The sequence below is a fragment of the Girardinichthys multiradiatus genome, chromosome 8 (genome assembly GCF_021462225.1).
Source record: "Girardinichthys multiradiatus isolate DD_20200921_A chromosome 8, DD_fGirMul_XY1, whole genome shotgun sequence".
NCBI lineage: Eukaryota > Metazoa > Chordata > Actinopteri > Cyprinodontiformes > Goodeidae > Girardinichthys > Girardinichthys multiradiatus.
Window position 1 is genome coordinate 25,338,080 of NC_061801.1, and position 69,038 is coordinate 25,407,117.

The window sequence follows — 69,038 nt, forward strand, 5'->3', positions numbered from 1 at the left end:
TTGAGGGCAAGCTTAAACGCTCAAGCAAGGGCGGCGAATGATGCCTGCCTGAAGTCACTCTTAAATGTATTTCTGCATAGCCTTGTTCATTTCCTGAATGCTACTTTCTAACTTAGTTATTGAATTCACCACACCAGCATGCCAATCTGTCAGCGACGGGTCCATGTTGGCCAGATTATACTGTAATGAACCAGAAATTTATCCAGACACAGAGCATGGTTTAGAAGATTTATTTCAAATCTGAAACTGGTGGGCGTCAGGAAACTTTAGCAGGAGCACATTGAAAGCTCTGCTAATTAGACAGGACAGGTTAGCGGCCGTCTCTATGCAGTTTTTCTTTAGCCTGCACACTAGGGAATCACTTTCGCTTTTCCAGAGAGAAACCGGGTTATTGCAGCAGAGGATGTGGGCGTGGCAGAACAAACAACAGACAGACATCAAACCATAGCAAATACAAACATTTACCCTTCCTAAGTTCTGTGCGGTGAAAGACGCCTCCGTCACAGGCCTACAATTTGCTCACTTTCTCTGCCAAACACCATCATCTTTGCAATCTAGTTTCAAAAGATTTGGTTCTTATTCATTTGTTACTATCTGCAATAAAGTCAAGTTTAAAAAGTATCTGAGGGATCATTGGTCTCCTAAAGCATCGGAGGTCTGGATGCTTTATAACATAACTCGTAAACAGTTTTTGGTAACTTAATGAATACATTTTAACAATGATGAATCACATGTAGAGAAAAGTGTGGAATAGCATCAAATAGCTGTAGAGGATCAAAAGCTGACAAAATCAAGAATAAATGTAAAAAATGAATAAATGGTAAATAGTTGGGTATATTAATGTGCTGTGAAAGCAATTTAGAATGTACTAGTTTATCTATTTAGTAGTTCTTACTTTGTATGTCCCCACTTTTTTAGCCCTAAACCAATTTACTTCTGTTGTTTATTGTGGTATTATGAATTTGTTTCATGTTTACATGTATTTATTTCTTTAATATTTCTGTGTCTTAAGCTTACATGTACATACAATTACTTGTTATTTTGTCTCCTCCATTTTCATTTCAAAAATATTTCTCTTATTCTGAGTTAGGATAGCTGCTAATGCTAATGGTGCAAAGGACTAGCTTGGTTTTTGTTGCCACTGTTGTTTTCCATTTAAACTTTGAATTTCTAAATACTACATAGGATGTTGGAAATAACAGGTAAAACACCCCCTTAAGTTGGTATCAGAAGGTCAAAGGTTTTTCATTAACCATGACCTCAAAATCCAACATGGATGACTAACTTTATAACAGTAGCTAATGACAGATGATAGCAGAATTAAACCACATAGCCTATTTTTATTTCAATGTGTGATGAGTTACACAGATAGTATCCATTACGTCTACCAGTGACCATGTTGATTCGATGTTGGTATAAAAAGCAGTTTAATATTTTCTTAGCCTCTCTTACTACTAGCAAAAAATATTGCTAAAAGCTATTTGCTAACATCAGCTAATCTGGTCCCTGAGCAAATCAATGAAGAAGTCCTACTTGTTTTATACATTTCTTTGAAGTAATACATGTATGAGACTTTTAATAAAAGTTTTAAATGCGAAAACATACATAAATAGGTTTAGACACATAAACAGCATGGAAAATTGAAGGAGAAATATAAGTAAGGTAAGCCAAGAACAGCTACACCTGCCGCTTTTGAATTTTCATGAACTTAATGAGTAACCCTGAGATAACCACTTTTTTTTTTATCTACTTAACCACTAATTTGATCATTTTAGGGTTTTATATATTTTTTTCTTGAATATATTTCATGTTTTTGCAGGGGAATAGTATACATTTCTGAATGGCCTTGGCCCTTTCTCAGCTTTTGTAAGAATTAAACTAAAGGCCTTTTAATTAGAAAGTTATTGTCATTATATATTTACAGTGCTATTTTTATAGGTGTATATTCATCCTTGATTTTAGTAGATTCCGTCCTACAGCACATAAAAAAGAAAGCCAAGAAATTGTCCTGTCATCTTCAGCAGCTGCTGCCAATGTACCTATGTTTTAGGCACTTGATCCCCAAGCTGCCCCATGGACAGTTTTGGATGATTGGAAGAATCTTTGTAAGGAAATCTCCCAATTTTACAAACATGTTGCACTGGAAAAACAATAAGTCTGTTCAGTTAAACCTCCCTTGATGAATAAATATTAAATCAGTCTACAAATTTATTCTTACTGACTGTACAAGCACAGAGCTGTCTGGAGTATTCAGAGCATCCAGAGGGACACACAACATGGTTACTCATTTTAAAGTTATTTTCAGAAATGTGTGGGTCAACGTCAGCATCTGCTGCCACTCTAACAGAGCAGGCTAGACTTGAGGATACAAGAGGCTGCCAGTCTAAAAGAAAGCCGCCCTGGGCGATCACCTCCCACAGAAGTGGAGTGGCACATTCTTTGACATGTTTTGTTCTCTGAAGCCCCAGGCTTGCAGCTCCAGTCTGTCATCCTCCTCCTCCTCCACTCTATCATCTTCCTCTACATCCCCTTCCTCATACAGACTGGGCTCCTCCACAGAAGTCTCCATGTTAGGGTTGTAGCTACTAAAAGCCGGTGCCTCGCTGTACTCATAGATGGTGGGGAGGCTGCTGCGTAGACCAAAGCGGCGACGCAGGGCCACGAGCAGTGGCTGTGGGACAGTGAAGATGTCCATGTTGTTGCCCATGTCTATCCAGGCCAGGCTGGGGAACTTTTCAGGGTCCTTCACCATCTCCGTCAGGTCTTTCAGTATGGAGGCTGTCAGGCGGTTGCCGTTAACAGCTAGCGTTTTCAGTTTGGGCAGGCAGCTCAGGTAGGGCAGCAGCAGACGTAAGCTCTCGTCCTGCAGCTCGGTGAAGCTCAGGTCCACAGCCGACACCGCCTCACCACAGGTCTGAAGGTAGAAAGCCACACGGTGGACGTCACGTCCAGACAGTGGGATTCCTGACAAGTTCACCACATCACCGGACAGACGCTTCTTCAGGGTGGTCTTCAAACTGTTTGAGAAAAAACATTCAAAGCTTAGATCTTTAATGCACAAGAGAATTAAAGGTACTTAAATTCTTCAGCACTGGCATGAGTTATCCAAAGGCAAGCACTCTTCACTTAACGATAGTGAGGTTATTGATCTCAAGGGTCTGTAATAGGGTGCCACACGTTCCACAAGTACAGAACATCTGCAAAGTGTGCAAAAAAATATAACAGCAGCGAGGAGATTTAAACAATCAATAATGTGCAGAAGAGAATTTGCATTTAAATGTATGACTGAGCCACACGCATATCAAATACTCTTGCCTGTGCTGAAAGTCATCTGTGGAAAAGCAGCAGCTGTTTTCTGGCTTGAGTGTCAGCTCTAAGCCAGCAGTAAGACTCAGGAAAGAAAACCACTATGAAATGCAATAAATATTGAATAAATTAAAACATTTGAACTTATAAAACAGAGTGAGGGAATGTTTTCATTACTCATAAATGTGGTTTAACCTCATACAGACATAATATATTTTTTTCTAAAACCTTGGGATCAGAACTAGTATTTTATTTTAATTGCTCTCCATTTATGAATTATGTGCAATTACTGCTGATGCTATTTTCATGTTCTCTATCTCCTATATGTTTTTTGTAGAAGGTATACCCGGTCAAGTTATTCTGGATGTGGAAAAACACTCCAGAAAAGAAACTCTTTGTGTCTTTCCTGGACAGAGTTACTGAAGGAGCAGTGCTTCCTATGAAAGTACTTCTGGAACAAAGCTTTGGTGGATTGCCCCTCATGGTGGGCCTGGAAGTTTCTGCGTGTTTACTTTACTGCTGTAAATCCCTTCAGGAGTGCTGTATTCTTCTACAATGGGTGAAAAAGATAGAGCTATTACTTATATAAACCATTGCTTGCTCTTCTTTGATACCTTTGCAGTTGTCCTAGTTGCCCACTTATATTCACTGACTTTCTGACATCATGTCTTGTCTCAGTCTTGAAAAGATTAATTGTTCTACTCAGAAACAAAGTGATAAATTTGATAAGATCTTGGACTTTCACATATTATTGAAGTCTTTGACTGCATGATTATTATAATCTGATCTGCTTCAAATGGGTTTGGCTGACTACCTTCTTTCAGCACTTTTCATGGGAACATATCTACTGCAGAAATATTTTTTCTCTTTTGTACAGCTCTCATTTGAGGTTGTTAGCATTGCGTTAACATTTTTTTGTTAAGAAAAAAACAATATTTTGAATAAAAGGTAGTAATTCCTTTCCACTATCCCCACATGCTTGCTCAGGATGAAGGATTTCTGCAAAGTCAGTGACTTAATAAAATGGCCTGGGCTTCCATAGATAACATTTTTCATTTTGCAGAACATGGCAACCTGAATTTCACCATACTTTATTATAATCACAATGAATTTGATTGCATGTAATTGGATCTGAATCTGACTGGATTGCATTGCTATGAATTGGACTGATGTGAATTTATTTGGACCTAATTAGATTCCATATGAATTGATAGGAATAGGATCTGCTTGTCTTGCAAAGTGCCTTAAGATAACATTTGTGCATTGGTGTTAAGAACTAAACTGGCTGAAACTGACAGATAAAGCCTGTTTTCTCGAGTGAAATCTGCGAAATGGTAAAATGTAATTTTGGCGTAAAAACTATATTTTCTCATGATAATTTCTACAGCTGCACTGTATATAAATCAAATTACCATCCCAATATCGGGGTATGCAATCGCAAAGGACTGGTTAGATGCAATATTTGGTAGGATACCATATTTCAAGTGCATGCATGTATACTGATACTGATGTATTTTTAAAAACTTCTCAGTTTGGACAATGTCTCACTGCTTCTGTCCTGAATAGTCTGCAACAATGTGGTCTGTATAACAGTGTGGTTAAATATGTATTGGATAGCTATAAGGCTGCAGAAACCTTCTTGTCAACGCTTGCAGCACCATATTAGACTTCTTTGTGTAGACTTGGAACATGTCAGAGGAAATGCATATGTCAAAAAAATGAGGAAGAAGTGTGGGAGAGTTTTTTTTTAAACTGGAAGAAAAAAAAGAATATATATATATATATTCTAGCTCTCTCTCCAACCTGTTTGCATTTCCTCATCCCTCTGTCTCTCTGCTTCTTCAGCCACAGAAAGGATTCTCTCTCCATCTATCATTGCTTCCTCCTCTGTCAGGAAGACTCATAAATCGAAAGGCTTTCCTCTTCGCATTTGTCACTCCTTCTGCTTGGTTAAGCAAAAAAAAAATATATATATTGATTCCAAAAGCAGGTTATAATTAATCCTCTCCTGTCTCATATTCTCAGTGCAGCTCACTGCTAATCACTTTCCTGCGTTTACCTCTTTTTGATCTTTTTTACATTTGTGCTCTCATTGTCACTAATGGTCTGGTACTTGATTTTGTCAAGCAAAAGCATGTGCTCTGGTATTGTTCTGTTTTAAATGGCAAATTAATTTAGAATGGAAATATTCATCAGTCCACCCTAACCTCTAATAATGGTTGAGAGAATAAAGTGTCCAGAAATGTTAGTGAATCAGTCTGCATAACAACCCATATCATTTATCGACCGCTTGTTATGCTGCCCATAGTTTATGTCCTGCTTCTCGTTGTGAAACTTCTGTAAGTTCTTTTGTTTAATTATTATTAAACTGCCACAATGTTTTTTCCAAGTGCCTGTCTGCAGTTTGGTCCAACCCTCAACTCAAAAAACCTGACAATAATAACTGTAAACTGTCAAACTGGTTCCTACTTACTGACCTCTGATCCAGTCAGATAAAAATAAGTAAATATTTTATGTAGTCAGATAAGAATAAAAGCTGAGATAATTTACTGGAACACATCAGCACAATTACAAATTAGGTCCCAGGCAGTATTATGTAACTCCTGGTGTGTCTTACAGTGAAAATCAAGTTGCCATACCGACTGCTCTCTGATGATTCGCAGTCAGTGCTGTGTGCAGTTAATTTAATTAGAAACTAATTAATTATTTAATTAAATTAGTTCTGACTCACTCTTAGAGAGCTACAGAAAAGGTTGCAAGAAAATATTATTTGATGTACCATGATCCACTGTGTATGACTGTAGCCATTATTTTGCTTACCTATTGCTTATGAATTTCTTGATCCTAAGAAGCATTTCAATGAGTCAAGCACCAACCAGCTAGTCAGCTAGGGATCAATATAGTATTACTTTCCCTTGATTGGCTGTTGCTGGTAATAGGCCAGTCAAATACAGAAAAATCGGAGTTGAAACTTCCAGTTTTTAAGTACCTAATCGCTTTAAAACATCAAAGCACTCTGTTTCCCTTTTCTGTTTTGAGTTTAGATCAAATTAGACAAAGGGGTTATATGATCTGCACTGTGGAGGAGTTGGTAGCACTGTTGCCTTGCAACAAGAAGGTCCTGAGAGGAGTTTTTCGTGTTCTCACTGTTCATGCATGGGTTTTTTCTGGATACTCCGTTCTTCTCCCACAGTCCAAAAACATGCTATGTTAATTCTTGCTAAATTGTCCTTAGATATATGAGTGTTTGCGTGTATGGTTGTTTGTCTTGTGTGATTCTGAATTGTCCTGGTGGCCTGCCCAGGGTGTACCCCGCCTCTCGTCCAATCTCCACTGGAGATAGGCACCAGCCCCCCCGTGACCCTGCAAGGAAAAGCAGGTACAGACAATAGATGGATGGATGGGATATACTGTATGATTCTAGGGTAGTTGTGAGTTGTTGGATTCAAACTTGGCACAACTTGCCTCTCTTGATCAGCCCCCACCCCCTGATTCTTCTGTGTTTTCTCCCAGGGAAGTGCTGCCAAAGTCACCTGGGTTGTTTCATACCAGCTTCAGTGTTTGCTGATGTTCTGCCGCTGTCCTGAATCTCTCCCTGACAACTTTTCAAAAATATCTTATGTTGTGGGTACGCTGAAGGGCAGAGCTTTGCCATGAGCAGATGCTAATTTATCAACTCACTAATTTTGAAGGTGAGCTAAGAAAGGGTCTTCAACATCTCATAGGGAATCAATTATATGTAAAAGAAGAGAAGTGTGACTTTCCTGTCCAGTTGGTGGTAAATTCGAGAGTGAGCAGGTGAAGATAGATACAGAAGAGGTCAAGACTGTAGCTTAGTCGCCAATCCTCACAACTAGGAAACAACTTCAGCGGCTCTTGGTGTTTGCAAACTTTTACGATAATTTTATTAAGACGTTTAGCCAGTTAGTCTCTCCATTGAACAAGCTCACCTCTACAGCCAAATCTGAAGCTTATTGCGCCTCCCAATAGTAAAAAACAACACTTCGTTTATGCACCAATTGTGGTTCATTCTGATCCTGAGAGGTAGTTTTTGTGGAAGTTGGTGCTTCAGATTCTGGCGTGGGGGCAGTCCTCTCCCAGTGGGTGTATCCTGTATCTTATCATTAGCTGCGTTTCCATTACAAATGTGTGCAAAACTTTGTCGATATTCTGCTAATGTTGAAAACACACAATTTCACAATTGTGGTGTTTTCATTAAATAAGAAATGCAATAAAAATCATTTGTAAATAAGTTTGGTTACGCAATAACATCATCCTCCGACTACTTCCTGTTTTCTTCATCATTCTTCATCATTCTTCTTCATCTTTTTCGCCAGCAATAATATCCAGTTGTTGATCGTGTGACTCGGGTTTCAAAAAAAGTGCTTCCATTGCAGTTTTGCCGTCATAAGTTCTGGTCTTCTGCAACCATTACCCATACCCAGTCACCCTGGTTTTGCATATCTTTGGATTTTGTCACTGGGTTACCCCCATCTGATGGGCCATAGATTCTCCAAAGGTGCTCATTACATGCCATTACCTAAGCTCCCTTCTCCAATGGAAACAGCTCATTTGCTGGTATTGTTTTATGGGTCCATGGTATCCCATCGGCTGTAGTTTCCGATAGAGGTCCACAATTTACCTCTGTTTGGAAAGCGTCCTGTATGGCTTTGGGAGCCAGAGTTAGCTTTTCCTCAAGCTTCCACCCCAAGTCTAATGGTAAGGCTGAAAGGATAAATCAAGAACATTAAGTTCCCTGGTCATACTGTGCCTCCATGAAGATTCATCTCACCTTCCATGTCTCTCAGGTAAAACCAGTAGTCTCTAGCAGTCACTGGCCTCCTTCCAAAGCCCCTCCTCCTGCCTATCTGATTGATAATTATCCTGGAGGGGGGGACAGACGGCCAAGCCCGAACGAGAGACGCGAGGCCATACCCCAGTGGGCCCACCACCTGCAGGGGGAACCGTGAAGGACCGGTGCGAAGAGGATTGGGCGGCGGACGAAGGTGGAGACCTCGGCGGCCCAATCCCCGGATTGTTAGGCTGGATCTAGGGACTTTGCATGTCACCTCGCTGGGGGGGAAGGAGGCCGAGCTTGTGCGGGAGGTTTAGAGATATCGACTAGAAATAGTTGGGCTTGCCTCCACACACAGCGTGGGCTCTAGAACCCATCTCCTCAAGAGGGGCTGGATTCTCTTCTACTCTGGAGTGGCCCACGGGGAGAGGCGGCAGGATGGGGTGGGTTTGCTTGTTGCCCCCCAGCTCGGCCGTCTTGTGTTGGGGTTTACCCCAGTGGATGAGAGGGTCACATCCCTGCGCCTTCGGGTTGGGGACAGGTCTCTAACTGTCATTTCGGCCTACGGGCCGAGTGGTAGCACGGAGTACCCGGCCTTCTTGGCGTCCCTGTCGGGGGTGCTGGATAGTGCCCCTCTCGGGGACTCCATTATTCTGCTGGGAGACTTCAACGCCCATGTGGGAAACGACAGCGACACATGGAGAGGAGTGATCGGGAGGAATGGGCTCCCCGATCTGAATCCAAGTGGTGTTTTGTTATTGGACTTCTGTGCTAGTCATGGATTGTCCATAATGAACATCATGTTCAAGCATAAGGGTGTCCATCAGTGTACTTGGCACCAGGACACCCTAGGCAGAAGGTTGATGTTCGACTTTGTTGTCGTATCGTCAGACCTTCGGCCGCATGTTTTGGACACTCGGGTGAAGAGAGGGGCTGAGCTGTCCACTGATCACCACCTGGTGGTGAGTTGGATCCGCTGTAGGGGGAGAAAGGCAGGCAGACTTGGCAGGCCCAAGCGCATAGTGAGGGTCTGCTGGGAATGTCTGCCGGAGCCCTTGGCCAGGGATGTATTCCACTCTCACCTCCGGGAGAGCTTTGACCAGATCCTGGGGGATGTTGGAGACATAGAGTCCGAGTGAACCATGTTCTCTGCATCTATTGTCGATGCTGCTGCCCGTTGCTGCGGCCGTAAGGTCTGCGGTGCCTGTCGCGGCGGCTATCCCCGAACACAGTGGTTTACACCGCCAGTAAGGGACGCTGTCAAGCTGAAGAAGGAGTCCTATCGGCTGGCAGACTGGGGTGGTGGCCCCCCTTCATAAGAGGGGTGACTTGAGGGTGTGTTCCAACTACAGGGGGATCACACTCCTCAGCTTCCCTGGTAAGGCGAGGACAGACAAGAAAAGATTTTCTTCTGCAGGCCCGTCATGATATGATGCCGTTTATACCCACCCTTGGAAGCTGACATGATTTTAGAAAGCTTAACCGTTACCGGTCGCATAAGGTGAGGCTGCAGCTCCCTCCTAGTGTTTGACAGCCACTGGACTGTTTACAGATGAAGTGGTTCATCCACTGGCTATGTCATCTGTCCAAGGATATTACCTACCCAGACTAACCTGCTTGCCTACTCTCCTCCATTAATTTGCTTCCATTTCCCTGGACTTCTTGGACCTCTGCAGGAACCCCTACCCCATCATCTTCAAAGATACAGACCAGTAAGTATGCTTTTCAGTTTAATTCTAAAATTTTCCTGGAACGTATGCTCCACATGGTATTGACTCTCCTCTCTTCCCCAGAATTACACACTGACCTTGTCAGTTAACAATACTCCACCCCTTTTCTGTAAAAAGAATAAACTGCTCTGCTTGCATAGCTTGGTCAGCATTTAGAGTCTGTTTTTACCATTCAATAGGACACTACTGGCTTTCAAAGTTACATAGATTTTATTTGTTTTGCAGATTGCATGTGAGGTTCAACAATAAAATCTCACCAGTCAGCTTCTAAAGGTTCTGGAAAATTGTCAATGCTGCCTTGGCATGTTCAGTCACTCCTATGAGAGTTTGTTTGTGCCACAGTGGGTTTTACTGGAATAAAACTATAAAATCTGTTTCTATTGACTCAGCAATTGAAGTGGTTCCCTGCTTCTGCAGCTTTTGTATGTTGAAACCAACTTCAAAAGCCAGGCAGGGTTGGCGCTGCAGCTGAGTGAGTGGTGTAGTGGGAATGTAAGATAACTTCAGACTTTCTTTAAAATCCGCTCCTGCCAGGCTTCATGGACAGAGTTCTACCCACAGGCTGTTTAGGTGTCTGAATCGCCACAGCAACTGCAATTCAATTCAGTTTATTTATAAACCTTCAATTAACGACACGTAGTCTCGAGGCACTTTACAAAGTCATTTCAGTTGAATCATACAGATTCCAAGTCAAGTACATACATTCCAATTGATCATAGTTATCAAACAATGAAGTAAAATTCTGTTTATTATTCAAATTGGCTAGAGTTTTCTATCTGGAGATTATAAAGAGATAAACTACATGATGGTTCATCAGCATAAAGTAATACCAACATAACATCATTTTACAGATGACAGATGAACCTAGGTAGTGGTGAACACTGTACCTTTCAAAATTATTCATACTGATTTAACTTCTTCCACAATCTTCATTGCATCATATTTTGATTTTATGTGATACACCAACACAAAGTAGTGAAAATTGTTAGGTGAAAGGAAAATGACACATGATTTTCCTTCCACTTTACAAACAACAACAAAAATCTGTATAAATACAGCTGCTCTGTGAAGGCCTCAGAGGTTTTTAGGGAACATTAGTGAACAAACACAACAGATCAGGGATAAAGAACAAAACCATTACTGAAAAGAAACGTTTAACAAACAAGTAGAAGTTTTTTCAAACTCCATGTAGGGGACACCGCAAACATGCAAACGAGGTCTGATGGAAGTTCGATGGAATTGAACTTTTTACTGTACATGCAAAACACTGTGTGCGGTGGAAAACAAACAAGGCACCATGAAACATGGTGGTGGCAGCATCATGCAATGGAGGCTTTTCTTTTGCAGGGTCAGGGAAGTTGGTCAGAGTTGATGGAATGTCGGATGGAGCTAAGTATAAGGCAATATTTAAAGAAGGCCTGTTGGAGACCGCAAAATGTTTCAGACTGGACTGGAGGTTCACCTTCTAGCCTGACAACACTAAATATATACAACACTATGCATATCCATGTGTTAGAAAGGCCCAGTCAAAGGCCACTATTAGATCTGTGACGAGTACATAATCAATGTTCCCAGATGATATGAGGTCTGACTAAGCTTGAGCTATTTTATATTGTGACATGGACAGAAAAATGCAGTCTTTTGAAGTAAAGTGCTGGTTGAGACAAACCCCAAAAGATTTGCAGCTGAAATGAGATTCTCCCAAGCACTGATTTAAAGGGGCTGAATACAAATAAACATCACACTTTTCCAATTTGTATCTGTAAAACATTTTTAAAACCATCTATCCTTTTCCTTCCACTACATAATGGTTTGTTACTTTGGGTTAGTGTATCACATAGGATCCCAATAAAACACTGTAACAAACACACTGTAGTTTGTGGCTGTAATGGGACAAATTGTGAAATAAATACTTTTATAAGGTTCTGTATGTCCTCCTGGACTAATTTAGTCACGAACTAAAACTAAAAAACGTACCCTTACAACATTGATTCAAAAGTCCTTTAAAAGAAAATAAGTCAGGGGAAATCCTTATATTAATATCCTCAGGTAAAATTGATGCAACCATGCACGGGTCTAATAAGAGCAGAGTCCCATCTGTCCAGCTATGGACTGTTTAAATGCAGCTTCATGCAGAGTATCTAATTGCTTTTTGAAGGATGTCTGTCCTCTGGGATGTAGTTAACTTTTATGCACTGAACAAGGGTCTTTTTCACTCCATTGTTATGTAAACCCCGGAGGTATGACATAAAACAATCTGAGGTTTGTGAAGACATCAAAATATGTTAAACCTGTCATCTAATGAAGCAATTTAAAGACTTGTTTCAAGGACTGATTGCTACTAATTTAAAGCACACAGCTATCATGTGTATTAAATCTACTTTGGGTTAATACTGTGTACATTGTACAGTCTGACATTACTGATAGATTTATTCAGAGATCCTCAACTGCTAGCAGCCGTTGCACCTACTGTACTTTCAAATTGAGTATCAACATGCTCACCTTGGAAAATCTGTAATAGAGGCCATTTGCACCGTAGTTTTACTGACTATTCACCTTATACAGAATACAAAAGCAGAGCTATGCACTTATGTGCTATTCTACCAGCACCCAGTCTACTGCTGTGCTTCTTTGTTAAAGGGTACATCCATTGATTTCTGTGTTCACCCTCATTATCCAGCTCATGTTCTCTGCCTCTCTGTATCAGGTTAGCCTCCACTCAGTCTAGCAGTTTAGCCCTTGATGTTACAAAATATAAGTGCTCGTCATTACTCTCCAGCCTCTTTGCTTCACCATTTTGCTAATCAATTTCCGCTCGAAAGCAACCAACACTTTCTCTACTCTGAACCAGACAGAGATAGGGTGGAAAAGTGTTTTTTTAAGCCAATAGGGTTACAACATGTAAATATATTTGTGCAAGAAAAAATCCTCTTACAGCCACTTAACATTTTGCCACTTGGGTGAAAGTGAAAAGCAAATGGCATCCAAGACTTGTATCCCGTCTTCCCACTTTGAGTAAATGTTCCCCTTCATTTACTCTCATGAATGAGTAAAACATCAAGAGACGCACAGACATGTTGGAGGTAATAACTTGTTAATTTACCATGGGACGAGACTTATGAACAACGTATTCATCAAACGGTGTTGCAGGGAAAGTACTGCTTTTACCAACAGGCTCGATGCCCTGACCTGACCATCTACAGTATGTCAATGATGAGATCCACTCATCCATGTGCTATCACACAGATAAAACATTTTGAAAATTATATTGTTAAATGTAGAAAGTGTGGGTGCAGGTCAAATTTGTTTGATCAGGGGTCAAATCTGTCAAAGTTTAAAGATTTAAAGATTTTAATGGCCCAAATGGGGTCAACACCACAATATAAGGGTATGAAATGGCAACACCTAATTGACCCAGAGGTATTATTGGGGAAAAATCAACCAAAAACAAATTAATAAATATTGATTATAGTCACAATGCTTAGTTTTATGGTGTGCAGGAATTACATTAACAATCAGCCTTTATTGAAGACACGGAAAAAGAGCAGCTTGCTTTTTTACCTGCTAGAGAAATATGGAGTATTTTCTTTAAGCCGTGTCTCTTCAAGCACACAATACTAGATTCACCATATTTATACTACTTTTTCATTTTATCTTTAAAAGACCTTTACAATTAACAAAAGAAATTGTTTAAACTTCTATTCTTGCCCTTTTTGCTCTGGCCCTATACCCTTGACATCTCTTCATCTCCTAGAAGATTGTGGTTCTCACACAAAGTTCCACAAGACACTCCTGCATTGTTCCTGTCTGATGTTAACAAAAGCCCTATCAAGAAAATAACCTAAGCAGCAAAGCATCTAGTAAAGCAGCAAGGAGGCAGCCAACAGAGAGGAGGCAGGCAGGTGAAAATAAATTGTTTTACTTAAAAAAGGAAATTCAAGAACTACAGTCCAGGGGGGGAATCCAAAATAATAGATCACAAGAGGACCACAAGGAAACATCCTGGTGGGAATAACAGGTTATCTGGCCAACTGAGAAAGATTTAAGCAGGATAATTGATAACTGACCAAGGAGCTAGTATTTTGTTTGAAACAGGGTTCAGCTGTGGGGGAAGGCAAGTAACTGAGGTTAAACTGAGGAAATTAGAGAAATGCCTCACAGAACACACAGTGAACCAGGAAAGTGGAATATAAATACCATGTGAAATACCAAAATTATGCTGAATACAAAACCAAAGTCCCAAAGATCATGACAACCTTAGGAAAGTATTAAGAAAAAACTTATGTTCGAATCTCACCATGAACTGGAACACAAACTTTCTGTCATTAGAACTCCACACCATCGGGCCGAACATGTTCCCACGAAGACAGAAGGGAAGACAAAGGAACAGAACCACATTAAAAGAGCTCTCCAAACCTGTGGACATCCTAACTGGACTTTTGTCAAGGCAGCAAGGAAATCCACTAGACACACCACTGAACAAAACAAACAAACAAAAAAAAAACATTATCAGAAGATTTTTTTCCAAACACAACATCCTGGTGCATTTCAGACCTCACTGAACTCTCAGACAGAGGTTGGTTCACTCCAAGAACAAAATACCCAAACACAAAATGAGCAGAATGCAGTTCATTGCAGCGAGGAATGCCCAGAGCAAAACATCTCTTAAGAATCCAAGTCAGCAACGTCACTAACGATGCCCTATTGTCTAATCTGAATAGAAATTTAGATGTGCAGAACAGCACATCCCGAACATCTTAAAAGCTTGGAACATCTTCCTTACTAGCTTTGAACTGAGAAACGCCTTCAACTAAAAGGAAATGAAGACCAGTTGTTCTTGTTATTCAACCTTTCTTTGGATTTACCATGGCCTGGATGACGGAGAATCTTCGCCTGCATATTAAGAAAAACACAACATAATTGAATTTAGTGCTACAGTGGAGCAATATTCCAACTTTGCACAAAATTCAATGTTATTTCAGCTGGCAGGAAGATTTTTCTGTAATATCAGTTAAATGTTATTTCTGCTGAGCACACAAAGATTTGACTCATTTCAAGACAATGAAATAAAAGCACTTAAAAAACATAACGGATTGCAGTTCCACAGACCCGTGGGATTGCTAGATCAATGTCTGCTTCATCAACGCTTTGCTTTTGACTTGTTTAGTCCTCAGATCGATTTGTACTGTTTCGCCTCGAGGCATCTGTATAATGTAGTTGTTATAGTCTGTCTCAGGCATAGGAAAACAAACATGGCTCTACAGTATAAAGTCAGCTCTAGGAAGAGCGGCAGTAAACGGCATGGTTTCTATCGTTCTGTTTTGCATGTCTTTGTTGTGCCTTAGGGCAGTTTAACCTGAGAAATCTCTGTAATTATTCTGGGCAGAAAGCGAACTAAACTTGCCACTCTTCCAACAATATGACTGTCAAACTGATGCTTACGTGCTTGTGAAAATTTTGGAAGCATGAAAATGACGTTTCCCTTCATCATCTAGTATTCTACAGTTCTATGGGGATAATAGCACATTTACTGGGAAGGAAGAAAATAGCCTCAAAGCTCATTTGGATTTGGATTAAATTTCAGTGAAACATTTAGTGGATGGGCTGATTAAGGCTGCCTCCATTGTGCATTGTCAGAGAAGCAGTTAAAGACTGTTTAGTGCTTCAACATCCCAGATCAATCTCTTATTTCCTCAGAAAACTCAGATGTTACAATGAAGTGAACTGACAACACGTTTCCATAGCAAAAGAAAAAAATGAGTAAAAAGGAACAAATCATTAAAACAGAATTCAAATTCCTTAGTTGCTTACCTAAACAAAAAAATTAAAATGAGTCCTTTGTGTAGGTGTGAGAGTAAAGTTTTAATTGGACAAAGAAAAAAAGAAAAGGACTTGAGGGTATGCCCAACGCAATAAACTTTAATGGCGTTCGGCTACTCTTTCATGCAATTCTCAGGGGTTCTTTGCAAATAAATGCAGAAAGCAAGCCAAAGTAACAGAGCACAAAAAGGTAGAGATAGGGTGGAAAGATATGAAAAGATATGCTCAAATGACACAACCTTCAAAAATGACACAAGCATCCCAGAACTGATGTGACACATACCAAAGACTACAGCAAACTAACTTTTTTTTTGCCAATTATAACACAACCTCATAATTATAACAAGTCTCATAATACAGCTGAGCAGCATGTAATATGTGATGTTCACTCCTCAGGCGGGCTATAAATTCACCTCGGATTTGATGTGACGAACTGAATGTTTAGGTGAAGAGAAAGCAGACACAGAACTCATTGGAAAAAACAGTTTAGATTGCATAACCGTATATCACAGAGCAGTGTGCCTGTGTCTGACATGGTACGTCAAGCTACAGTTATAAAACCAGCATTAAAAGAGGCAGTTTTCTTAACTCAAAACAGATTTGAAGAATAAAGAAGATCTGTAGAACTTGCAGATCAAAATCACAGCAGTTCTTCCAGTTACGGATTTTTATAAAAAGCCTCAATCCCTCAACAAGGGATTAGAGTGTTTTAAAATGCTGAACGATTTTTTATCCTTGTTAAAAAGTTGTCTCTAACCATGTGTTTACTAATAAATGCATTGAATCATTTTAATTATTTCATTATTGCCGTGTGGCCTGAGGACAGGAGCCACGGATAATATCGAGTGTCTCTTCCTTCCTCCCACTCATCCTGCAGGATCTCAGCTTGTTCCGTGGGAAGCCCTCAATTATTCATGGAGAAAGATGGTGGCTGGATCTTTACATCTCTATTAAAAGTGGAGGTCAAACAGAAAGCAAACTGAACAGACTCGATGCAACATGTACAGGTCCTTCTCAAAATATTAGCATATTGTGATAAAGTTCATTATTTTTCATAATGTCATGATGAAAATTTAACATTCATATATTTTAGATTAATTGCACACTAACTGAAATATTTCAGGTCTTTTATTGTCTTAATACGGATGATTTTGGCATACAGCTCATGAAAACCCAAAATTCCTATCTCACAAAATTAGCATATCATTAAAAAGGTCTCTAAACGAGCTATGAATCTAATCATCTGAATCAACGAGTTAACTCTAAACACCTGCTAAAGATTCCTGAGGCCTTTAAAACTCCCAGCCTGGTTCATCACTCAAAACCCCAATCATGGGTAAGACTGCCGACCTGACTGCTGTCCAGAAGACCACTATTGACACCCTCAAGCAAGAGGGTAAGACACAGAAAGAAATTTCTGAACGAATAGGCTGTTCCCAGAGTGCTGTATCAAGGCACCTCAGTGGGAAGTCTGTGGGAAGGAAAAAGTGTGGCAGAAAACGCTGCACAACGAGAAGAGGTGACCGGACCCTGAGGAAGATTGTGGAGAAGGGCCGATTCCAGACCTTGGGGGACCTGCGGAAGCAGTGGACTGAGTCTGGAGTAGAAACATCCAGAGCCACCGTGCACAGGTGTGTGCAGGAAATGGGCTACAGGTGCCGCATTCCCCAGGTCATGCCACTTTTGAACCAGAAACAGCGGCAGAAGCGCCTGACCTGGGCTACAGAGAAGCAGCACTGGACTGTTGCTCAGTGGTCCAAAGTACTTTTTTCAGATGAAAGCAAATTCTGCATGTCATTCGGAAATCAAGGTACCAGAGTCTGGAGGAAGACTGGGGAAAAGGAAATGCCAAAATGCCAGAAGTCCAGTGTCAAGTACCCACAGTCAGTGATGGTCTGGGCTGCCCTGTCAGCTGCTGGTGTTGGTCCACTGTGTTTTATCAAGGGCAGGGTCAATGCAGCTAGCTGTCAGGAGATTTTGGAGCTTCATGCTTCCATCTGCTGAAAAGCTTTATGGAGATGAAGATTTCATTTTTCAGCACGACCTGGCACCTGCTCACAGTGCCAAAACCACTGGTAAATGGTTCACTGTGCTCAATTGGCCTGCCAACTCTCCTGACCTGAACCCCATAGAGAATCTGTGGGATATTGTGAAGAGAACGTTGAGAGACTCAAGACCCAACACTCTGGATGAGCTAAAGGCCGCTATCGAAGCATCCTGGGCCTCCATAAGACCTCAGCAGTGCCACAGGCTGATTGCCTCCATGTCACGCCGCATTGAAGCAGTCATTTCTGCAAAAGGATTCCCGACCAAGTATTGAGTGCATAACTGTACATGATTATTTGAAGGTTGACGTTTTTTGTATTAAAAACACTTTTCTTTTATTGGTCGGATGAAATATGCTAATTTTGTGAGATAGGAATTTTGGGTTTTCATGACGTATTAAGACAATAAAAGACCTGAAATATTTCAGTTAATGTGCAATGAATCTAAAATATATGAATGTTAAATTTTCATCATTACATTATGGAAAATAATGAACTTTATCACAATATGCTAATATTTTGAGAAGGACCTGTAGTTAATAAGACTTTGATTAATTTCTAAATAGAAACAAAACCAGAAACTGTATTTGACACCCATGCTAAAGTGTTCATTCGCTGTAATCTTTGCCCTTAAATCCTTGAATAATGTTAGCTAAAAGACAACCTTCCTAACTTCAAAACACCCAACAGTGTTATCAATACACCAAACACATCAATCATCACCAAAGATGACAACTTTACTACCTACATTGAGATTTAGTATAGTTGCAAATAAAGTAGCTCAGTATGTTTTAACTTACAGTTTGTTATAACAGTCTATCTTTTTAATGGCTTACTAACATATAACAGCAGTATACCGTGTCTTTTTGTTGAAAAAACATAATCTTAAGAAAAGTTATTTGCTTTTACCACACAAAAATAGATCGTACTATTCAATTTCTATGCACTCACCAACCAATTTATTTGGTACTCTTTGGAACTAGCTCAGTTCTCTGTGGCATTAATTCAACAAGGTGTTGGAAACACTTGGTCTATATTGACATTACAGTCACAGATTTCGTCAGCTGCACATCCTTGATGCAAATCTCCCGTTTCACCACCTAACAGTGGTACATTTTCATGTTCAAGGGACCAGTTTGAGGTCGTTTTAGGTTTGTGACATGGTGAATTATACTGCTGGAAGTAGACATTAGAGGATGGGAACCCTGAGGTCATAAAGGAATGGACATGGTCAGTCTTGTTCATGAGTGAAAGGGAGATGGAGAGGTTGATGTGTAGATGGATTGGACTCTTCGCAGTAATAGTGCAGGCGTCTGTCCTGTTGTGGTAAAGAAAGAGCTGAGCCATAAAACAAAGCTCTCGTTTTACTGAACTGTCTGTTTTCCAACCCTCAACTAGGCCATGAGATATGGATCACAGCCAATAAAACGTTATCCTGGATTACTGTGGTTGAAATGAGCTTTCTCCATTGGGTTGCCGGGCCCACGCTTAGGAATAGGGTGAGGAGCTCTATCATCCGGAGGGAGCACAGAGTAAAGTCACTGCTCCTTCTCATCAAAAGAGATAAGTTGAGGTGGTTTGGGCCTTTGATCAGGATGCCTCCTGGGTGCCTTCCTGTGGAGGTTTTCCAGGCACATCTAACTGGGAGGAGACCCTAGGGCAGATCATGCTGGAAAGAATAGATATTCCTTCTGGCCTGGAAATATCTTAAGATGGATTAATGGACATTATCATCAACAATGCCTAAGTAGGCTGTGGTTTTTATACAGTACTCAGCTAGTACTGAGATGCCCAAATGTCCCAAGAAAATATCTGCCCAACCATTACAATCCCACCACCAACCACAACCCACCTTAATGTTTACACCAAATTCTGACAGCACTAGGTGAATGCTGAAATCAAGACTCATTGGACCGGGCCATGTTTTTCAATCTGTTTGTTTTCAATTTTGGTGAGCCTATGCAAATTCTAGCTTTAGTTTGTTGTTTTAGCTGACAGGAGATTGATCTGTTGCTGCTTTTAAAAGATCTACAAGTTTTGACATATTGTGCATTCAGAAATGGCATTCTGCATACCTTAGCTGTAAAAATGTTTTGTTTTTTTTAACTAATGTGGCTTTTTTTATCTCCTTGAACCAATCTGTTAATTCTCCTCTGACATCTCCAGGCCATTTGTTCTCCATACAACCGCTGCATATTTTTGTCTTTGTGGAACATTCTCTGTAAACCAGAGAAATGGTTGTGCATGAAAATCCCAGTAGGTCAGGAGTTTCTGAGATACTCAAACCAGCCAGTCTGGCTACGCTATGTTCAGAATCACTTAATTGTCCCTCCATATTCTAATGCTTGGTGCACTCCAAGCACTCTATGCTTGCCTGAACACAGCATAATGTAAAAAAAGTAAAGTCAGATCAGAACTGAATGTGATATTAAATAAAATATCTTATTTACAATGGGATTTCAGCCCTAGACAGCACCATCATTCTGCCCATTACCTCAGATTCAGGCATCTATTCCAGTGTATGCGGCCAGTGTTTATTTATATGACATGTAACTGGGAATACCCAGCGCATAATTATAAAGCGGCACTCAAGTAGTGTTTGAAATGCAAAACACCAGGCTACCCCAATACAAATTATTCCTTTCTATGGTGAGTACAATATAGTGAGTGGGCAAGCGAACAAGTAAGCATTTCAAACACAGCAACTGACTGATAAACAGGCATTGGGCTCGTCCACATACAGCTCCCTACTCCCTGTTACCTGCCTGAAATCTTACAAATCAGGGCTGCATACACAAGACAGCTCCACATTCAGATGGCCACTTATTTGTAAGTGATTATCATAGCAGGATAGTTTATTTTATTACAATTTTTAGGATTGTTTCAATTCAACCTCAGCTTCATAGGGTAGTTAGGTATCTTTGGCACTGGGTCAGTCAATCTGGCAGATAAAGGAGACTAAGGGTGGTTAACTGGATTCTCAAAAGTTTTCTGACATGTTTTAAAGGCAAATGACACGAAAGTCAGTGCACAGGGGTAAAAACCTGCAAACATAATATTACTGAGGGTGGTCCAACAGCTGCCTGACAGAATCAGGTGTAATCAGAGTGCAGTCATAATGTTCAACCATACATTTAACCCCAAAATCATTCATAACCCTGGGAAACTGAGATTTAAAATTATTTTCATTGAACCAATACAATTTTTAATAGCAAATGAGACAGGCAACTATCAAAAGATAATAAAACAAATACCAAAGCAGTATTAATTTTGAAATAATCTGTTATCTGTTTTTATTTACATTTGCTTAAAAATGGCATGGACACTATTTATACCATGCTCAGTAATCAGTAGAAAACTCTTTATTTGCATTACAGCAATCAAACACTTCCTATAATTGCTTCCACTGCTATTTAGACTATTTATCTTTGGTGTTGAGCTCCAAGTCATCTTGGTAAAATTAAAAGATTACTTTTAACCTAAATCTACCAGGGGTGTGGATAATCTTGGGTTTAAGTCAATTAGAGGCTCAGTTTTAGAGGAGAAACTAAAATGTTTACTGACTGGTACCCCGTCTTTGACCACATAATTTCACACAACCTAGGAAAACTCTGAATTCCTCAGTTTAGCTGACTAGCTAATTTAATTTTACAGTCTAAATATTCCTTCCTTCAGCCAAAACAAACAATCTTCCTTAAAGCATGAAACTAGTCTCTTGTAATAGGGATTTATTCTCTGATGTTCCTAGCTGTTATCTGCAGGTGCACTGGACTCTGTTATTAGGCAAAATAAGTGTTGGGACCCAGCCATGGGAAACCCAGCCATTCCCCACCGGAACCAGACAGGAGAGGTATGCACGCTTATGTCTCCTTGCTGGCAAACAGACATGACTCTTCAACTTGGATCGAAAAGTAACTACAATCGCAAGCAACAAAGTTAAGTAATGATTTACTGTTTGAGAATCTGGCATTTGTGTATATAAAGGGCGTAATGAGACAAGCGTGACTCAACTTTTCTTCTGAGGCCTCCAGAAGCAGCCCTAATCGAAGCGGATTTCCCTCACAGCCTGGAAAAGAAGGCCAGGACCGCATCGCACGCCTTCCTGCGTGTACGTCCAGGTAGCGAGAGCTACTCCACTGCATCACGGCCACTCAAGGAGTTGAACGTGCGTTTGTCGTACGGTTCGGCCAGGCCAGCTAAAAGCCCTTCCCCACAGCTATGGAGGTTAGCTGCAAGTTAACCTTTCTTTTTACCCAAATATGGATGCTTCCTCACCGCCCAGGAGAACTTCGCATTAGCACGGTTCAAGTAAGAGGTAGTGTTTGGGCAGAGAAGGTTAGGTTAGAGTTAAATAATCTAAACAATGTTTGTTTTTGTTTGTGTTGTGTTTTTAAAGTTAAGACAAACTGTATTTAAACGGTGGTTTTAAATACAGAACATCGGCCATAACGCGCCGTCCACTCTACTGCATTTCAACCCTTTTATTAGTGGTATTTTAAAGGTATGTGTTTGATTCTGATGATAAGCTATAAGCTTCTTTCGTTAGCTCCAACCGCTAACAGCTAAAGTGCTTGTCCAGCTGAAGATTATTTACACAGAAAGGTTGTTAGTTTCCAGTCTAGGAAATAATATTTCCCTAAATATTATTTTACTAAATGTGATAACTAATTAAACACCATTAGGACCCAATTATCCAAAGGTTTGGTTATTTTTCAAAATAATATTTCCTTAAATATTATTGTAGTAAATAAAGGCTGATAATTAAACACAGTTGAGAATTAGTCATCCAGAAGGATGGTTTTATTCAACAAATCATTCTTTAAAATGTTATCTTATTAAAATAATGTTTTATCTGATCTTGCATTGTGAATGGTTGTTTAAAGGTATACCAATTCTTGCCTAAGCTAGTTCCAAGACTAACTTAACTTCATTTCCAGATCCTTCAAGATAATCCTTGGTTCTCAAACATAAATAGCATTGAATGGTAATGTTGCATCACTTTTTCGGTCATGGTTTTCAACCATCTTTGATTCACTTTATATTGTAAATAGCCCATAAGTCTTCCTTATTCTTTCATTTTGCTTAGTAGTTTAGTTGGGTTGTTTTAGCATAATAAAAAGTTTGTTGATTGAAATATGCTTGACTTTGAGTTGACTTATTTTTGTTAATAAATTCTTGTATTTTAAGAAATTGTGTGAATTCATTCTGTGTGTGTGCAGAGTTTTGCTGTTCAATAATGCCAGAGCTTGGCTCATCCCTTTCAATTTTGTCCTAATACCACCGCCTTATTGGCCTGGTATTCACAGGACAACCCTTAACAGGCCGAAATATTATTTAATGAAATATTAAAGTGTTAATATTAAATAATATATTCATATTCATAATTATAACATAAGGAATCATAAATTTGCCTTTTAATAATATAATCCATAATTAATCAGTGTAAGGTTCTGAATGGGAAACAGTTTTAATCCTTTGAAACAATTATATGTTTTAAAATACCTTCAATGTTCAAAGCAACTCCTTTGTTTTAAGAGAAAATTGCATTGGATCAAAATCCCTCATCTGTGAGGCTATCTGGCATCACAGAGTGAGAACTTTCTCCTGCTGACTAACTTCAGCCTCCTTTAAGCTCATTGGCTGGATAATATGCCCTAACTCCCACAATGCCCAAACATCTGCCTTTGATTAGTTGATCAGCCTTGGCTGAAGTGGTTCTAGCAGTCCTTAGAACCAAACTGTCATCCAGGATGGATCATCCTGATAAATGAACTGCACTCATATAGCACTTTCATATAACGACTACCTGAAGCGCTAGAGTCACATTAACTCGACCAAATTACACAGGCCTCACACATTCAAACACCAGTGTTCAGAGCAGCAGACAATTCGGTTTAAATGCCTTGCCCAAGGCACATCAAAATCAAATGAGTGCTGAAATCTTACCCACAACTTTCCCATTGCAAGAAAACCACTCTTTTCTGTGAGCCATCTCAGGGACATGGATTGTTGGTATATGGTTATATCTTTAACATCTTATGGCATGCAAATAAAAAAAATAAATAAAAGCTCCGTGAGCTGCTTTTTTGTATGCTAACTTCATTTCAACCTGAAAAGACTCACAATAAGAAACAAGATGGCAATTAGAGAAGTTTATTGATAAAAGTTAATATCTTTGGTGCTCAGACCCCGGAGGAAGACATGAATGCTGAAAATGACATGAGCTTGAATTAATGTCTTAGGGTTAGAATTAGATAAGTCTTCCCCCCTTGGGATCCGATTTCAGAAAAATTTACAATTAACTTCCTATTGAAATTATTATGTGAGGAAGCTCAGCATAATCTTGATTATTCTTTTAAATTGCCTAATTACAGAGATAAATAAACTGATATGAAATGGTTAGATTCATGTCTACAAAGTGCTTTGTTTACATGTACAAAATGGAAGTAGGAAGCAATGAAAAAGCAACACATGGGTACAAGAAAGGGTTGAAAATATTTGATCTGGAGGTGTCAGCAGCAGAAATTGGTGTATTTCTTTATATAACCGTTTTTTTTTTAGCAGAATTAGGAAGAGATTATCAGTAAAAAAATATGTTTTTTCTGCTGTTTGAGTTTTTTAGGTAACCCAGAAAAATATAACAGAAATTTCATGCATGTTTTTCTTTTTTTTTTTTTTAAAGAAGTAATTTTCAGATGTAATTTACTGATATTGAGAAGCGACAGCAGATCTTTCTGTATGCAAATTTTTTTTTGTGCATTTTCAACACATTTTACTGAAATGCGGGTTTAGATTTCAGTTCTTCAGCCTTTATCAGCCTAACTTGAGCAGGTGGGAAACTGTTTCTGCTTGTTTACGGCCATGATCAAGCATCTTGAAAACAGAACAGATGACAACTAATGACACCTAAACCAAACAGCCACAACTCTTTTCGCTTCCAGGATCATAAAGATCAAGATTTCACAGATCTTGATGGTGAATGACCCTAATGCTGACTCAGATACTGCAGGATCCTTCAAAATTTTTATCACTACTGATAAAGACTGTACAAAGCCTGCAAGAAGACCAAGAAAAAGTGACGCTTTAACTGTGAAATCTCATCAAAACTGCTCACAATGTCTATAATACTGGCTGTAAAGTCAGTTACCAGTGTTGCTATATAGACAAGTTATGTAAATGCATCTACTGTCAGAGTCCAGTACCTTAAAAATATGCAGCAAAGGCAATCTTTGTCTAATAAAAGATCTGAGCTCTATTAATCAGAAATTCAATACTAATCACAATAACAATAAAAACCTCCTACGGTAGATCTGGAAATACTGTACTTCTGTGAAACCTGGCTTGTGCTGCAGAGCAAAAAAAACAAAAAAACAAACATTTCCTTAAGCATGACACTCTGGCATTGCACTTACAGCATCAGAGAAGCAGAGCAGGCCTCAGTAATAAAGCTCGAGTTATGATTTATGAGTTATCTCTAGGACATATGTGAACACTGGCTTGTATGTCATGAAAAACAATCCAATCTGAGACAAGAAATGGAGAGCAGGCTCTGCACTTATTAGATCGACTTCTCAATTTCACTTTCAGGAGAAAATAAGACTTATGCACATGCCTTTCTCAACCAAAATATGAAAAAAAAAAAACACAAGATCAATTCAAAGTGATGCAGGAGGAAAAGGGGAAATGCGTGACTTCTGATCTGCTACCTTGCAGTGATTCTGCCCCTCCCTCCCTTTTTCCTCCTCTTCGTCTGACAGTGCCTTTCCTCAGAGAATTTCCCCAGAGCCTTAGCTCAACCTGCAGAGCTGCTATGTATGGCAACTGTTGAACAAAATGGGCTCTCACAAGAATGAGCCAGAAAATCAATGCAAGGTGGGGATTTCTTTCAAACAGGTAGAATTGAGGGCCAGGGACATGAAAAGGGAGTGGAGCAAGGCTAAGAAAGGAGAATTTAGGAGAAAATCACCCTCCTCAACTGTCTTATGATGTTTAATTTCATGCAAAGACATTTGAATTTTCTGCATGTTTTTCATATTCGCAGATATGAGTCCCACAGTGAGGCACTGCTGCTGTTTGGATGGTTACAGTGGAGGCCGTGGAAGACACAGCACTTGCTAATGAGCATACTGGGAGGCTTTGCCTTGTTGTTTTGTTGAGTATTATTTTGAAACATTGCATCAGAGAGGCAGGGGCGGGAAGTTAACTCAAGCTGTCAAATAAAATATTTCATTCTGGGTTAATTGCTCAGGGAGAAAGCCTCATCATTATCACTAGAGATGTTATTTCCCCTCTTCTTGTTGGTATACCTGCTAGCTCGAATTTTCTCCTTTGTCAGCACTAAATTTCTGTTTGCCCTGAAACTTTTCTACATTTCACTCGGCAGCACCCTACATGCAGAAAATGGTAGGCTTAAATGAATATTGTGATCTTCCAAAAAGAAAAAGTCGGCCTCTTTCTTTTTTTGTTTTGCAAAGGATTGTAAAGATCCCTAAAAAATGTTTTTAAAATATATTTTAATGTTTAATTGTTGCCATCTTGCACCACTGAAAATATTCAGCACATAAATGAGTATGTATGGGTACGTGTGTCATCCTGGGGTTAGTTATTCAAACAGTGACCTCAATTAGAACCTAGGACAATGAAAATATTTTTTACAGGAGAAGGTTTGATAATTTGTTTCAAGGATTCAAGGATTTTTATTGTCATACCAGCTCACATTTACATGTTAAGGTATGAAATTCGGACTCAGGTTCCAGTTAAGAAGCATAATACTTAAATAAAAAGAACACTAGTATTACATAGAAAGCTAAATCTAAGAGGTGGTTACTGTGGTGGTAAATGACACTTCTGTTTCAGATGGGGGACTAAATAAAGACAGTAGAGTGGGCAACTGTTGAATAAAACAGTTGCAACTTTACAAAAATGGCAAAACATATCCTATTTATTTACAATCATTTTTATTTCACAATATGAAAGGACAGTACAGATGACCACTTTCAGCCATAATTTGCATCTGCATACGTCCTGAGATTTCACATCTCATCAATGGCCAGCTTTCATCCTACTTAAAATACATTTAAGAATAAATAACATGTAATCATGGGAAATCCTTGCACACAATAGAGGGTATTTTCACCTGTTGTTGAAGAAAACAGTCAAACTCAATTGTGAAAAATTGAGACTTTAGGCCCTTATTGAATTGAAGATGTATTTTATTTCTCATCAATGAGCAGAGAAAGTAAGAAAAAGAGTGTTACATTTCTCAATTAAATGGACTGTTTTAATGTCACAATATACAAAAACAAAACGTTCTAATTTTTAGTTTGATTGTTTTATAAGCATTGCACAGTGCCTCGTACAATTATTCATAGTCCTTTTGAGTTATGTTATAACTACAAACATAATTTAATTGTATTGGGATTTTTGCATGATTGACCCTATAATTAAAATGTGCAGTAACAATGTGGAACAAAATTACATTGTTTTAAAAACAAATGCAGTTCTAAAAAGTATGCTGATTTTTGTGATATGTATCTTTATAGAGTTACATAGTAAGATTTATATAATACACAGTTTGGACCATTCAAAATGGTTTTGTTAATTTAACATGCTGGTTTGAACAGTGCACAGTGAGATTTTCAAAGCTTGGGTTATTATTTTTATTCTCAACCCTACTTTAAGCTTCTCCATAACCTTAAACCGGGGCTTCCTTGGACTTCATGATGCTGTTTGTTAATGTTCTTTTAACAACCTTCCATGTCTTCACAGAACAGCTGGTCTGATTCCGAGATTAGATTCCACACAGGTTGACTCCATCTACTAATGATGTAACGTCTGAAGGTGACTGGAGTTTTATTCAAGGGTATAAGAGAAAAGTGGGCTGTAAACATATGAATGACACATTTTAAAAAAGTGATATATCCTTTACCTTCTACTTTACAGCTATACAAGCTGAGTACAGGAAGGTGGTGGACCTCTTTGTGGCATGTTGTGGAAACAATCATCTCATTTTGAACGTGACTAAAACAAAGGAGATGATTGTAGATTTTAAGAGAAACAGGAATAAGTCGAAAACTATTTCCATCAAGGGAGAAGAAATGGAGGTGGTGGAGGAGTATAAATACCTCGGTGTTCACCTGGACAACAGACTAGAGTGGAGCCACAACTGTGAAGCTGGTTACAAGAAGGGACAGAGCAGACTGTACTTCTTGAGGAAGCTTAGGTCCTTTGGTGTTTGCAGCAAGATGCTGCATATCTTCTATAAGTCTGTTGTGGAAAGTGTGATCTCTTCTGCTATCATCTGCTGGGGAAGCAGGATCAGAGCCAGGGACTTAAAAAACCTCAACAAGCTGATAAAAAAGGCTGGCTCGGTTCTGGGGACTCCTCTGGAACCTCTGGAGATCATTGTGGAAAGAAGGATTCTTCATAAAATGAAGAACATTATGGAGAACCCTGAGCATCCTCTTCATGAGACTGTCCTACAACAACAGAGTGTCTTCAGTCAGAGGCTTCTTCAGATCTGCTGTAAGACGGAGCGCTACAGGAGATCCTTCCTGCCCACAGCCATCAGCATCTACAACGGCTCTTTGAGGAAACCTTCATAATATGAGCTACAACAACATTTAATTTCCCTTTGGGATTAATAAAGTATTTTTGAATTTGAATTGATTACTTTGTGTTGGTCTATCACATAAAATCCAAAATAAAAGACATTAAAGTGTGTGGTTGTCATGACAAGAAATGTGGGATAACAGTTTAAATAACAAATATTGGAATATTGGTCAGAAGGAGTGGCAGACAGGGCAGATAATTATGCTGGTATGTGTGTCCAGTGTTAATTTCTTCAGGCCATCCTTCAAAATTTGAAAGATGACAAGACTGATATGACAATATTATCCCGTTTAAGACATCAAAATTTATGTTCCCACACGTTTTTTTGCCAATAGTTGTTCTCCATGAGACTGAAGAGTGTTTACTTGTAAAAATGCCAAACCAGAAGTATAGGAATAAGCTGGATGTCTTTTGTGTTATATTCAAATTGATAATCAGACATAATTTAGAATGGTAATGTTCCTGCTTTTTCAAGAACAGTCTGTTTAGCAGCGGCACATTTTAACGGCTTTTTAGGATTTTGAAAGAGGAGACAGGGGTTGGCATAGATGCAGTGGTAACACTAGCAAATGGGATTCGGCCTTAAGGATTAAAAAGAGTTTTTAAGAGGTGGAAATTCATACAATTTGGCTTAGACTGTCCTGTACAGACTGTAGCTGCTGGTTGGTAAATACAGTCTATGTCAATTTGAATTTTTCTTTTAGTTCTTTGATTTCTTATAATCTGTCATAGTTGTGAATAATAAGTAACTGAATGAATAACTTATCTTAATAAATAATAGTTTGTTTTGAATGAAATGAGGCAAGGACCTTTTTTCAGCGTGAAATACTCATTAAGAAAAAAGACTTTCGCTCTTTCCTTCAGCAGTCCTTCCTCAGAGGGGTGGCCTAATTTATTTCACTTTTAATTTAATTAACAAATGAAGGGCGTGGCTAGATTTGTCTCTGTTTGGTTTAAACCTTTGAAGTGGATTGCATGGTTATGTCAGCAGAGAGGTGCCATCACAGAATTAAAAACCACACTGATGTAACCCTGACAGACAGACACAAGCTTTAATAGAGTGGAGATGTGCATGGAGAAATAAGCACTAAATAAGCACTGAAGTTGTTATTAGCAAGGCTCCTTCATTGATATTCAGTGGAAGAGCCTTGTTAATAACTTCAGTGGTTATTTTTGTGTTTTGTTCCTTGCTACATCTGCAAGCATTGTATTTGAAAATTGCAACTCTTGGAACCACAGAAAAATTCAAATAAATCCATCCAACCATCTATCCTTGCAGGGTGGTGCATGATAGGGGTCTGGCGCCTATCTCCAGGGGTCATTGGGTGATTAAGATAAATAAAGTTGAAATTGACATATTTAATAGAGAAGGCTTATAGATGTTATTGCTGATAATAAGTTAAACTGGAAACAACACATGGGGTTGCCACAACACTAAAATTACAAACTCGATACTGAACCACTGAGTAATAATGTTGAGTTTAAAAACTCAAACTGTTCATTTATGTGAGAATAGATTAAAAAACGACTCTGTTGAGAATTTATTGAGAATTCAAGGTTTGGTTGTATAAAGAAACTTTTCTCTGTTGAACTCACTGCACACACTAAGTTGCACACAATATGCAAGAGAAAGGGAGACAATCATGTTTTATACAATGGATGACATAAAACCAAATTACAGTGACTTAGACCCTCCTGTGACGCACAGGTTAACCTCTCTTTGTTTCTGCCCCTGTTCAGTATTAAGAAATTATTAACTGTCTAACACATTTCACCAATTAAATAAGTCACTTGGTCAATCAGTAATTTCGATCCTTGCATGCTATTTGTTAATATCTTTAAAACCTCCTTTACTTTGGGAAATTAGATCTGAGGTTTGAATCTGACAGCTGAAAATTGATTTGATGAATAAACTAAGGATGGTTTCTTTAATATACTCAACTGTTCAACTAAAATATGTTCTCCATTTTCCAATTATGGGCTTTTCTTACCTTTGAATGTTTTGGAAGCCCAGTCAGACCATTGTCCTGTAAGAAATGAAGTCCTGAGCAATAGACAAGGTTTCAAAACCGAGGCTGCACATAGGCTACATTTAGACACCACTCAATATTAAGTCAATATGTAACCCTGATTTAGACCTGAATGATTTCCAAGTCTAGACTGTATTTGATAAGTAGTTTAGCCTTGATAACGTCAATTCCCACACAAACTGAAAATTTGTGAGAAGCACAGCCTGAGTGTGTAGATGTAAAACTGAGCACCAGGTGGAACCATAATAGAGCTTTACATAAATTATTTGCAGTCTGAACGTGTAAGAGTTATATTGCCATCTTTTTAGTTAATATATATTGCAATAATAATATCTGCAGATGAATTTTTTTTGTTTTGTTATTTTCATTGGTGAGAGGCAAAAAGTGAGAGAAGAATAATGATGCATGATGTGTGGTTTGTAGTAGGACCAACGTGCAGTGAAGGAGGCAGGAGCCAGAGGAATGAAGGTAAGACGAGTCTTTAATTGTTCTCGTACGTAGACCAGGAGGAAAACCAGAATCAGGCCGAACCAGAAACAAACCAGGACATGGAGTGACCAGACATGACGAGGGAAACAACGACATAAAGAACAACAGGATCCAGCCCCGAACAATGAAAACAAGGGACTTAAATACAAACTGATTGGACAGGGAGAACCAATGAGAAACGAGGACCAGGTAATTAGATAAACAAGGAACAGCTGGGCTAGGCTATGGTACACAGGAGGATGGAAACAGAGGGTAAAGGACAACCAGACCAGGAAACAAAACAAAACAAAACAAAACAAAGCCCTGTGATGGACCTGTCCAGGGTGTACCCCGCCTTCCGCCCATTGACTGCTGGAGATAGGCACCAGCTTCCCCGTGACCCACTATGGAAGAAGCGGTAGAAAATGACTGACTGACATTCCACAGTGAGGATTATTCACCAATGGAAAATATTTCTGGTAGTTTTCAGTCTTTCCAGTATTGTATACTGAGTGCAGAACAATTCAGCCTGAGGTCAGATCACACAATGATCTGAAAAATTACAAAAGCCCCAATGCTACATCTTACAGCTCTCTATTATAAATGTTAAAGTTCATTACAGAAAAAATAATTCAATTCAATTCAGTTCATTTACACAGCGAAGATTCACAACAAATGTCGTCTCGTGGCACCTAACAAGACAAAGATCCGAGTTATATACATATGGTCAATTCAATCCAATCATATTGACAGAAGTCAATTACATAATTCAAATTCAAAACCCAGCTAATTGCATCAATTCACCAGCTGCAGCAATCCCTCCTCCTGAATGAGGATGCAGCAACAGTGCACAGTGGACTGAGCTGAGTTGTTAGGGATTTGGGTTTATGGTGGATTTAGGTTTGTTTTGCAGCCACATCCATAACCTGCCATCTTGGTCTAATCATGAAGTCTTCCTTAAAACAAACTTTTCTGAAGTCAAATGTTTGGGTTATCTGTCAGACCAATGAAACTGGGTCGCAAAACATCAAACTATAACAGAATAGCTGAAAATACATGAATCAATGTGTCGTAATGGCCCATTCAAAGTCCAGACATCAGTCAGACTGAAATGCTGAGACAGCACCTTTAAAGAGCTGTGTTATGATTTGGGGTTGTTTGGTTTTTGGTTTCTGGGTTTTTGTTGGTCTTATTCACAGTTCAACTTTTGAATCATGTTTCCGTTTATTTTCCTGGTCATGCTTTTGTTTTATCGTCTTGTTCATGTTTTGTCTAGTTTGGTTTTCGGATCTGGTTATGCTTTTGCTTCATGTTTTCCTAGTTTCTGTTCAAGAGTCTCATGTCTTGTTCACAGATCATGTCTTGTTTTTTGCTCATGCCATGCCTGTCTCGTCTGCCCGTTGGTTGTTTTGTTCCTGCCTCCTGCTGTGAGTGAGTTTTTTGTTATTAAACCTTTGCACTTACCATCACGCTGCCTGCTCGTCTGCATTCTGGGGGCCTATATCTCGCAAACCGTAACAGAATGTTTCCGCCAACAATGGACCTCGAGGATGAGCATCAGGCTAGCTCCAGGGACCTCTTTACTTACCTGTCTCGGGAGGCGGAGAAGTCACTGCGCCGTTCTGCATGGCTGTCTGTGCCGCAGTCGGCTTATGATGGATCCAGGTTGGCGATTCCATGTCCGGGGACAGATCCCCTTCGTCGTCGTTCTCCGCCTGCTCCCCTGGCTGAGCACTCTGGTCCAACAGTGATGTCCACGTCCTCCTCCCGCCGCAAGAAATGCCGACGTGCAGGGGTTCAAGGGTTCGCCAGGCTCTGCTTCAGCCTCCGAGGGTTTGCCAGGCTCTGCTTCTGCCTCCGAGGGTTCGCCAGGCTCCATGCCTCCGGAGTTCCACAGAGTTTCTGGGGGGGTCCTCTACTCTGCTTGGTCGCCCGCCGGAACTCTGTACCTGCTGGGGGACGACCTCCTGGTCGCCCGCCGGAACTTTGTTTTTGGCCCTCCTACTGAGGGCTGTTATTAAACCTTTGCACTTACCATCACGTTGCCTGCTCGTCTGCATTCTGGGGTCCTATATCTCACAAACCGTAACAAGCTGTGGATAAATGAATTTCTGCGACCTTAATAAACAGAAGCAATGTTCTAAATACTCTCTCACAATGATGTGAGAAATTGATAAAGTTACACAGATGACAACTTCTACATAGTTGTGCTTGTGGTGGTTCTACAAGATTCTGAATCAGCCACAAAACTCTGGAATAACTTGCCTCTTACTATTTGCACTGCTGATTCTGCACAGTCTTTTAAATGTAAAATCTTCTTGTTTTGAAACCTTTTTTGTCACATTTCTATATATTTGAGTTTAAAATTCTATTTTATTGCAGTAATTTTATCAATGTATTATTTTTATTGTTTGTTTTAGATGCCCTGTAACACATCATGGACAACTAAATCATAGAATATATCTGACTTTTCCTATCAGTGTATTAAAAGTGAATGAGCAAGATTCCACCAGGATATCATGATGGATGGAGTTGAAAGTGTGGAAATATAAATGCCTTATTATTAGTAGTGTGGAAATATAAATGCCTTATTAGTAGCTATGACTAAGACATATTTGGGACTTTGCTGCTTATAGATTGATTTTTATTAGGAGTTTTTAGTTTTGCTTTTGATAGTTTGATAGTTTAATTAAATGATGAAATGTATCTCTGTTTCTTTGAAACTGTTTCTGGGGAGACATCCACAGATAGAATGATTGTGTATGTAGCTGAAAAAAAGGTGCTGCACAACAACGTGGGGTATATGATGGAGTGAAGTGCAGCCCCCAGTGAGACAACACACAGACGTTTCTAGGTACCCATGTAAGTGTGATGTCTCCCCCTCTGAATTTAGATTGGTTTTAATTAACTTGTGGAATTGTACAACTGATCTCTGACTGAGGATTCTCCTTTGGGGTGCCAAACAAAAAGAGTCGATGAGAGGTGAGGAGTAATGTAAGAGTTAACGGACGGCAAGTAATGTTTTCCTACCTCGACAGAAGAAAACAACAATTAGTCAGCATAAATCATAATTGCCAAACAAGACTACTTTACACACATAATTATTAAAGTATTTACCTAAACAGCACTAATACTTAACTTTTTCTATCAGCTTTAATTACCTCGCAGCTGATTCCCTCGCCCTATCCAACAAGGTGCCTACAGAATATAATGTGGACAGTGCTAAAACTGTATTTTTTTACGAAAACTTCAAGTTAACAATGATTGTGCATGGACTTTGGTTGCACCATGTTAAACATTAAGATCCATTTACTTAGTGTTTTAAAATACTTCTGTCAATACAAGATAATACTTTTTATCAGTCTGCTAATGTATAGCTAAAGAGCTTTACAGTGTTTGAGGGAAAGCAAGCATGAGAAACAGCCACCAGGCAAAGCAGGGCTAATGTTTAATCAGGGCAAAATTGGCTTGATGTTTAATTAAGACAAAGCTAATCCATCCATTCTGAACCTTGGAGGGATTATTTTCAAGGGAAAGAAATTTGAATTTGATGGGTTTTTTGCTGTCAGAAGGGACAGTTTGGTAATTGTGATCCGTGCTCGATCACCTTGAAGCTAGATATAGTGGAAAGATTTTTCCATAATGGTGGACTGCGAACCTCTCTGCTGCAGTCACTGTGTCAGCAAGTGTATGTTTTGATAGATACCAGCACAGGGTTACTCACACTCTCTCACACACAAAAACACCCACCAGGCCTGGGACTTCCTTCTGGGCACGCTCTGTTTAGTCCACTTGGAGTGAGGGGTCAAGTGGTAAATCAGCTGACGGCAGATCTTGTTGGTGGATTTGAGTGATTCAGTTTCCTGTAACAAAGAGAAATTCAAACGAACCGTATCATTCTTGAGAAACAAAACAAGCTTAAGACATTAAGCAGATGCAATATTATTATAACTTGCTTAGAAAATACAGTTTTACTTTCAGGTGAAGAAAATTAACAGCTACTTCTTTGAATCTAAGCTTTTCTAGTGTTTTTCTTAAATATTTTTCTTTTTCATTCACTTCTACCTTGAAAGATCATTGAAGTTGCAGAGTGGTTTAATAAACACAGGAAACAGGGCACATCTACAGAGGCTTATGAAATTAAACCAGATTTCTACATATGCTGTCCAAAAAGACACAACATATTTTCTAACTTTCTGAAACTAAATCAAAGTAAACTTTTCATGTTTTAGGTCAGTAAGGATTACCAAAGTTATTCCTTTTTGCCAAATGCCAGAAAAGTAAAATACATTTTTTTTTTCACTTATGGATTCAGAAGTTTACAGACATTTCCTCAGTATTTGGTGACATTGCCTTTAAACTGCATGACTTGGGTGAAACATTTTGGGTATCTTTCCACAAGTTTCTCTCAACAGTTTGCTGGAATTCCTCCAGATAGACGTGCTGTAACTGAATCAGGTACTAGGCCACTGTCCAATAACTTTCAATGACTGAAATCATGGCTTTGTAATGGCCTCTTAAGCCACTTAATGTAATTAATATGGCAACATGCCTTGGGTCATTTTCCATTTGGGAGACCCCTTGCGCCTAAGCTTTAACTTCCTGGCCTGTGTCTTGAGAGGTTAATTCTCATGATGTCATCTATTTTGTGAACTGCACCACGCCCTCCTTCAGCAAAACGCCCCCACAACATAATGCTTCCACCACTGTACTTCACAGTTGGGATGTAATTCAACACTTCAATTTCAGAGTGCATTTGCAAACTCCTTTTTGGGATAATTGCTTCTTCCTCCATGTCGACAAAAGACTTGTTTCACACAGGAAAATGACTCTTTTTCCGGACACCATATTCACAAGATCTTATGCTTTTCTTCTAGAGTTCATTTGCACATTTCGCACCAAAACATGTCCATCTCTAAAATGCAGAACCTGTCTCCTTTGTGATCAGTATGACGCCTGGACATTGCCATGATGTTTATACTTGCACGTTACTGTTTGAACAGACAAACTTGGCACCTTCAGCAATCTGAAATTGTACCCAAGGATGAACCAGACTTGTGAAGGTCCACGACTCTCATCCTGAAATGTTGGTTGATTTCTTTAAAGTTGTCCATGATGTCACACAAGGAAGCAGCGTGTTTGAAGTGTTCCCTTAAATTACATCTACAGATGTGCCTTTAGACCTTGTGAATTATTCTATCAGAAACTTACAAAGCCATGACATCATAATCTGGGCTTTTCCAAATTGTTTAAGGGCACAGTTGACATATAACATAACGTGAGACAAAACAATAACAAAAAACGGTATGTGTCTTTATATATATTATAAAGATCTGCTTTAAACTTTATTCTAAAATATAATATAGCTTCAAACACTAATTATTTTGTTTACCCTTCCAAAACAAAGCACTACTAAAAAAAGTCCTTCTGTTGCAGCTTCAAACATTTCATCCATTAATTAGTTCAAAGACTTCAAGTGTAACATTTTGCGCTGAATGGGGTAAATCTAATTAATGCTACGACTCGACAACAAGAAAAAGAGAATGCCGTAAGAGAGGGGAGAAAGGACATGCTATTTACCCCTAGCATGGCTCCTGCTGCCACTTCTTCTCACGGTTGACAAACTGAAAAGGCTTCACGCTTCAGCATATCATTCAATCACTTGAATTATCAAGCATGATGTCACTGTTAGTTTTCTTAAAGGATGTAACATCTAGATGGATCCACACAACCAGTCGTGTGAAATAATCTGGTGAGTGCATCACACCAAAGCATGCACTGAATTAACTTGCCTTAGTCTGATAACTTGCCTTAAAACACTTAAAATTGTGTTTGTCTTTGCTCATTGTATGTGTTTGCATATTAAATCTATGATTCCCAGCATGGTGGAAAATATTGGTGACAGAAGCAGCTGCGGGGCACCCAGCCTCTCCACATCCTTGTCACGTTTGACACAGTGTCTCGCCACGGGTCGGTGGCCAGTTAGGAGCACACCGCTACCAGTCCTTCACTTTCCTTCCCTGACTTCTGGGTTTCTGTCTCTCAAGCAAACAGGCCTAAACTGGAGTTTCTAACAGACTTTATCATTGGACTTCTTATCTTTAGACTTTTAATATTTTCCTTATCGAAATAACATCTCACCATAAAGAAATGTAATAGCTTCAGGGCTTTTTGTGTTTTTTACAGCCAATCTGAGCAGCTGTGCCTCTGTTCACATGCCCGAAACCGAAATGTATCTGGAATTTTAACGTGTCTGATTTGTATGCTGTGCTGGAAGTGAACGAGCTGGCTGCCAGTCTGGACAAAACACAATTTATTTCTTGAAGAATCAGTGGTTACATTTAGTTTCCAGCACAGTAAAATGAGGATAGCTAAAAGATGGTTTACATGAAAGTTTTTAACTTAACATTTACATTTTAAATGCTGGATTTCTTTTACAACAATTCAGAATAAAAAAAAGAAACTTTAAGTGTGTAGTGGCCTGTTTTTGAGGAAACATTTTGGAATTAGGGGAGTTTTCTTGTTTTGTCTCTCCACTAGCCACTTTTCAAAGCCCTCAAAGTGCCCTCACTGTTGGTGCCAAAAATCCTCTGACCCAGTAGCTCTGTGGCCAGGAAGCCCTTTGACTTCAGCACAGCAGCTGCATATTTTTCTCAGAGCACAGAAAGACTGGAACACCAAACAGGGTCAAAGCCAGATACAATGCCTCTATGTGTCCCTTTATTCATCCCTAATTGTCACATTATTCCTCCAAGACAAATTTTTTTTTTTTTATTAAATTGAGTACAATTTAATGACTCATGGATTTAAGAATAGCAACAAATTGCAGCTTTCCTTTGACTGGATTTCAGAGCCAATCTATTAATTTTATTTTAATATATTTCACAAGATTTGAAAATTGAAGTTCACATGCTTTCTATCCTATCTCACAGAGCTTGAGCTATTTTGCAAAGAAATATGGGCAAAAGAAAGGCTGGTAGAGACATACCCTAAAAGACTGGCAGCAAAGCAAAGTCCTTTTTTCTTCCACTTTACAGTTATGGTCAATTTTGTGGACAGAAATTTGAAGTTGTAATGTGAAAAGGTAAACATTTTCAAGGGGTACAAATATTTGTGGAAGGTGCTCAATCTGATCTCCTGCTCATTTTGTAACTTTGCTATGGAAACACGAAGAAACAGAATTATAACGAAAACTGAGTAAAAATCAGTTTTGTTGTTTCTAATTTGTGCTTGTATTAGCCAAGGCAAGGCTAGTTTATGTATATAGCACATTTCAGCAACAAGACAATTCAAAGTGCTTTAGAACTTTGCAGTGACAAACAAAACAACATAAAAGCGTGCATTGCACTTAAAGGAAAGTAAAGTAAAACAAACTTAAGATGTGTCTGTACATCTGCCTTCTTTATATGGGTACTGAAAGAATTCAGTCCATTAGTGTGTTACCGATAGTGTTCTTGAGGACCGTGGTTCCAACTGCCTTCAGATCACGAACAAGATCCTCCTGTGTAGTTTTGGGCTGATCCCTCAACTTTTTCATGATCTTCCTCACCTCCTCAGGTAAGATCCTACATCTAGCTCCAGACCAGGGGCTAGATGTAGGATCTTCATTTTGGTTTTCTCCAAATAGTAATTGCACCACAGTTGTCGCCTTCTCACCAAGCTTTTCACTGATAGTTTTGTAACCCATTCCAGCGTTGTACAGATCTATTATATTATCTTCTTATTGTTCTCCTTTGACAGCTGTTTGATCTCATCCATAGTTTGTGATCTGAATTCCTACGGGCTGCACGGTGCAGCAGGTGTTAGCACTGTTGCCTTGCGGCAATAAGGGCTTGGGACTTTATCCCAGCCTTGGGTCTTTCTGTGTGGAGTTTGCATGTTCTCCCTTTGCAGGCATGGGTTCTCTCTGGGTGCTCCAGCTTCCTCCCACAGTCCAAAAGCATGGTTAATCGGCTGCTCTAAATTTCCTTTAGCTATAAGTGTGTGTGTATGGTTGTGTGTCTGTCTGGCCTGTCGAAGATATGTAAACCCTGCATCTCTTCTATCTTTTATATAATAAAATAATTTCTGCAAATTCAAATTTTTTTCCATAATCTGTTTTCCTTTTTCCATAGTTATCTAAACTTAGAAAACAATAAAATCAAATTCCAAAATTTTCAAGCCTGCATAGGAACATTTATTTTACAAAAACTGCCCATCAATGCAACATTTCAAACAAACTGAACCACGGCAGGGTCTTACCCTTTTTGGGCACTGCAGATCCCGGGCGAGACTGAGCAGCAGCTCGTGAGAAATGGGGTCCACTAGGTTAAGAAAAGCTGTGTTCTTGTACAAGATGTCGTTGAGAGAAGATCCCTGCAGTCCCAAATCCTGGAGGGATAAAAAGAAAGAGATTAAAAAGGCTCAGTTGACTCTCACTTAACTTGGACCTTCATCTGATTAAAACACATCTGAACTCAATGAATTTTAACAGGCGATTTGAGGGCTGTTGGATGAAGACAAATTGAAAATTGATTTCCAGGCTTTCCTTTATGATCTCCTTTGATCTCAGCTAGTTATCATCATGCGAGGAGATAAGGATTTCCCATCAGAGTACTGTGCAGCTCCACTACACACAGTGCCTATGTACATATAAAGATAATTTAAATGGCTAAGAGCCATTTGGGAGTTGCGTTTAAGGGAGAACAGATGCAATATTATTATAACTTGCTTAGAAAATACAGTTTTACTTTCAGGTGAAGAAAATTAACAGCTACGTCTTTGAATTTGAGCTTTTCTAGTGTTTTTCTTAAATATTTTTCTTTTTCATTCACTTCTACCTTGAAAGATCATTGAAGTTGCAGAGTGGTTTAGTAAACACAGGAAACAGGGCACATCTACAGAGGCTTATGAAAATTTTCAACCATCCTTAGACTATATCTGTGTACCCAGTAAACAGTACACTGTAAATACAAATCATAATGTTTTAAGACAGGTTAGAGCTTGTGGTGTTATTTCCCCTCTGAGGAAAGATGCTGACATAAATGCACAGAACAAACAAGAGGGAAGACATGAAACAACACAATCAGTAGCTGAAAGGTTTGTGGGAATAAAAAGATTGAGGAAATTGTTCCTTTTTAGAGCTGAAGCTAAATTATTACTTTCTTAATCCATGCAAACCTCTTTCATTATGGGTATAACTGGTTTTACCAAACATAGAGAAGAAGGATAGAGACACATTTCCATCAGTCCATCCTGCGCTTATTTATGGTGAAACCAGAGACTGCGGAGCTGCTGAATAAATGCTGTCAGCGTTTCTGTGTTCCGCTTTTAAAACGGCAGGCTAGAGGCTAAAGCTGTGTAAAACATCTTTGATATGTGCTGACTACCATAACGCTTTGGGGCACAGTAGTAACAAAGACAAAAACCCCCATCAGCAGTTTCTCCTCCTCCAGCTTTCGGGGTTGATTTATTACAGCCGAGATCAGTGGGATTCCCTGGTGCTGGAATATCCTCCACACTCAGGGTACCACATGTGTGTGAAGAAACAGAAGCATTAAACAGCGTCTTGTGATTATGTAAATGCCTCCACTGTGCTGTGCAGCTGCTGCATCAAATTATGGTAGATTCACAGATGAAAGGAAACACTTGTTTTAAATATACAAAAAGAACTGATTGCATTCACTGAGTTTTTCATTGTGAAAGAATGAAATGTTCTGCTCTTTGTCTACAACAGGAAGCCTATGTACTGCCCTCGTTAAAGCTGTACATCTTCAGGTCTGAATAAGGAGAGCATCTCTAAAGAGGAGAACATCATCCCACACATGTGGTTCATTAGAACCCAGAAACATGTAAAGCCTAATGCAATAAATCCCATCCCACAGGTTTCCGCTTCGTTGAAAGAAATATGCGGCAGCAGTCAGATGATGGAGGTTGCATTTAACTCCATTTCCTACAGATTTTTGGTCCTCTGGTTTGACTGGCTGATTAACTGTTCACGGCTGGATTGACCAGCTGTTGCTATCCATTAGTTAATGACACCAGGGCTGAAGGAATAAAACTGAAAAGTACAGTTTTAAAGACACAACAGCTTAAGTTTTCAGGAAGGTTGTGCATAAATGTGTTCTGCATAAAAATGAGGCTGCAAAAAACTTTGTCTGTTTAGTCTGACTGAGAAAAAAGAAAAATCCAGCACAACAAAAACAAAACTGGAAACCTACAAAAATTTTATTTTCCACATTTAACTGAAGCCAGAGCCCAGACTTTATGTTCACACTCAGCAAAGAACCCCATATCTGACAATTTCTTCATGCAGCTAAACTGCTCTCTCTATCAGCTTCAAATCCTGCCAGTAAGGGCACGGTGCGCGAAACAAATACCCCAGTCTCTGATGAAACAAGGTGTTCACAAATCATTTTACCAATATAATGACAACAAATGCAACAAATATAAGTGTTTGGAGGCCATCAGGTGATGATTGATCCCGGGAAGTCACTGGGGTGACAAGGTAAGCAAGTACAATTCAGCTTTGGTTCTGTTTCCTGCTTATGTTTAAGAGCTGAAAACAACTCAGCTGAGGAAAATATTTGTACCATTTTTAAAATATGCAACTATGTTGAATTAACAACCCTTGCTAGCAAGATTTTGGCAATGGAAATCCATGCTGCTTTATCCAGAACGGTACAATGTTAAAGTTTTAAATGTGGCTAAGTAGCCTATTAATAAAACAAGTAGGTGTATAATGGCTATTTATGTCAGAAAATAAGAGAAACATGCACTGTTTTGCTGCTAAATCCCCTGCAAATAATGCAATGATTTAAAATATGACACAAATGGAAATTAGGAGCTACAAAAACTTATTAAATTCATATTACTCTTAACCCAGGTCTAAAGATGAACAATACATATATATGCAATATCAATATATGCAATGTCACAATTACAAAAGGCTGCTTGGATGCAATATATTATATGGAAATTATTTATGCCACTAATGTATTTACCCTGCTGGATAGACTTTCACAACCCTTTATGCCGACATTTCATGTGTATTTTTATGGGCTAAGATCTCAACGCTCACTAAGAGTGTTGGGGATATTGTGATTAGAAAAATGTTTGCAAATGTCATTGCAGTATTCAGCAACAGAAAAACAAATACATGTTTTCCTAATATTGTGCAGCCCTACCTTTGTCTTAAATTGTCAATGAGGCTGTGCTCGAAGATGAAAGTAAAAAACAGAAAGAGAAGTGATAAAATCAGGCATGGGGTGCTTATTGCTAACCATATTTACCAACGTTTTAAAAAGTTGCAGGTTTCTGTCTTACAGCTCCTGCAGTTTGTATCTTTTATTAAGATGCCAGAGAAAGTGCTGAGGTTACACGTCTTTTTCTCGGCTGCATTGTACAAAGTGTCACAGTGCTGCCCTTCCCACTGAGCACTGCAGGTCAGCTGAAAGAAAAAATACCACAATATGAGGTGTTTGGGTTTTTGATTTTCTTTTATTTTTGTATTCTAATGATTTCCTTGTTGTTTATTGTGTTCATCTTGCCTTCTTCAATTCAGTCCTTGTGCTTATTGTTGTTAGGTGTTTTTGTTATTAGTTCATTCTTTTGTGTTTTGTTCTAATGATCCTTTTACATTTTAGAATTATTCTTCTTAGAACTTTGTTTATCTTTTCCCCCTTGATTTGTAGTTTCTTTATTCAGTTCATCTGTGTTTATTAGTCTCCCTCCATCAGCTGTATGATTTAAAATTTAAGGTTTATCAAAATAAAATGTGAGAGCTTTTCTTCATGTGAACTGCAGCATTTTTGCAGCGTAATTTAGGAAACAAGACACATAGGGCTTTCTGGAGCTTTATTCATATAAACACTTGTGAAGTCTGTGTTTACTAATTATTATCTAGAACAATCCCAAACTAATTAATATAATGGTCCAGAAGTCATATGACTGATAAAGATTTAGCACTGTTATTAGTTCCTGTTTGCAATGACTTCCTCTGTGTGAAAGAAAGAAAAATGCTCCAGCATCTATCATCTCAAGGTGATTATCTCATCCATTCCTGGGAGGAAATGCTGCCTTACTGCCAGAGAGCTGCAACAGGAGGCTACTGGCACTTTTTCACCCCCCCCCATCTGAAAGTGTTATTAGTCACAGACTTGGCTTCAGCCCAAACAATGTAGCAGTGCTCTGGCTTCACCTCCCTGAATGATGGAGGAAGCAGTCATGCTTCGTGAGCAGTTTAAATGTGGGATTATGGTGATATGGAGACATATATGAAACAGAAGGCAGATCTGCTATCACATCTGAGATTTGACAGATTGCAGGGATGCTTAAAAATATGTCATTATGTTTTGCCTGCAAAACCCATGCAACACCTGTATTAGTCTCCTATGGGTTCTGATATACGAAGTCTCCAGTTTTCTCATATTTTATACTCTCGCTCTCTACATTTATATGAAGTTATTTCAGTCACAGTATATGTGAATGTCTTTTGACAGGGCCCATCCTTGATCAAACATGATTTTTCTAAACCAAACAAACAAAAAAAGACCAACTAACACCTACCGGTAATCAGTAAAGAGTTAAAACTGAGATTAAAAATGCACCCAATTGTGATTCTAAGGGCGTTTTTCACAGCTATGGGTCTTGTACTTTGTTTGTTTGTTCCGAATCAGTTGATGAGTTTGTTTACTTGTAACTTTTTCAGGTGACAATAGAAGGACAAGGTGAAAAGAAAATGCTATTGGTCTGTAGTCAGAAAGAGAGGTTGTTGGAATGAGCCAAAGGAATTTAAATTTAGACTGCAAATACTGCCCTGGCAAATCACATTACTATTTAAGGCAGAGGTTGCAAGCTCCAGTACCTGGGGGGCTGAGGTAACTTTTTAATGTGTACCTGCTACAACACACCTGAGTCAAATCATAATGTAATTAGCAGGACTCTGTAGAGGTTATATGCTCAGGAGCCTTTTCAGCCAATTGATCCAAATGTGTTGTACTAGAGATCTATTTAAAACTTGCAGGCACTCGAGAAATGTGTTGCTGGAGACCTCCCAATGTAAACTAAAACAACCATGATTCTGCACTTACTCATGTTAGTTGCAAATATGCATAGAGATCAATCATATAGAAAAATTCAAGCAGGATTATAAAGATTTATTCTAGTTAAAGTTATGGAGAACATCGATCTACACAATTTGTTTAATCTTCTCCATCCCCCAGCCGTATCAATCATTGCTTTGTGGGGAGATTAATGGAGTTAGACTCTGACTCAAAGATGTAAGGTTGATCCTCCTGCAACTCAAATGCTTCAGAATCTATCACAAGTTCTGTCAAAGGTCGCTTGTCTACCTTCATGGTAACTAATTTCAGCTGATTAGTTTGATTCTTGTGCCTCTTGTGATGTCATTAACCCAAATAATCACAAAACAGTATTAGTTTTTTTTTTAAATGAGTAATTTAAAAAAAACAACATTGTATTGTCAGTGGACATTTAAAAAAAAAAAGGAAACGCTGGACACTTTCTTCGAGAGCAGTAAAAAAAGAAGTGGTGCTAACTTTAACAAATATTAAAAGCACAAGTTGAGCTCAGAACTCCTTCCCCTTGTTGGGTTTTGAAATCCATCATTCTGCCTTAAACATTATTCACACTTCTAAAGGAAACAATGTTAAACACAATAAACAAGTAATGAAGCTTACAACATAGCTTTGTTCCAGGTTCTGACACTCTGTATTAGATGCTGACAATTATGGACATGACTGAATTCAGGTGCATCGCTATTCAGTACACGGGTGTTCAAATTCAATGGTTTAAGCAGACGAATAAGAGACAGGTGTAGATTTGTGAAAGTAAAGGCAATGTTCAAAGTCTAATATTTAGAAAACAGCTGCAAAGAGTAAATGATTAAAAATGTCTTACCTTAACAAATCATCAAGACAGAGACACCCTGACATGAAAACAGCTTCAATGCACGCCAGTATATAATCAATGGGGGTTTGTGTTTTGATTGATTGCACCTATTTGTATTAAATTATAGATTTTGCACAATCTGCAAATCGTGCTAATTGGAGTAGATAAAACTATCCCGAACTAAGTTTTTACACGAATTTGTCACATTCTTTTATAGGGAAAAAGGCAAAAACGACCAAAAACGATTACATTTTGAACCAAACTTATTCAGTTTCACAGTTTATTTCTTTTTAGAAGTCAAACCCTCCCGGTCCTTAAAATGTATGACGCTCTTAGAAAACAAAACAGTTACCTACCTTTCTTAGTAGTTTGAGCACTTCACCTGCTTGCTCTGTCTTCTGCTCCCGGAGCAGCTTCTGGATCTCCCGGACCCAGGCCACCCGTCTGACATACGGGCTCTGGTTGGTTTTCCGCAGCATCCCCGGCAGCTTGTCGGACTTCAGCATCAGGGACGTAAACAAGAAGTCTCCGCCGCTCCTGCCGCCACTTCTCTCGTCCTCTCTGGGCAAATCATTCCGCTGTTGTCTCCTTTTGGTCAATTTGCTGTCAAAATCCAGACTTCTCTGTCGGGTTAACTTGGAGCCCATCACTCCTTAGAGGATGTGTCGGCGGCAGTGGAAGTGAGCAGAGGTTGTGCAACACGCAGCCAAATCATCACACCTAAATTACTCCGATGGGATTGGACGCGCTTCAGATGCGTGCTTGAAAGTTGCAAAGCTGCTCACAAACGTGATACACATGCACATAACATTGCGCTCTCTGTGTAGCCGACGACCCCTGCATGCATCCTTCCTCCATACGATGCCCGAGCACTCTGGCATCCTTTGCATCCTCTCGGAGCTGGAGCTCTTCTCAGCCAATCAGACGGAGAGCGGCTGTTCAGCTTGGGAACTGAAGTCATGCAGCAGACTGTTGACTGTTGGCAGCTTCGTTTTCCCACCTTAACCCCGCGCATCATAAACACAGGGACGCGGGTTATAGGCAAGCACTGGCTGATTGAATGCACAACAGAAGCCAAAAATATAAAAATAAGTAAAATATATATCAAAACAACAACAACAAAAAAGCATAATAAAATGTTCAAATCCCGATTCAATTATGGTAGTGTGAAATGATACATATTTTGCTGCAGTTTTAAAACTGACGCGTCTATAAAACTCCTGGCTGCATTCAAATGCAACCAATAAAGACATTTTCAGATGAGGGTGCGAGAGCAAGAAGGAAAAACATTTTCCAGTGCCAATATACAAATGTGTTTCTGTCTCTACGACACGCAGAATGAAAGAAGACTGATTTAAGTCCATAATCTCCATCTGTTGCCTTCACTCAGTCTTCACAGGTGGTATGTAGTTGAGGGTCTGCTTGAATACAAGTTCGGGTTCATCCTAAACATTGTGGTAGTAACTGGAAAAGTTTGGCGCACCAGTGCAACCAGTTAGCCCGGAGTGGTATAGGTTGCTAATGAGCTCCCACAGGCAGGTTTTCTGTAAATGTTTGCAGCAACAGCCAAATTATGATTAAAGCACTGGACTTGAACATGTTCTTGTGTTAGACGTTCTTGTCTTGGTACTCTCATCTTGACTTTGACTCGGGTTAAGAAGCCTTGAGTCTAAATATTCCACTTTCTTTTTGAAGATCAAAACACATTAATTAATTATTAGTTATAGGCAATAACCACATACAAACTGTGGTTGTGAGATATCTTTTTTGTTTCTGAAAAATACACACTTAAGTTCTGTCTTTAACTGTGTTGGTTTTCTCCGGATATTCTGGTGTCTTCTCATGGACCAAATTACATGCATTTAGGCTCATTAGTAATAGATAAAGAGAACATGCATATACTAAAATGTAAATATTTTGTTAATCTGAAAAATATACTCATACTTTGAAGTTATATCTGTAACTGAATTGTTTTTCTCTGGATTCTCTGGTTTTATGCTATAAACAAAAAGTCATGTGTTTTAACTGAGTTTATTACCTCCAGACGTCTTTTGGAAGTGATGCGGAGCGTTTATTTGGATTCTGGATTTTGTCTAAGGAAAAATGGCTATTGCCAGACCAGGTGTGACAACTTGGAATGCCCCCAGCCAGCAGCTGAATTGTAGTGGCCTTGGCGTAGGCTGGAGCTCTGGGAGTGCATCTCTAGTTTAGTGATTTACTGATTTAGTGATTTACTGAAAAGGAGAACATACAAATACTAAAACTTAAAATTGTTTTTGTTTGTTTTCTTGTAGGTGTGAATGAGTGTGTGCATGATTGTTTGTCCTGTGTGTCTCTGTGTTGTCCTGTGATGGATTGGAGACCTTTCCAGGGTTTACCCGTCCTCTCGCCCCTAGACTGCTGGAGATAGGCACCAGCTCTCCCGTGACCCACTATGGAATAAGCTGTATAGAAGATGAATGAATGAACGAATGAATGAATGAATGAATGAATGAATGAATGAATGAATGAATGAATGAATGAATGAAAAGGAGAACATACAAATACTAAAACTAAAAATTTTTTTTGTTTACCTGAAAAAATACCTAATCAGAATCTGCTTTATTTGCCAGTTTGTGCACACAAAGAAATTGACTTTGGTTCCACTTGCTCTCAATGATGACGCAAGTTAAAATATAAATATATAAAAAGAGAAATTAAAAGTATAAATATTTTCCTTCTTACAAAAGGAAGACAAGGCTGAATTAGTGCAAATATGCAATGGTATCGAAATGGGCTCAGGTCGACTGTATACCTTACCTCTCAATCATCATCATTATGCACAGTATTTCTGTTGTGCTAGCATTTATTCAGCTTTATCTGTGTTACGGATGTGATTCAATCTTTGCTGTAAAAGAGATACTGGTCCCTGTTATAATGTGCTTTTACTAGTAATTAAAATATTAAATAAATAAAAAAATGCAGTGGGTTCAGCAGGGGTGTTGAGATGTCCCTCAGCTTCTTCAATGCCAGACACTCAAAGGATTTCATGACCACAGACGTCAGGGGGCAAGTTGTCAGGTTCTGGAATTTCTGGATCTTCTGATGCTGAAAGACCCTACTTACATTTTCAAATGAGATCTTAAGTCCAGGCAGAGATTCAGAGGAGAAGAGAATGTTTTTGTGCATGGAGAGCTTTTGTGTCAGTGTGAGATGTGGACGGGTTTGTGGGAGGTGTTAAAGCCTTCTTTTGAAACCTGCAGTAGAACCTGTTTAGTTCGTCTTCAAACTGATGTCAGGTCATCTGCTTAGAAGTTGTTTATCAGCTACTTGCTGTAGCTTCTCTTAGATTCCCTGATCTCCTTGGTCATGTTTTTTCATGGTTATACAGGCCCCGCATCTACTGCTGTAAGCCTCTTCCTTGGTCCTATGCAACTTCCTCATATGTGAAGTGGAGCATGGTTTATTTTTGTTGTATGTGTGCAAGGTCTTGGTTACCACACACATGTGCTCACAAAAACCGATGTCAGAAGTGACAATTTCAGCTAACTCATTCAGGTCCATTGCTGAAGCTTCAAAAACACCCCACATGCTCCGTCCACTTCCTAACAGTCTGAACCACAGGCTTAGAAGTTTCTTAATTTCTGCCTATAGGTTGGAATGAGATGAAGTAGACAGTGATCAGAAAGTCCCACAGCAGCCCTTGTAACAGCCCGACATGCATCTTTTAAAGCTGTGTAACAATGATCCAGTATGATTTTATCCCTTTTGGGACACTGAATATGCTGTCTGTATTTTGGAAGTTCATTGGAGGGGTTTTCACTGTTCAAATCCCCAAGAACAATGATACCAACTGAAACCAGGTTTTGGTGAAACAGAGGGTGGCAGATCTGTAAAAGTGAGAGTTTTTAGAGTTGAAAAGCAGCAGCACTTTAAAAAAAAAAAAAAACAAGTGCACATTTCTGAGTGAGGGTCACCATAAGTCTGAGTTTCAAAAAGGTTTACCCAGGGTAATATTCTTCAGATGACACGGTGATATGGTTAGGACCATAAGTAGTTATTATATCTGTTGCTGTTTTAGCCTCTTGTAGCTTTATTCTTATGATCCGGACAGGAAGAATAGTAGTTACATAGGTAAAGCATAGTACATAGTACAGCATTTTCTTCCTAGAAGCTACACCTGGCCTGGCTCTGTGTCTACCTGTGACACCTTTCTGGAGAGGGGAATCGTCCGAGCTTCTGCTGGCAGCAACTTAATGCTCACCCTCTACCGATGATCCACATAGCCCTATCTTTTAGTGTTTAACCCTTTCTCTCTCCTAGACATGGCGATTGACTTAGCTTAATTGTAATAAACTCTATGTGCTCTCTTTCAGACTCTAACCTTGAAAACTGGCTCAGAGTTTATAAATTAGTAAATTAGAGTGGAGGAACAAGGTAACTCTTATATCAAAAGAAAAATATCATGTTTGGGGTTGAATAATGTTTTTTGTTTTCTGAAAAATAAATCCACAAATTAAGCTAGTAAGGTTGACTATGATTCCATAAGGGTCATACGTTCCAGCTGACACACATGTTCTCTGAGCCGCTCAGTGGGTTTTGTCCCTGAGCTGAAAAGCATGTATTTGACATAAATGTTACACAGGACAACAATGCCCTGTAAGAGATAGCTGGCATTCCTAAAAATGGTAGCACAAAGTGAATTGAAAGTATGACTGTATGTGTTTTATAACTTTTTCTTTAACCCTTTGATTCACCTAAAAACAGTCATATTAACCTTCCTTTGCACAAAACTGTATCCTCAAAAAATCAAGCTGAAGGCTTTTTGAAATTTTTTTTTTTCCTTTAACGTGCATCATTCCTAATCATACATATAAAATATTAATGTTTAAATATTTTAACCATTATACTGCCGCCTTTATGTCGTGATGCAACTTTATTCAATGACCTAAATAAATGGTCTCCTTAACATACTTTTCTGTTTTTAAACCATAGAGCACACACTTAAAGCCTCAGACCTCACAGGAGAAATGGACATTTTACGTGTTTTTATTTGAGCAGGATCAAAAAAGGTGAATTAAATAGGTTTCAATCTGCAAGTTTGTGCATAAGGACACTAACAGGTCTATTTTAGGTCATTTCAGGCTAGGTCTAAAATTTAAAATACATGAAAAATGCATAAGTATTTTTGAATTGAATTGAAATCAACAATATGCTGTCATACTGGGCTGGAGTTTGGTAGGACCAAAGTGTAGACCGGAGTGCAGGAGCCACATGGTAAGTAGTAGAGCTTCTTTAATGATCATAATGGACTGAAAACTTACAAAAAAACAACAGGACATAGAACACAGGTAGGTAAACAAGAAAAACCGATGGAGAACAATGAAACCAGAGAGTATAACTACTAGGGTAGGAAGAAAAATGAACCAATGAACCAAAGGAACTAATCGGGAGAAATCTGAAGCAGCTGGTGACAGGAAACATGCAAAGCAACTGAGGGAGAGATGCTAATTAACCCAGAAGATCAGGAAATCTAGCAGAACAGGAATAAGTAAACAATGGAATGAACTAAGATAACAGCAAATAAGGAACATAACCAACAGGGAGAAAATGTTGGTTCTCCGAAAATACCAAACAGAGGAATCCAAGGAAGTAATAAATATCTGAACACTAGAATAAATCTAATATGAAACAGAAAAAACAGGAGTGCAGAAACCTAACACTGGCAGATCCTGACATATGCATAAAAAAGGATAATATATGCTAGAAATTAAAAAGTCAAAAACATAAAATTATGCTTGGCCATCAAAGGGAAAGAAATTAAATGTTTTGTCATATTTTATTGACATGCATTAGTATTTGAGCTGCTCCGCTCTTCAAAGCCTCCTGTATGAAAATAGTGTTTCATTTATGAAGCATCAAACATTGTTCATGGATGACATGTTTAGGTTGCAGACTGACCACTTTGCACTCTACTACTACTGACCCACTTTATTGATTCACAGAATGTGGTTTGTTGTTCCCAGATTTATTGACACCCCTATCAAATGACATAAAATAAACCTTTGTAACTTTTCTCTTTCTCTTGTAACTATCTCTTTATTATTTCAACAAGTAGAGGGCAAAAGAACATAGAACATGCAGTAGAACACATTGCAGTAGAACTTAGAAATGTGTTGTTTATTTCTTTTGGATCAGTTGTAAAAACCCCATCAGCTGTTTGAATTGAGTTTATTGCTTTCTCTGTGTCCTTTGTAACTTTTAATTAGTAATCCTTCTTTTTTTCTTGGAGAATATATTTATTATCTGACAGAGAGGCAATTGTTTTGGCTTTCCTTCAAAATGTGAAAGACAAGATAACATGCTTTTCAAGTAAGTGACATTAAAATGCTTATTCACATGTAAACTGTAAGGTGTCTGTTAAGAAAGGTGTACTTAGGACAAGTGTAAGTTTTCATGTATGATTTGGGAAGAAAATGCTATAAATAAAGTATAATATGCTTCTTCCTACTCCTTTGGACATACAAGGAATGTACATTCATGGCAATAGTCTTCAAGGGGTTTATGCATCGGATGCCCATATTTGGAATAAAGGGTTCACTCAATCAATGAATGCATTAATGTTTGTTTGCCAAAAATGGCTGCAAGAAAACTAGAGAGCAACAACTCTTTTATACAGAGAATGCAACATGTAAAAACATTAAACTACTACAACCATGAATAGGACTCAAGATATTTTCACCACCATGCACAATGTAGAGAATAGCAAAAGTAGTTTAAAAAAATCTAACACTCTCTGTTAGAGAACTGGAGGAAAGAGTGGCATCCTGGCATCATCAAATCTCCATGAGAACAATATATTTTGGGATTTAGCAGGGTCGGCATTAACTGGGAAGGGCATGTTGGACCATTCGTTTGCTGAATATTGGACCATTCGCACGTTGTTGGACACCACTATGCCTTTCCAACGTCATCGGCCATTTTGTACCACAGGATAGTCTGTCCTACAAAACCCAGCGGCCCCTGCGGCTGATAAGACAGGGGCGTCGCAGCCCTGAGGCCACCATCAACTATATAACAGAGGATGAGACGACCCACCATTTGTTTTCAGCTGGAGACCGTGACACGGTTACCAACATCTGAAGCATCATCTGGAGAAGAGTCCCGAGTGGATTTCATTTATTCTCCTTCGTTGGCCAACAAAAATTCATAAAAGAGGTTTCTGGAATAAGAAGGCCAGAAATTTCACTTTGCCGATCAAAGACGTGAGCTTACCACGTAACCAAAAAAAAAGACCCACGGAGTTTCAAGGAGACGAATCGCCACCTTGTTTTGGTTCTAGTCGACTACTGATAGTCAAGTCATATTTTTCCCTTTTTGCCAAGGACAAAGGATGAAAATTGACCGCTCTTCCCGAAGTTAACTGTGGACACACATTAACTCCCAACCTTTTTCCTCTCTTCAACTCTGCTCAGAAGGAAGACAACGACAAGTAAAACCCATCCTTTATTTTTATTTATTTCTTAGAAAGTCTGGGCAGGGTACAGGAGGTTTTAATGCGATTAGATTCGCTATTAAATCTAATGTGTTCTGAATGATATGTGCATGTAACCTTTTTATTGAAACTTTCATGTGCCGTGTTGGATGCCTGGAAGCCGCTGAGCTACCCAGCTTTGTGTGTGTTTTGCGGGGTTGTTGAACACCTGAGAGCAAGCGCAGGTGCGCTGTGAGACTGGACGGTTATAATAACCTCATGGTGAAATTCCCCATTTTCTTTGTCTTCAACCTTACTGCTTACTAGCTTGCCGCCAAAAGTTTTATAACCCTTTGTCTGCTCACCTCGCCCAGAGTTGGGGGATGTTTTATGACTGAGTTACAGTTTGAGCTGCGCCCTAACCTCCACTCACCACCACATCCCTTTGTCATATTATCATTTTTGCCATAACTGCTGGTTGATTCCATACGCACCCACTGCTGTTTTGCTTTATTTTGTTTAGTTAGATATTTTACCCCTTTTGTGTAGAACTTTGCATGTTTGAGTAGGTGAAGATTATTAAATCGGAAGAGCGAGTGTATCAGGGCTGTGATTTAATAAATGTTCACATAGATGGTAACAGAAGGTGTTTTGTGTTTATTTTGTGCAAGAGTGATTCGTCAGTCAAGACAAGGTTGAAGTTCCACACGTTTCGGCAGAAACAGTCGATTAAACAGTGACATCTCTGGTAATAGTTATTAATTATTACTGAGCATTTAACGGTTGTAATTATCAAAGGCGTTGAGCCACAATTACAACACCAGAAGACATCTCTGGTCTCGATTCATAAATGAGGATTTTGGTTAAGAAATTAATTTAGTCAAATTATGATTTTTAATCATAATTATTGATAAAGATTAATTAATCAATAATCATAAATCTAACAGACACCTTAACAAATTTAAAACACTTCTCTGTGGATATAACATCTTCAAATACTTTTTTTTCTACACTTGATCATAGAAATAAGGTTGGTGCCCTCTTTCAGGGTATGCCCCTCCAAAACAAAAGGAAAGTTAATGGTCTCCAGTTTTATCTCTAGGCCAGACCATCCTCCGTTTGCTCCAATTCGCACTGTCACCCCAAACTTTACAAAATATCTTTTAAATTCCCAGAAAATCATGGCACAGGTATGAGAATACCTGAAGCTAATTTCTCCCCCATACAGCCTCTCTATTGTGCACTGTCAAGCATAAAGCTGGTGTGTTATTGATGTGTCTGTGTATACCTGCCTCCAGCACAGGAGCTGATTTACATTGCAGTCTCCTGCTTGCCTTTGCAGCTATGTAGCACAGATGGATGTGTCAGGCTGTTGTGACTTCTTTGTATACAGAATGTAAACTGTCTTAATAAGGCAGAATATGAAGACACACAGGGAAGGACAAGACATTAGGCTGTGCGGGAAAACTCTTCTTTGCTAGGAGTACAGTGGTTCTTAAAAGTGTATACAGACTGCTGTCAAAATACCAGAATTTATTGATATTATTGTAAAAATAAGAGACTGAAATAAAATCATTCCATAATTTTTATACCTTTAATGTGACATTTATCCTGCACAATTTAACTGAAAACAAAAGCTGCATCAGCCTGGTTTGAAAAGCGTACACACCCATAAACTATTGCTATGTTAAAGCTCCCTCTGGGTCAGTTTTCAAGTTCAGTCAGACAACTCTTGTAAATGTTTAAATAAATCGTTATCAGCCAATGAGGTGTACGTTTGAGTTGGGCATCGAGGGTTCGATCTCATGACTCCATGACCATGATGCTCAGGATGTTATTAAGTGATGAGTGCACCTTTACCCCCTGAACATGTCTACCAAATTTCAGGAATGGGAGAGAGAGTTTCTGACCTCAGAGCCCAAAGGATGGTGTTGGGGTGGTGGAGGGAGCTTAAATAGACCACCCAAATTTTTAGGGCATGATAAATATAATGCAGAGTGTATGAAGATCACATGCAAAGCACCAGCACAACTCAAGCCAACTGTCTGAACTAGCAGGCATCTCCTCATTTCTCAAAACACATCAGAGTGTGAGAACATATCTTGTCCACAGCCCTCTGTGGATTATTTTCCTACAGATTTTGTTCTGGACTCTGTTTGAGCCATCCCAAAACATAAAAGTTTCCTCAAATGCAGAGATTATTTCATTTATTTGGATGTATTCTTGAGCCCACTGTGATGCATGAAAACTTTCTAGCAGTCATCTAAATGTATAATTTGTATTCCAAAATTAGATGGTTTTTCGAATGTTATCAACTCATTAAATGGCCGTTATTAGTAGTTATCATCCCCATTGGATGCTATCAGATGATCCCTCCTGTGCCTCCTAGTGGGCTCAGTAGGTCGTTATCACCAATTAGTAAGGTGAATTGCTGCTGGGTTGCCGCTTTAATGGACGGACCTGTTCACTTCACACAGGAGCGAGGTCACGTGTTAGCAGGTAATTCCCAAATTATGTGCATTTCTTCAGTTTTCGCATTACTTTCTCATTATCTTGTAATACCCCAGTTTTACAAGATAATTGTTGCTAGCATTTTAGTTAGATGAGTTGGGCTACTGACCTGCATTAAATTTACATAGCTGTGCTCACAGCGATTTGACGTCTGTGTCTTTGAATTGCTTTATATAGCTTTATAACCTTAACAAAGCACCGTCACCTGAGATGTCTTATAGTTAATGTTGGAACAACTGGGTGATTAGTCACTCTCGTAATTCTATACCCTTTCTGTCAAAATAGCGCCATGTCTGCAAATATTCATGCAGCAGTACCTGAAAAATGTTAGCTTCTTTTTAGAAATAGTCATGTTTTTGTCTTTCTTTTAGGCTCAATGTCAAGAAGAGATATGTGTAACATTCCTAAATTAGTGCCTAAATGGTGATCTATATAACAAGATGGAGCAAAATATTTGATTGTTCTCAGCATTATCTTTACCTATGATAATTTGTTTTGTTTTGATTATTTTTGGATAAGAGAGAACTTTCATATCAGATGAGCAAAAAGACGCCCTCAGATCTGCGTTCCAAGAAGGAATGACCAGTGTGGTCTCACCAATGATAGCTGCAGCGGTGGAGGCCACTGGTTTGGCACCAGTTGTTATAGACGTAAGTTTATTCATGCTGTTACTACAGATAGAAATTGGCATTTCTATTGTAAAAGTGTAATATGTATGAAAATAAAATCAAAGTGATTCAGTTTTAATAAGTTGCTTTATTATGTTGTTTTGCTCTTTCTTTTTGTCTTTTAGAACTGGATTGGAAATATAGAAGGTCTCTAAAAACGCCGGCCTTTCCTAAACCACAGAAGACCAAACTGTACACACGAGAACTTTCAGCTTACAATCTTTTTTGCAGGGATCTCCTGCGGAACAAGGGTGAGAGAAGGTTTTTTTATAGCTGTCATTTTGACAATTATTATATTGCACCAGAAACATGTTCATATCAATATATTTGGGATAATATCAGGAGTAAAATAACATATTTTTCACTGTTCTTTTTATCATATATAATATGTGTGTCTGTAGAATAATCATATCTTGCTTATGTTATTGTCAACTATATATTGTTCTGTGTTATATTCACTTTCTGTCTGGCCTAGTTTCTAGTCACACTGGGAATTCATCAGTGTTTTTACAACCCATCCAGCATTTTGTAGCTTATGTTCTAAAATTATTTAAGATACAATGGTATTTGAGAGAGGTTCCTTGAGTTTTGACTTTAAAGGTACACTACAGGGGTTGGACAATGAAATTGAAACACCTGGTTTGAGACCACAATAATTTATTAGTATGGTGTAGGGCCTCCTTTTGAGGCCAATACAGCGTCAATTCGTCTTGGGAATGACATATACAAGTCCTGCACAGTGGTCAGAGGGATTTTAAGCCATTCTTCTTGCAGGATAATGGCCAGGTCACTACGTGATACTGGTGGAGGAAAACGTTTCCTGACTCGCTCCTCCAAAACACCCCAAAGTGGCTCAATAATATTTAGATCTGGTGACTGTGTAGGCCATGGGAGATGTTCAACTTCACTTTCATGTTCATCAAACCAATCTTTCACCAGTCTTGCTGTGTGTATTGGTGCATTGTCATCCTGATACACGGCACCGCCTTCAGGATACAATGTTTGAACCATTGGATGCACATGGTCCTCAAGAATGGTTCGGTAGTCCTTGGCAGTGACGCGCCCATCTAGCACAAGTATTGGGCCAAGGGAATGCCATGATATGGCAGCCCAAACCATCACTGATCCACCCCCATGCTTCACTCTGGGCATGCCACAGTCTGGGTGGTACGCTTCTTTGGGGCTTCTCCACACCGTAACTCTCCCGGATGTGGGAAAAACAGTAAAGGTGGACTCATCAGAGAACAATACATGCTTCACATTGTCCACAGCCCAAGATTTGTGCTCCTTGAACCATTGAAACCGACGTTTGGCATTGGCATGAGTGACCAAAGGTTTGACTATAGCAGCCCGGCCGTGTATATTGACCCTGTGGAGCTCCTGACGGACAGTTCTGGTGGAAACAGGAGAGTTGAGGTGCACATTTAATTCTGCCGTGATTTGGGCAGCCGTGGTTTTATGTTTTTTGGATACAATCCGGGTTAGCACCCGAACATCCCTTTCAGACAGCTTCCTCTTGTGTCCACAGTTAATCCTGTTGGATGTGGTTCGTCCTTCTTGGTGATATGCTGACATTACCGTGGATACCGTGGCTCTTGATAAGTCACAAAGACTTGCTGTCTTGGTCATAGATGTGCCAGCAAGACGTGCACCAACAATTTGTCCTCTTTTGAACTCTGGTATGTCACCCATAATGTTGTGTACATGTCAATATTTTGAGCAAAACTGTGCTCTTACCCTGCTAATTGAACCTTCACACTCTGCTCTTACTGGTGCAATGTGCAATCAATGAAGACTGGCTACCAGGCTGGTCCAATTTAGCCATGAAACCTCCCACACTAAAATGACAGGTGTTTCAGTTTCATTGTCCAACCCCTGTATATGCTCATTCCACTGATAATTACATTATAATGATTTTGCTTGAGTTAATATTGAATGTACATTTTGTATGTGTAATAACCCTCTCAGAACTGTATCTCACATAAAATAAGAAAGCCGTGCTATATTTATTCTATTCCGAATGAGAAAAGGGTATTTTCGTTTTAATTTGTTTCAGAAGACTTGATATTTGGACCACATAGAGCACTAGGTGCCACTACTAAACTTCTGAGGAGAGTTATTTTTAAATGCCATACTTTTCTGGAGTTATGTTTCTATATTTCTCCATATTTACACTAATGGAGTACAGTCTTAATGTATTGTTTTTTGTTGGTTTTTTTTAATCATCAGGCCACCTGAAAGATATAAAGTTGAAATGGTCTTCATTAGGAGAAGCAGAGAAGAACAAGTACCTTGAGGAGTCAGCAGCTCTTAAAGCTGAAGGGAGAAGACAGCACCTTAGCCCTGAGATGAGGGAGCTTAAAGTTAAAAAGCACCTTAAGCAGCTCAAGTTAGAGGTTTGTCATATATAGTCGGACCTTTAGTAATGTATAGTTAAATATGTTTCTTAACCGTTTTGATATAAATTGCTGTGAAAAAGTATTTGTACCCTTTCAAATTTCTTCTCTGTTTACTTTTCTGTCACACTTAAATTTTCATATCATAAAGACCATTTTAAGATAACCAGAGTAAACAGATAATGAGTTTTCAAATATTGGTTTTATTCATTAAGGGAAAAAACTATTTAAACCAACCTGGTTCTCTGTGAAACTGCAGTGTAACCCCTTGTTAAATTATGAATTAACTGTGATTAAGATCAATTTCACTAGCCACACCCAGGCTTGATTTTATCCTGACCTGCAGTTAGAAAAATGCATTTGGAAAATAATTTGAACAATAAGCCTTGCATATCCATGCTTTACTATCTATTAAAGGAGAAATCCTTTTTTATGTTATGACTTTTACATGTCATTTATATTAGTTCACACAAATACTACATCCATCTGCTCCTGGCTCAGCCCCTCCTGTCAAATGTTAGAACCCATTATAGCCCATGAATCAAAACGTTTGCCCACCTATGTACTAGAAGAAAACCACATCTGACCATAAAGAACACAAAGACCACAAAGATCTGGCATTTACCAAAAAGCGTTTTAAAAATACCAAGAAATACTCTGTAGACTGATGAGACAAAAGTGGACCATTTCAGAAGGTTTGGGTCTTGTTACATTTGAGCTAAAACTAACACAGCACTTCAGAAACAGACCATCATACCGACAGTCAAACATGGTATTGAAACTGTGAGGATTGAGTATTAGTATGACCTTAAACACACACACTATACTCTAAAACCCTCCAGCCTGGCTGAATGAAGACGTTTCTACAAAGGAGAGTGAGCCATATACCTCAGTAGCCATTTTAAAGACTCATTTCCAGTCATGCAAACTCTTCATCTCTGGTTGGCACAACTAGTTATAAAGTTTAGGGAGCAGATAGTTTTTCCCATAGGGCCAAGTTGGTTGGAATAGCTTTTTTCCGTAAATGAATGAAATCATCATTTGAAAACATATGGATTTAGGTTATCTTTATCCAATAAAATATTTTTTTTTTTTGATGCTCTGAAAGATTTAAGTGTGACTAAAGCAGAAATAGAATAAATCTGAAAGAGAAGAAACACTTTTTTCTCATCACTCTAAGAAATCTATGGTTCTATAATGGAAAATAAAAATATTCGAAAGACCAACATATATGTATCATTCAATGTTTTCTTTTCAACTCTCTTATTTTCATGTACGCTTGATGTTTTTTCATGACTCTCTTACTCTAATCACTGTTCAAGGTATCCAGTCTTGAGATCATAGGGGTGGAAACGAAGCCCAACTTAGAAGTACTTGAAGTAAGCAGCAAAGGAACTGCGGCTTTTTTGGATTCAACTGAGACCCTCAGCAGTTTTGCTTTGCATTTGAAAGGTTGAGACATACCGATTAACATGGATAACTCAAACTAATCAAGTTGAGCAGTTAACTCACTATTTACAGTATTTTTTTCCACTGTGTTTTCAGGAAGCTCTTCTTCTACTTCTGCTGCCAAAGAGCTAGTTGATGCCCTAGTTAAGAAGGTGCAGGAGGTATTCAACCAAAAATACAGTAAGGATGCATTATAACACTATAATAAATTTAAAGTCAAAAGAAATGACCAAATTGAGGTATTCTTATTCTTTGCCTTTAATTAAAGTAAAAATTTAAATCAGAAGTCTGTAGTGATCATTCACTTGTCTGTGTCTGCTTAACTGCAAATATTTCTAACCTTTTGAAACATTTGCCCCTCATTTTAGATGAAGCGGGAGGCAGTGGGAGGCTACCGTACCGGTCTCTTCAAAATCATAGCATCATCATAAATGCTTCTGGACTACCTAACGGCCTGACCCTGAAAAAGCCATCCCACTATGGAAGAAAACAGTTAGAAGAAATTTTAAAAGCTACAGAGCAAATTTCTTTTCAAAAGATTTGAGTGGTTTGCACATACATTTTGACGGGCATACTGTTTACATATTGTCCATATAAGTAATCTAATTTTGAAGGTAATTAAGCATCTGGTGGGTGGTTGGATTATGAGCGAGATTTTACATGACATTAAAAGTACATTGTAAGTTTATTACTTGCCTCAGAATCACCTCAACAATTTGTCATACCATAAAATTAAATCTAACTAATAAATAACTACACTTTAATATAAGATATGAAATATAATAGTCAACTCATCTCTAACATATTGGCATCTATAAATGTTTATTTTGTTTCATTAATGGGTGATGGTCAATACCACCTGTTCCTCTTAGGAAAAACTACAGAATATAATAGAGAGCTATGTCTGTTGTTGGTTTAATTCAATTCAGAAATACTTTATTAATCCTAAAGGGAAATTGAATGTTGTAGCTCATGTTCTGCAGGTTTCTTCAAAGAACCGTTGTAGATGCTGATGGCTGTGGGCAGGAAGGATCTCCTGTAGCGCTCCGTCTTACAGCAGATCTGAAAAAGCCTCTGACTGAAGACACTCTGTTGTTGCAGGACAGTCTCATGAAGAGGATGCTCATTTTATGAAGAATCCTTCCTGCACAATCAAATCTCATAGCTTCATTTAGTTGAAATCCAAATAAAAATTTGAAGTCATAAGTCACAAAGTTTTTACCTGAAGTATTTTAGAGATCTCCTTTTTTATAAATGGCACAGGTCTATTAACACAACACTTTGGAAAATTTCGGTAGCATTTAGATTGTTTGGTATTACAGATTCTTGAACAATTTTAGTTTTTTTTTAATACTTTCTGCTTTTCTCTTCAGATGTACAGAGTGTTGAGGAGGGACTTCAAACATGTGATATCATGGTGATGACTGCAAATGGTATGTCTTGAGATTATGTTACATAAACATAATGTTTTTCATCTTTTAGCAAAGGTCTCAGGTATACCTGGGTACATTTTGCTTGTTATAATAAGGGGCTATTTTCAGGCTGCCTTAATCATACAGTTTGTATTTGGATTGTATGGGTATTGTTAGGATCAGTTAAACACATCAGATTTGATCTTCCCAGTGTCAGTCCAATTTATTGTATAACTACGGACATCTATTGTACATGGTTAGTGGCACTAATAGTCTGTAATAGAATAGTTACCATCAAAAACCCTGACCTGAAGCTGTCAACTGAACCAAACAGACCAAACCAACTTATCCTGAAATATGTCCAAGGCTACAGTTGTTAACTATTTGGATGGATTTATAAATATCAAGACAAGGGTAATTCCAATGTTTTGGTGACTATTTTCTGTCTAAATCAAAGCTTTTATTAGTTATCTGATTCCTGTTATTTTTGTGATTCTCACAGTTTTTTATTCCTGTGAGTTTTTCTATAGTTTTTTAGTAATGTGTGTATTTGTATGCTTCTATTTGCCTTTTTGCTTTGCCATGGACACACCTGAATTTCCCCACTGTGGGACAATAAAGGCTTTTTATTTTGTATTCTATTCTAATTAGCAATGTTGATTTATATAATATAACTATTTCAACTTTTTTGGAAGGACACATTAAGAACAATTTTAACATTCTGTAATTTTGTGTTTTTTGTTTGGATCAGATACTGAGAGTGAAAATCAGACACAAACTGTGGAAGATATTTTGGAGGGAATGTGTGGAAATGGTACGTTTCTTGCATGCATGGGCTGTTCCAGACAGGAGCCAAGAGGGTCCAGTGCCCCTGCAGAGCTGGCCCTAGCTGCTGTTATGGCCCCTGCACTGAAGACATAATACTAAATCAATTTATTATTGTTGGATGGGTGTGAGGACTTGTTATCACTCATGTAAAAACCTTGGGTTGCAAGGCACCTGCACTATGCCTTCCTCCCTGTGTGTGTGAGATCATTGTTATCTCTGTGTGAACCAGCCTCCTTTCCGTCTCACACACATACACCCTGTCTGAACTGTCTGTTGAACTGTGTATATAAATAAAGAGATAGGGTGTCAAAACTTTGTAGTTTCACTGCAAAGTGGGCTACCCTTGTCACAAGTAACTATGACTGTATCGTTCTTACCTCTGAGTTGACTAAATAATACCTAACATTTATTGGTCCTTCGAAGCCGGATTAATTCAATAACCTTATTTCTCTTTGCTTTAACAGTGACTCTGGGATCCGTGGGGGAAGCCTGACGTCGAGCGAAGCACCGCTGCACAGCCTCCTTTAGCCGGAGTGGCTGAAAGTCCCGGTGTGTGTGAATTCACACCTGGCCAGTGGGTTATTGCCTTCCTCTGCGCGGGGTGACTGTCACAGGGTCCAAAGAGTCACCAAGAAGTCAACTCCGAGGTGAGACAGTTTTAAAATACAGTTCATAGGAAAAGTACTTAACAGTCGTTGGTAGTGCGTCGCCGGTAAGGACGCTGCATTCGAATGGTTTTATTCCACCGTGAAAGGAATAGTGACAAATTTGGTACAATCCCGCCGTGAAGGGGATTAAAGAAAACGACTGAGGATTATTCCCCTGTGAGGGAATAGAGTAAGCGCTATATAAATAAAAGAAGAAAAGTACTTAAAAGTCGTTGGTAGTGCGTCGCCGGTAAGGACGCTGCATTGGGATGGTTTTATTCCACCGTGAAAGGAATAGTGACAAATTAAGGTAGGGCCCCGCCAAGAAGGGGGCCAAATAAAACGACTAAGGGTTATTCCCCTGCGAGGGAATAGAATAAGCGCTATAAAAGTAAAAAGAACGGAGTAAATTGAGCTCATAAAATAACACCAAGTTAACTTAGAAAAATTACAAGGTACCTGAAACTAACTGTGTGACTGTGTTGTGTGTGTTTGGAGGACTAAGCATTTTAATAGAATCATAGCAGGATTCTGCTAGTCCTGTGTTTTCTTTTGCCCAGATTAAAACTACGTACTGGTGACTTTGGAGATTCAGGTCGGATTTCATTCCAGAAAATTAACACCGCTGCGAATTAGTCGCAGTAGAAGGGCGTGTTAATGTCCTCTCCTTAAGTCTCATGCCAGTGACCTTTTATCTGGGACATTTATACTATAATTAAACTAACATAAAACATAATGGGGAAGAAACAAAGTGAACTAATTGACTTAGAAGGGGAGGTAAAGTTTATGGAGAACTATGTAAAAGGAGCAGGTATGATCTGTCATAGATGGAATAAAAAATAAAAAACATGGGTTTTTGGGCAAATTAGATACAAAGGATGTCTTAAAATTACAAGGGGATCTAAAATTAGCAATAATGAAAACTAAAAAGAGAAAAATAACAAAGAACAATGGGGGAAGAACAGAGAAAAAGCTCTGATTTAACAGAAATATGTGCACGATGGCATAAAAATACGGATTTTCAGGTAACTTAATTATCACTGAAATCCTAAAACTACACGGGGATCTTAAACTGGAGATTATGCATTCAAAAGATTCAAGAGACAATAAAAAACCTTGCCAGGTTATAATTTCAAAGGGGACTTTTCAGTCCCTGAGTGCTCACAGTTGATAAACAGATTAAAACAAAAAGATGAATTAAAAAAAACAACAATAAGAGCAGCTTTTAACTGACATAGCCATAATACTGAGGCCTTAAGAAAAGCACAGAAAAAAAAACTTTCAGCTTAACTGAAAACAAATAAAGGGGGGCGGACCGCCACCCATCCCAGTTTAGAATACCAAGGTAGCCCCAAATTATAAAGACTAAGAGGTGGTTTTAGAGGACGTGGTAAAAGAAGTTAAAAGAGGAGGTGACAATGTGGACAACATGGAAACTGTCCAACTGGACAACCCAGTGAACAATGACTAGAGTTGTTAAAGAAGTAATCTGAGAGTAAAAGATTTTGTAGGCAAGCATTAGTGAGAAACAGGTGCTTTAAAAATCATTCTATGGTGTTATACTACCAACAATATCATGATAAAATGCAAAAGATTCATTTTACAGGGAAATAATTCCATATTTGGCTCAGATTGTTTGCATTCTTGATTTTTCCTCTTTGAGAGAAGTTCAATTTCAGCTCTGTGAAACGACCTTGATAAAGAGATGCAGCTGCCTGAAAACAAAGATAAAACTTCTGCAAACAGCAGAAGCCTGTCTCTGCTGAAAGGTCTGAAAAAATTGTAACTCTACCCTGCATGTGTCAAACTCAAGGTCCGCGGGCCAAAACCGGACCCCAAAAGTTTAGTGATTCTCTTGAAGTAGAGCCTTTTAATATGGTGATTGTGTGCTTGAATGTTATTTTGTCAATCAATAAGCAGTTTTGTCTACATTCTGCCACAATCTGCCTTTTGAAAATGTTTTGAATCTTGCTCTTTATGTATAAAAAAAAAAAGAAAGAAAAGAAAAATTGGCTAAAGTCTGCAGACACAAAATGAACCTGGATTGAAGCTCTAACTATGTTTATTTAATCTGAGATCCTCTCCAAATGCAACAGTATATGTCAGTCTACATGAGATACTAACAACTTCACCTACTGGTATAATATAAAGATGTGATTGAATATGTGAAACAAACAATGATGAAAGTTTTTCAACAGGTGATGCTCATCCAGGAGGAAGACAGTGTTCCTAGGAAATGCAGCTCATTCATTAACAATCAATTTTTCTCCTATAGGTGGACGTTTTGCTGACTAATCATAGGCTGGATCTATGAAACATTATGTGCACAGAACAAATGACCAAGGTTCTGACTGACTTATGAACCTCACTGACCTGACAATGATAACATGACACCCAACAGATAACACCTTTAAGGTGGACCCACTAAGACCACCTTATTGATTCTTGGTGAATAAAAAAAAAAAAAATTGAAGCGTTCAAAACAGACCTAGTGGAAACAAAAGGGGTTATGAGGAAACAATGTGCATTTTAAGAATAATAGAAGTCAAATTATGTTCAAATTTTTGCAAATAAAATTACTCTGACAGAGAAGTAAGTAAGTAGTGTGTGAATGTGTGTGAATGGGAATGACTGATTTCATTGTAATGCATCTTTGAGGGACATTAAAAGCGCTAATAAAGGTCTGATGTTCTGATGATCTTTGCCAAATTTATATCTTAATAAGGTTTCCAGAATCTTTTTCAAAAAATCATTTAAAGATGGCAAAGGTTCTATCTGTATTAAAAATACTGATAACCATAGGAAAGTTCATAGATCTGTCTTCAATTTTTCCTAATTCTTTTACAAACAGGTTATTTAAACTTTCATGTGGCCAAATGTCTGTGTTTGACTTTCTGTTTTTGTGAAATAAATGTCTGTTTCATGTTATGTAAAAATTAGAGTCCTCAACATACCATAATAATATTAGGTCAGTTCTCTATGGTAAAACAAAAAGATTTTAACAGATGTTTAGACTTTTTCCAGTCAGGTTCAAAATGATTGAATTAGACTCAAACTTAACATAAGATGAAATGAACCTTAACAGAATTACTGGACTGGACTGAAATAGAGAAAACGTGAGTTAATTGAAACAAACTTTAGTTACTTGAACTAAATACAAAGCTGACTGAAACTGTATGTTGTATCTATAAAACTGGGTAAGATAAACTAAGATTATAAGATATAATATGCCCTTCATTTTTTTGTGTTCATCAGTGAGTGAGTTTTTATTTTTTATTTTTAATAAGAACTAAACCAAGCATTATTTATAATAATAGCAACTACCAAAAATATTGATCTCATTTTTAAATGTAATAAGGACTTACTTTATAAAATATAATAAAAAAGAATAATAAGAATTTGGAAAAACAGAGGCTTTAAACCTCTGCAGGAACAGCACTGACACTGTCAAAAGTGGATCCTAATACAGGAATCTGGAAGCTCATTCTGGCGTGGATAGTCAAAGTCCATCCAAGGACACATTTAGATGAGGCAGAGGGACAAATACAGGGCTTAGCTGAGAGCAACATGCATCCTGCCCTAGCTGCTGTCCCACCTGAACTGTGGTCCCAATCATCAACTGATGTAGGGCTTATAAAGGGGTTCCCACCATACAAGGTTAAACTAATATCTGAAAAAATGCAATTAGTCCGTCAATACCCCTTAAAGCCAGAAGCTGAAGAAGATACTAAGCCAGTAATACAAGATATGTTGAAGTCAGGAATATTAAGAGAAGCACCTGACGCTACATGCAAGACATATCACACTGACATCACTATTATTATCACAGCCAAACATAACTCTAAAAAGATGTGCCTTTTAAATCCAAGTACTCTAATACCTACTGCAGAAGATGGAAAACCACATTCTTATAAAGCAAAAGTTGAAGAAGACACCAAACCCAGACAAGACATTTCTCAAACCCTTATACCAGATTCATGTGTTGTGTTTGTAGATGGCTCAGCATCTAAAGATGAATATGGAAAGAATAGAGTTGGTTATGCAATAACAACCATCGATAGGATAATAGAAGCTAAATCTCTACCCAATACATGCTCAGCCCAAACAGCAGAATTATATGCTGTCGTAAGAGCCTGCGAATTACATGAGGGACAAATACTTACTATATACACAGACAGCCAATACGTTTTTGGATCAGTACATCACCATGCTAAGATTTGGCAAAATAGAGGTTTTAAAACATCATCAGGGACAGAACTAACTCATTTCAACCTATTAAAGAGAAAATGTCAGATCTGCTATTTATAGACACAGACGTGCTGAAAGACGCCCAACAGTCAGCACCCAAGACAGAAATAAAGGCCTGGCTAAAGAGAGGAGCACAGAGAAAAGATGACATCAATCAGATAGAAGATAAACCAATCCTCCCAAAATATTTATACAACACAGCGGCTACAGTGACACATTGGGAAGACCCACGTGTCAAGGGGGGAATATGTCACATCTGGTAAAGCATTAATGCTACACTATAAATATTTCTGACTATGCAAATCATTTTTGCAGATCATGCATAATTTGTTGCAAACACGGGGGAAGAAATATTGCCTAGTTGTAATAGATGAACCTAGTGACACATTTCTTCCCCACATATGGTATCCCACAGATTATAAGGTCAGATAATGGAACTCATTTTGTAAATAAATTAATAGAACTAAGTTCTAAAGCATTAGGGTTTCAGTTAAAGATTAAGGAAAACAATGGAAGAAACAGGGAGGCCATGGCCCGAATGCCTATCCCTGGTTAATTATGGATGAGAATAACTCCAAATCAAACTGGTCTTACTCCATTTGCCACCTACTGTACATCATTGTATAACTCCACCCACTGTGTTCTGAGCCTGAGATCACGTGACACCAAGTTGCTGATGTGAATTTGTATTCTCAAAGAAATGGTACATGGCAGACCGTTTTCTCTGCCCTCTGACATGAATGAAATAGAGAAAGCACAACAGGAACCTTCATTAGCTGAGTGGATGAATAAAATGTTGCAGACAAAAGAAGAACAAATGTCCAGTGGTCTGCCGATAATCTCTGCTCCTATCCCACAGAATGAGGCCTGGAGACCTGGTCCTGATTAAGACACTCCACCGGAAGGATTGGAGCACTCCTTGGTGGAAAGGGCCGTTTCAAATACTCCTGACAACGCCCACAGTTCTGAAAATAGCAGAGAGGCCTTCCTGGATCCATAAAAGCCACTGTAAGCCAGTTTTGCCGTTACAGGAGCCAAACCAACCGACGGGGTAGCAGAGGAAGTCCGGGTTCAAAGATGGCCCAGCGTCTCAAACCGGTGAAGAAAACAGCTGATCTGCGCCCAATTATAAAATGGCTCTCTGTAACTTGTGGACAGGACTGATAAGCCTGAGCTTAATTCTGGTAGCAGGACTCTTTCTCTATCTAAAGCAGAATCCACAGGAGGTGATACCGAACCAGAAGAGATGGACATCAGACGGGACCCATCTCAGAACACTGACGGAAGAACATGACGCACATCCATTCCTACAGAATTTCTGGTATTGTTCATGGTGGCATATGCAACACTGAACCAGGTAGAAATGCACGAAAATGAAGGGGACGATTATGATGACATGTTGTAAATAAATCACATCAAAAGCCTGAGTGTACTCATACATTGTATTTCATAAAATAACCTTACAGCAGAAAATCGAAAGAAGTTGTTGCTTAAGTGAAATGAGAAAAAGTACAATGATGACATAAACAGGGCAGATTTTGAAATTCCTTTATTATGTTTCACTGTTTTCATTAATTAAGTATTATTCTTTTATTTTTATGATTTCAAGTATTATTCTTTTATTTTTATGATTTCAAGTATTATTCTTTTATTTTTATGATTTCAAGTATTATTCTTTTATTTTTATGATTTCAAGTATTATTCTTTTATTTTTATGATTTCCAGTATCATTCTTTTATTTTTATGATTTCAAGTATCATTATTTTATTTTTATGATTTCAAGTATCATTATTTTATTTTTATGATTTCAAGTATTAATCAACATTTAACTTTTAATGGTCGCCGAGGGCGGCGGGGCCGTATGAGTATTTCCCACAAAATATAATCTGTTTACCGTCCGTGGGTTTTCGCTCATACAAAGTATTTTTCTTACTCGTTTTTATATTAAATGTTTTTACTTGTGATAAAAGGAGGGACTGTTGGATGGGTGTGAGGACTTGTTATCACTCATGTAAAAACCTTGGGTTGCAAGGCACCTGCACTATGCCTTCCTCCCTGTGTGTGTGAGATCATTGTTATCTCTGTGTGAACCAGCCTCCTTTCCGTCTCACACACATACACCCTGTCTGAACTGTCTGTTGAACTGTGTATATAAATAAAGAGATAGGGTGTCAAAACTTTGTAGTTTCACTGCAAAGTGGGCTACCCTTGTCACAAGTAACTATGACTGTATCGTTCTTACCTCTGAGTTGACTAAATAATACCTAACATTTATGATATGTGCTGGCACAGAAACTGTAAGTCATTGGTCCCTTGGACCAATTTTATTTTTTACCTTAACAGTCTTACTTTAGTAATGAATTAAAAATTAAGGTGTTGCACTTTTATCTTCAGCCGTATTGAGTTCAGGGATCTACAACCTGCAGCTCCAGACCTGAGTGGCTCACTTAATATATTAAACGACGAAATATTGACCTGTTTTGTTTTTTTTTTGCTTAATTTTTTTGTTCTGTGCCCCCATGGAACCCCCCCCCCCCGGTAAATTTAGCCTAGAACTCCCACTGCTTGCATGTATAAAATATAATATTTGTTATTACTTACATGCGGGGAAATGACAAATGAGTATAGTGGTAGACAAACTGCAACTCATTTTAAGGTTCTTGTGACAGCACTACCGACCTCATTACTTCATAACTTTGAAAACAGTTAATATTTTATGCAGCTGTTGTTT

General features: G+C 38.6%; 1 protein-coding gene and 1 pseudogene across 1 annotated transcript; one reads left to right on the forward strand and one right to left on the reverse strand.

Moving 5' to 3' along the window:
- Positions 1-214: 214 nt before the first annotated feature.
- Positions 215-45,557, reverse strand: lrrc75bb (leucine rich repeat containing 75Bb). The gene is made up of 4 exons (XM_047373015.1): positions 45,052-45,557; positions 39,047-39,175; positions 34,556-34,668; positions 215-3,017 (listed from the first exon to the last, which is right to left on the reverse strand). Exons 1-4 carry the CDS (start codon positions 45,340-45,342, stop codon positions 2,408-2,410), a joined length of 1,143 nt encoding a protein of 380 aa, XP_047228971.1. The 5' UTR covers positions 45,343-45,557; the 3' UTR covers positions 215-2,407.
- Positions 45,558-55,141: 9,584 nt separating this feature from the next.
- Positions 55,142-59,716, forward strand: LOC124873039 (annotated as a pseudogene).
- The last annotated feature ends 9,322 nt before the right edge of the window (positions 59,717-69,038 follow it).

Excerpts from the sequence above, each read along its gene's own strand:
- lrrc75bb (XM_047373015.1), bottom strand. The coding sequence starts at position 45,342 with ATGGGCTCCAAGTTAACCCGACAGAGAAGTCTGGATTTTGACAGCAAA. Across the intron at positions 39,176-45,051 it reads TGCTCAAACTACTAAGAAAG|GATTTGGGACTGCAGGGATC; the intron begins GTAGGTAACTGT and ends TTATCCCTCCAG. Across the intron at positions 34,669-39,046 it reads ATCTGCAGTGCCCAAAAAGG|GAAACTGAATCACTCAAATC; the intron begins GTAAGACCCTGC and ends TCTTTGTTACAG.